Below are 72,089 nucleotides of genomic sequence, written 5' to 3'. Positions count from 1 at the left end.
GGCATGTTGGCACGCACGCACCTGTAATCCCAGCTACTTGGGAGGCTGATGCAGGAGAATTGCTTGAATCCGGGAGGCAGAGGTTGTGGTGAACTAAGGTTGTGCACTGCATTCGAGCCTGGGCAACAGAGCAAGGCTCCATCTCAAAAAAGAAAAAACATGGCTAATAAGCACATAAAAAGATGGTCAATATCACTAGTCATTAGGAAAATGCTAATTAAAGCCACAAGGAGATACTATTTCACAGCCACTAGAATGGCTATAATAACAATAATTTAAAAAAACCAAGACTGACAAATGTTGATAAGGATGCAGAGAAATTAAAACCCTCATATACTGCTGGTAAGAATCTCAAATGGTGAAGCTGTGGAAAACAGTCTGGTAGTTCCTCAATTAGTTAAACATGGAACAACCTTATGATTTAGCAGCTCCACTGCTCAGTATATACCTCGAAAATTTGAAAACCAGCGTTCAAACAAAAATTTGTATATAAATTGTTCACAGCAGCACTATTTGCAAAAACCAAAAGATGAAAACAAGCTAGATGCTTATCAACTGATGAAAAGTTAAATGAAATGTGGTCATCCATACAGTGGAATACTATTCAGCCGTAAAAAGGAATAAAGTCCTGATACATCTATAACTTGGGTAAACCTAGAAAACATTATGCCAAGTGAAGAAGCCAGAAAGAAAAAGCAACATAATGTCTGATTCCATTAAAATAAAATATCTGGAATAGGTGAATCATAGAGACAGAAAGCAGATTAGGGGTTGCCCCTGGCTGGGGAAAGTGGCAATGGGAGTGACTGCTTAAAGGGTACAGCGTTCCTTTTGGGATGATGACAATGTTCTGGAGCTAAATAGTGGCAAAGGTTGCATAAAGTTGTAAATGTACTAAATGCCATTGATTGTATACTTTAATATGGTTAAAATGGTGAATTTTATATGATTTTAACACAGTAAGAAGTTATTACTCAAATGATTATGTATAAATACTGTTTTTGTCTACATTTAACTATATGTTAAATTGTTCTGAAAGTGATTAGCTATCAGAAAAACACTGCCTTAAATGATGATTATTTCTGTTACCTTATCAAAGAAGCTCCAAATTACAGCCTCTTTGGAATTGGAGTCAGTGCATATTAACATCTTTGTAGTTCTCACAGTGCCTCTTTCGATATTACATACGTAATAGTTCCTAAAGCAAAGTGGTTCATGGTGAAGAAGAAGGAGTCAAAGCCACAAGATGCGCCACAACAAGTTGCAGAACATCAGCTCTCAGAACTTCCACTTCTTAGGCATCTACCCTGTGCCACTCACACTCACCGTTACTAATCTCTATACCAAGTCTGTGGATAGGTCCACCAGCATGCCACAGGGGTAATAGTCGGTCTGCTAAGACAAAGAGTGAGTTGAAGTGAGAATATCATAAACAAACAGCTTCAGTATACGTTGAGTATTTTATTTTAGTTAAAAAACATGTAAGCATACATTTATTCATCAATCTTTTCATAACTGACCAGGAACTTTCTTTGCCCATAGTTGCACCAATTTCCTGCATACTCTTACTTGCAATGCATGGCCTACAATTTCCAATTTGAATTTCTTCAATGAGAAGGAATAACTTAGAGACGTATGTGAAGTCATTAGAGTTCAGATTCCTTCTATATTTTTACATCCTTCCACCTCAATCAGTAACTAACAGTTGTCATATTTGTACTTTATTCAATGGTGATATTTTAAGTCACTTTTCATACTGTCTTTCCATCACATTCACCTTGGGTTTCACGGAGACAACAACTTTCTTCTTAAAAACATTAAACAATTATTTTATTTAACTTTTTGTTTTCATAAAAAAATTAACTTTAAAAATTATTGTACAATTATAATAAAAAGAAGAGCAAGTGTACATCAGCTTGTGAATTAAAACTTACTATGAAGGGGCGTACAACTTAGCTGGTGGCAGCAGAAGTATCTGGGTATACTGGAGTCAAGTCCTGCCTCTCCCTCTTTCTTTTGCACAGGAATCCCCTAGAGAGCTTACTGAAATGCAGATTCTGGTTCAGCAGGTCTGGAATGAACCTGAATTTGTGCAATTTTAACAAACTCCCAGTTGCTGCAATGCTCCTGGTCCAGGGTCTGCAGTGTGAGGAACAAGTCGCTATGCACAGCAGCCAGCATACTTTTCTGCAACGATGGGAGTACCCATTAACCCAGGAAGTTGGTCAATGCAGGTCCAGCTTTTGTTCTACTGGGTTAAGAATCCCATTATATAGGTGAGGAAGCTAAGCACAGAGAAGCTGAAGGACTTATGCACAGTAGGCAAGTGCACAGTGGAAAAGCAGGAATTCAAACATGGGTCTGTTTGGCTCGAAAGCCCGTACTCTTTCCACTTCACATCTAAGCAAGCCAAAAGCAGAGCACTGAAGAGCCCAGACATCCATAGAGGGACCTGGAGGAAGTAGACGGCAACCTTCCCCAATCCGTTCAGAGAAAACGGCAAAAGGAGAAAGCAGGTTCCAGGGCAATAGCTTTGACTTGCTGGCCATCTTTAATCATTATAGGAAAGAGACTTCATATTCTCTTCTTTTTATGTATTGTGACTGAAACTTTGGGCTTGCAAAATTCGTATTGCTTTTTAATTATTTTTATCACCACCGTTTCCTCTAACATCCTGGTGTTTTTCAAGTGAATCGAAACTGAAGTTAACTTATTGGCGCTCTGTTGTTTGGTAAAATGATCAGGAACAAAGTGCACGTGTAAAATTGGGCATAGTACAGTGATATTAATGCCTACATCATTCCCTAGGAGAAAGGTTGTTCCAGAAATAGAAAGTATTGCTATTTTTTTAAACCAGGCTGATCATATGAATTCATATTCAGTGCTTTATCATACTGAAAACTTGACTTCTTTGGATCTTTGGCTCAATAATCACTTTGATGTTTTATTTATTGATGCAAAAAGTACTTGCCTTTCAAGTTTGTTATCTCTCATTTCAATGGAATTTTTCAAAGTATTAAGAAACTAGCTCCACAGTACTGTCTATCCAGTTTTAAATTGGCACAAGATTCTAGTGTTACTAGTGCCCCTGGGTGTTTCCTGCCATTTAGTTTCAAGCTAATAAGGAAATGCAGAGGTTGGCTAGAATTTGCTATGAATACTGTAGATAGACATTTGTGCTGGAACACACTCAAAGAAGGTTGAGAGAATGCATTTTATCATACCAGGCATTTTGTTTTTTTGCCTATTGAAATGATTTGTATTTGGAAATCAGAGCTGTTTCTTGTCTTTGGCCAAATCTTTCATGAAGTCTGAACTTCCATGTTTATGAAATCCATCTGTGACATCATTGAGTGGTTTTCACAGTGAAAAAGTAATTGTCAAGGAAGACAATATAAGATGTAATATGTTTTGGGGAGGAATGTTTATTCCAGTCTCTCACACATTCTTTTAAATAAAGTTACTTGGATTTTGTTTGTTTGTTCTGTTTTTGCTATTGAGTGCAGGAATTCTTTATATATCTTATATATGAACCCGTTATCTGATGAATGGTTTGCAGATATTTTCCCACTCTGTAGGTTGCTTCTTCACTGTGCTCATTGTTTCCTTCGCTGTGCAGAAGCTTTTTAGTTTGATGTGGTCCCACTTTTTGCTTTTGATGCCTCTGCTTTCAGTGTCACGTCCATGAAATCATTGTCAAGACCAATGTCATGAAGCTTTCACCTATGTTTTCTTCCATGAGTTTTACAGTTTCAGGTTGTGTGTTCATCTTTAATCTACATTGGGCTTATTTTTATATACTGTGTGAGATAAAAGTCCCAATTTATTCTTTTGTATGTTGATATCCAGTTTTCCCAAAACTATTTATTGGTTCAACTATCTTTTCCCTATGTATACTCTTGGTAGCTCAGTAGAAAAGTGGTTGACTATATATACATATATATATATTTGTGGTCTATTTCTGGTCTCTCTATTTTGTTCCATTGGTCTGTATGTCTGTCTTTATGTCAGTACCATAGTGTTTTGATTACTGCAGCTTTGTAATATATTTTGAAATCAGAAAAAAATGATGCCTCTAGATTTGTTCTTTTTCATATGTTTTGGCTATTTGGGGTCCTTTCATATAAATTTTAGGTTTTTTTTTTTCTATTTCTGTAAAAATTGTCATTGGGATGTTGATAGGGATTGAACTGAATCTGCAGATCACTTTGGGTAGTATGGACATTGTAACAATATTATGCCTTTCATTCCATGAGTAAGTAATGTTGTTCTATTTAGTTTTGTCTTTTTGCTTTCATTAATGTTTTGTAGTTTTCATTGTATAAGTCTTTCATCCTTAGTTAAGTTTATTACTAGAATAAAAAGTCAACCTACAGAAGGAGAGAAAATATTTTCAAGCCATATATCTGATAGAGTTAATATTCAAAATATACAAGAAACTCCTAAAACTCAATAGCAAAAAACCTTAACAACCCAATTTAAAAGTGGGTAAAAGACTTGAATAAACATTTCTCCAAAGAAGACATGCAAATAGCCAATAGGAATATGAAAAAATGCTCAACATTACTAATCATCAGGGAAATGCAAATCAAAACTGCAATGAGATACTACCTGCCATCTGCTAAGATGGCCATTATTAAAAAGAAAAAAGACAGCAAATGCTGGAGAGGATGTGGAGAAACTGGAGCTCCTGTGCAAGACTGGAAGAAATGTAAAATGATGTGGTCACTATGAAAAACAGTATGGAGGTCCCTCAAAAAATTTAAAATAGATCTATCATATCATTCAGAAATCCCACTACTGGGTATATATCCAGAACAACTGAAATCAGACCTTGAAGAGGTATTTTCACTCCCCCTTTCATTGTAGTTTTCAATAGCTAATATATGGAGTCAATAGAAGTGTCCATCAGTGGATGAATGGATAAAGAAAATGTGATCTACACACACAATGGAATATTTTTCAGCCCTAAAACAGAAGGAAATCTTGCAATACATGACAACATGAATGAACCTGGAGGACATTATGTTAGGTGAAATAAGCCAGTCACAGAAGTACAAATACTGCATATGAGGCATCCAAAATGCCAAACTCACGGAAATAGAGAGTGAAATGGTGGCTTCCAGGGGTTGAGGTGGAGATACTGTTCAAAGGGTATAAAGCTTTGTTATACATGATTAATAGGTTGCAGAGATCTGCTGTACAGCATGGTGCCTATAATTAACAACATTGTCCTGTGCACTTAAGAATCTATTAAAAGGGCAGATCTTACTTGAAGTGCTCTTACTACAATAAAAAAGGTGTCTATTTTAAAAACATACCAAATGTCTTGTCATTGAACTTTTCACATTGAAAATAAGAGTACTGATTAGTTCAAAGTCATAGTGACTTTATACATCATTTTTGGGAAGATTAATAGAAAATGGAGACACACAGAACACATCTTGGGGTACAAATATGATATTTAATCTGAATTAAATTATCAGATATATAGTCTGCCGCTAGAATAGACAGCGAAGTTTGTATCATGTGGAAAATATTTTTCATCAAACATGTCCATGTGGAACCTGGGCAGTTCTGCTTCTTGTGTGGCATCACCTCTTCTCTATCGTCCATTCCTCTTGCCAAGTAGCTGCCCTGTCTACAGGTTAACAGGGTTTGTAGGTGCAGGAGAGGTGACTTGAGGTAGAGACATACACCCAAAGACTGTGTTTGCTAAAGAAGGATTTTATTGCTTATGAAATGAAACACATCATCAGAAAGGCTGGCACCGGCTGGGCATAGTGGCTCATGCCTGTAATCCAAGCACTTTGGAGGCCAAGGTGGGTGGATCACCTGAGGTCGAGAGTTCAAGACCAGCCTGACCAACATGGTGAAACCTTGTCTTTAAAAAAAAAAAAAAAAGAAAGAAAAGCAATGGGCTGGGTGCAGTGGCTCACACCTGTAATCCTAGCACTTTGGGAGGCTGAGATGGGTGGATCACCTGAGATCAGGAGTTCAAGACCAGCCCGGCCATCATGGTGAAACCCCATCTTAAAAAAAACAAAAGAAAGAAAGAAAGGCTGGCACCAAATTTGAAGCAGTAAGGCCTCATCTGAAAAAAATAAAGTGATTCTAGCTTATATTCACTTGTTCCCTCTAATAAAATCAGATATGCCACAAAGAGAGAAAATCAAATTCAAAAGCCCCTTATCAAAAGGTAAAATAAAGATTATTTACAAAAGTAGGTAGCAAAAATTTAGAAAAATCAACTAGAGCTAGTCAGTTCTTCAAGGCCAGCAACAATGGGAGCCACTGTAACCAGGACCTGAAGGGGCAAGGGAGGAAGTGGGTGTTGGTAACCTAGACAGGGAGGTTCTGTGGCGAGAGCCGTGAGATGGGATGGCACCCCCACCCTCTCCTCCTGCCAGAGATAACCCACCCACACCCTGTTAGCTAAATCCAGTTAGAAGGCAGAAGACAAGGGAGCCTGCTGCTATAGTCCATGTGGGAAAGGAAGATGGGGAAGGGTGGAAAGGAGGACTGGAGGGACCGGTAGAAGATATCTTCATAACTTACTATGGAGACCATCTCCTGGATTTTCCTCAGAGTCTATTCTGCTGAGCTTGGCCTCCTTTCCGGAGCACTTCATCCTCAAAATGTTGGCGAGCCTGCGTATCTGAAGTGACCAGACCATGGCCCAGCTCACAGCACTGCCTTGCAGATGGCAACAATGGCTGGACGTTTGACTTGGGTACAAACACTGGGAGAAGTTACGGAGGATTTGAGTAAGTGATGACTAGGCAATAGGTACTTTTATGAGCCATATGCAAATGTGGCTTTCCACAGAAGGTGGGATAGGCCAGGGGCAACATAAGAGTAGTGTGCTAGAGAAATTCACTAAAGCATACGTGTGGCTCAGAACAGTGCAGACACTTCCGCCCAGAGGATCCCTCAAAAATGTGTGTCCACAACACACATTTCTTTGAGGAGCTTCATTGAGGACATTAGATATCTCTCCAGCTTGACCTGAGATGTTCAAATATTTGTCACTTGAAATGGAAACATCAATGTGTGCACATGTGGGCAGGAGCTCACCTTGAAGGCACCTTCCCTCACTGGCCTGGAGCCCTTGGGCCAGGAGAGATGTGGAAGGAATTGTTCTTGGACTGGCTGAGGAGCTGAGGGTCCCTCACACCTGAGAATGTTTGAAAGTTGAAATCGTCCACATGCTGGATGTGGGCACCCATTGTTCTGCCTGGGCAGTTTCTGGGGAGGAAACAGTTTCCCCTGGCTTTCCTCAGCCCGGATCAAGGGACTGAGATTGGTGATTCCCACTCTCATACTGAAAAGCAGAGTTTGAGGTCCCACTGATCTCTACTTTCTCTCTCCCCAAGTCAGGAGCCAGGCCAGAGGCTTTGTAAGCCACATGTTCTGGAGGGGTCAGTGGTGGAAGCCTTAAAAATAAAAAGATGTGGGGGAGTTGGGGCAAGAACATGGAAAATCATAACCAGATTTTTTAGTAAGAATTTAAAACTGTAAAGTATCTTGCTGTAATAAGTTGTTATGAAAATTAATGTAGTATGCATGTATGGAACTGAGTACAAGATCCTATGATTATTCAAGAAATGGCTGTTATTGCTGTTTTTGAGAAAGCCAGGCTAAAATCCTCGGGCAAGAAAAGGAGAAGAGCTAAATTAATGCTCTTTGGCTCCTTAACCCTTAACCTCAGAAAGCTCCGCTTTTATCATCTATAACATGAAATTAATTATACCTTGTCGGTTGGTTAAAGTTTCCAAGGCATTCAAGGCTATATTCATTAGCCTCACTTTAGTCAACCTTTTAATAGCTGGCCAGATTTCTTGGGCTATGTAGGCCAGAGCATGTAGGGAAGAAGAATTGTTTGTACACTGGCGAAATACATATGCAACTGCAAGAGGAAATGATCTTCATGTCAACAGTAGATAAAGGTCTAAACTGGAGGTAGGACGCTGGCTGCTTCTCTTCCTACGTAAACAGCAGAGAATGTTGTGACGAGTAATATTGCTTTTTGATGGGCTCCAGTGCTTGCATAGCTGTGCTCTCCACTTGATACTAGGAAAAAAATACCTCCTAAAAGTTGTGCAAAAGCTGCACAAAGGGCTGTCAAGGCAAACCAACCCCACGTTTTACTAAGGTGCCTTTCACACTTGTCAGGCATAGTACAGCACCAGTGTGGGAAGAGAGCTATCTTACTATAGTTCTGTTTCTTAGACTGCCTGCCCTATCTTACCCTGTCAAGCTTCTTGCTTCTGATATAATGGAGTATTCCCTCTTCTGCATTAGAACCCACAGGAGACTATAGGCTCTTTCAAGGGACTTTAAAAATGCTATGAGTTAAGGATACTGTGAGGCTAATTTTCTTTCATATAGGTAATGCTGGAATCTAGATATAAAATAGCTTCATTTCCTAAATGAGTTGGAGAATAAACTTACATCTAACAGATATCTCAGTTTTTCAATCTACATAAACTGATCTCAGGGCAGATGTATTACCCTAGTCCTAGTGTGTGAGAACCTGGATTGTTTCAATGAGGAGACAGAAAGACATTATGCATGTGAGCTCTCTTAGTAGACAGTGGTCCTCACTAGTTTGCTATCACCTTGATTTTCTGAAGGTCGAAGTCTCTCAATTGTCTTGCATATGTTGCTTCATCAGCTGTAGAAAGAAGACTAGGCCTCAAATACCTAAAGCCCTTGGAAAACACTATTTCCAACCTTCTGGAAATTTCTCTTCTGCCTTTCATTTGAAAAGAAGCAATTTACTGAGAAAAAGGCTGGAGCAACTCCTTAGAGGCTGGCAAGAGTGCCGATCCTTCCTCCAGCTGAGGAAGACAAGACTTTGATCAACGGAATTTCGGAGGCTGAGGCTGCAAAGCACAGCAATCAGTGCCCACAAACTCTCGTGTTTCTGAATTCCAGTGTAACAGCTGCATGAGATTTATTAATTGAAGAGGGGTGGAAATGCTCATGTGGTGTTTCAGAGGCCATAGGCTATGGAGGTGGTTGTTCAATAGACATCAGAAACAAAGAGACCAAGCTGAACCAGTGGAAACTACGGCCTTATTCTTGGAATGGGAGGCTAGGAGTCAGACACTGTCACCTGCTTTCAAGAGAGACTGTGCACTGGAGTAAAGGAGGTGCATGTGTGTCCAGTTTCACAGCTTGGGTGCCACTAGGCCTCAGGTAGTTCTTCCTTGACTGGATATTACTATAGTAAGTGTGATGTGTCAATTTGCTCACATCTCAGCCAATGGAGAAGTTGGAGGCCATACTTGTCTAACTTTTTTCCAAGACAGCGTTCTGCCTATTCAAACACCAGGAAAATGGGATTGTGACCAAACAGGAGCCCAGTTTTATATTTAGAGATTGTTGACCCAAGCCAGGAACACTCAGGAATAGTCTTAAAGATTTGAAGACTTTAATTCTTTTGTTCAGGACATGTGATTCTATTACAAAGAAAAGATTGCTTGGCATTTTCTCACAAATTTAGAAATTGGTGGGAAACATTGATCCAAACTGCATTTGTTCTTGATACAGATATTTCCATATGAAAGATGTTTGGATTCATGAAAGCTCAGATGTCTCGAGAAAGCTAGAGAAGGCTGTGTTGGGTAGGGAAGGTCTCTGCGTGTGAGTGGGCCCATTCTCACCCTATCCCCAGGATCTTCGGCATTTTCCTTTGCAGACAGTATCCTGCAGTGCCTAATTAGAGGCTGTCTGTTGGCTTTGGTATCCCATTGCTGTGTTCCTAGTTTGTCTCACAAGGATTGGGTGTACCATGTTAACACATAACATTGCAATGTTAAAACACAACACTGTTGTGAAGATATCTTTGTTCTCAGAATATATTTTAAGAGCTAGTGGAGTAGAGAATGGCTTATTGGTTATCAGTAAAGCTCTTCCTTCACCCAGAAACCACAAGAGCCTGATAGTAAGGTCGTTCCCACAGGTGCATGTGGTCCCTATCAGGGATACGCTGGTCTTCCAGCCTCCCTGACAGACCCTTCGTGGTGGCGCTGCTGACTTACCCTAGTGGACCACCACGGGATCAAACCGCTGCTGCGGACTGTTAGGACGCCATCACGCAGTGCTGAGCGTGATGTGTGATCCTGCTCTCTGACACAGGAACTTGGCATGTCTGAGCAAACTGACCTTTAGTTCTGTACCAGCTAGAGTCAGGAGTTCAGGAATGTCCTTTTGAGCCCCAGGTCAACTTGGATTGTATGAAGTGGAAGTCTAGATGACACCCAGATTTTACCATTGCCCAAAGAACAGCTTTCCGACCCGGCCCTCATCAGCCTGCCCCCCAGAGGAGGAAGCCCGGTCCCAGCAGGTCTTCTTCCCTCTTCACCAGCTTCCCTGAATCTGGTATTCCCACGTAGAACGACCTGCTCCTAACTGGGTGGGAGGCTGGCCAGCGCTGATTGCATGCTGTGCACTTTAAGCTTGTGATGGAATATTTAAGGGTCAGACATGCCTTCCTCAGGTAGAGCACCTTGGTCTCGAGTTAAAATTTCTGACTCAAACCTGAATGGCTCTTAGAGATCAGTCGCTGTTTCTTGGAGGTAATGGGATATCCCGTAATGTGGCAATCATAGTGGGACACCGGGGAATTTAGAGTCTTATTTGTGCTAACACAACGCAACCAAGGTAAGATGGTGTGTATGTGGGTGAGATGGCGACAGGCAGAAAGCTAAGGTGCCAATGATCTGTGAGTAAATGTTACTGTTCCTTGTCTGTAAGGATTTATATTGTATAAGTGGTAAGACCACATGAATTTCATATCATCCTTAAGAAATATATACATATACATACATTGCATACATGTTAATATCTATATATTGGGGTGTATGTGTACATGTGTATATGTAGCCTATTTTTTAAGAAGCACAAATAGCTGAGTCTAAGGGAGTGACTGTGAACTGAATTGTGGTAAATCACTGAGGTATTCTTCAGCAGTGAATACACTTTTTCACATACTTTTATTACATCTTTTAAAGATAGTAGCTATTAAATAGATGGACAGATAAAATGTATTTATGAGAGTATTTTGACATCTTTGTTTATTGAACTTGGTAGACACTAAGTTAGCATTTTCGTTTTGAATAAGCCCCCTCAGTCTGCACCACAACTTAATATATAATCTAAACGTAGAGCACTTTGGTACTCTATGCGGTTGTTATAACTTAATGCCACATTGAATGCTGCGGCATTTCATAAAGTTTATTCTTAGATATAAGGATGCCTCTTTGCTGTGAATATGGTTTGCTGTTTGCTTTTGTTCCATCTGGCTTTCGGTTACTCCCGTTTCCCTTCCTCAGTCTCTGTGAGCAGCAACACTTGGTGTTGGCTAGCACCATCCGCGATGCTCCAAAGGAATGGGCAGAAATGAACTCCTGCGCCCTTCTAGTGTCTCTGCGAAAGAAGGACACTGACCCTGAAACTACCAGCACAGAGCCACCTCAGCGGCAGGAAAGACACTGAGTGAGCAAGGATGTGCAATGATCGGATGGCTTTACACAAAGACTCGGTTGCACGCCAAGTCAGGGTCTAATGGAGCAAGCTCCCAGGGCAGACCATGCCCCCTGCACTCTCTGAGCAGCTAAAGTTCTATCTCTGCATGTTCATCTTAGAAGGGGACAAGGATGCCAGAGTGAGGCTTCCCCCACCCACCCCTAACAAGACAGTGTGAGTCAGGGCTCAGGTCCCCCAGGAAGAGGAAACTGCAATGATTGGGCACTTTCTCTATCATTGGTGTGGTATGTACCATGCTGCAGCCACCCCTGTGTCACTGCTCCTGTGTAACAGGATTGCTGTTAATATTTTCCCAATCACCCTGTCTAGTGAGAAGGCTAGGAAGCCGCATGCCTCCTGCAACCACCAGAAGCCAACAAGTGAGTCTCCTCTCTCAACAACATAAGACAACGGATGTAAAAACAGGTTAAATTACTTTGAAACTTTAATTACAGATACTTTTCCACACAACATTTCTGAAATGAAAGCTTTGATTCTCCCTTTTTTTGCATACAGGCTGTGAAGGTGGTTTAGCCAGACCGTACATCTTTTCGTATATGCATATCTACACCTGTGTCTCTTCTTTATTAATAAAAGGTGTCTTGATCACAGTCCCAAACCAATTCTGCTTTGGATTCCAGCATATATAACTCAGAAAGTAAAACAATTTCAAAGGAAGTCAGGCTGCAACCACAGGAAAATGGCAGGAACAGTTGTAGCTTGATAGTTGTTTCTTCTAAGTTCAACTCAGAAATATAATAATAATTAAGAGAAAAAAATAAGAAGCCCCAGCTTTCATCCCTGCTACCAAACATGCCCGTCCAAAACCCTCGGCTGTCTTAAAGTGCAATTACTGTTGTGAAGTTGCTCAGGCCAGGGATCAGGCTGGACGGAGTTCAAAGCAGAAACTTCAAACACTCCTTGCTGTTCATGACTCAGGGGCTGGGAGGGAGAGGGGAAAAAGGACAGTTCTCCGGCATTCAAGTGCATCAAAAGAATAAATGTCTTTTATTTCAGTAAAGAAAATCTGTCCATAGTAAGGAATCCTGGTTTGGAAAAATATAACTTTCTAAAACTTCTATCTGCGGATGTTCCAGTGCAGCAGAGTGACAAGGCAGGTGAGTGCAGTGAGCAGCAGGGGCTGCATGTGCCTCCCACGGGCCCGGCCATACAGGCGGCTTCCACTGTCTTCTGCGAGGTCCTCTGCCCTCAGTGAAGAAGAGGCGCACTGGACCAAGGGCATCTGGTAGGACGTGGCTCTCTTCTCTGGCCTGTCTGGGCTGGATCCGTCGCTGGGCCTCTGGCCGTTGAACAGCAGATAGCGCCCCCGGGCATCCTGCTCCATTTTGAAGATCTCGTACTCCGTGTGAGGTAGTTTGATTCCCAGGGCCACGCAGCCATTGGTGTGGGTCACATCCTGCTGGATGCCCACCTGCCAGGAGCCCTCAGCCCCACACTCATTCCCGTTGAAGACGTTGAGCAGTGAGGCTGTGGCCGCATCCATGGGGGTGACCTTCATGTGATTCACTGCAGACGAGAGAGGAGAATTCCATGATCCAGGGAGTAGGTGCAGGATGCAGAAACCCACCCAGCAGACACTGGCCACACTCTAACTAGACAAGGCTTTTTTTCCCAAAAACAATCCCACCTTCAGACCCACCCATCTGGCTGCAGCAGTCATTAAAGCACTGCCGGGTGGGAAGAGTTCAACCTGTTGATGTGAGTGGCAGTCACACCAATAGTTAGGCTGCAGGTGTGGCCACACAACACAGACCATCTGGTATAGAAACTCTGAGCCCAGGCTCCAGCTGGGAGTGCCTGCAGGCAAGAAATAAAACTACAGCTGGGAGTGCTCCTAAGGAGTTTTATTTGGTGATGCTAACTCCTTGAGATTGAAACAAATATTCAACAAAGGCTGGAATTTTGCTTTTATCAAAGGTTTTTGGGATTCTAAAAGTCTGGGCGTCAAACACCTATCCCAGTTGGCATTCTCACACATTCCTACGGGCCCATACATCAGGCATCTAAAATAAGTTAGGCTGCAAGGAAGAGAAATATGAGTGAATAAATTAAATACAAATCCCAGTTCTTGTGGAGAATCGCTTTTGAAGGTCCCCCAGGGGGCCACTTCCGGGTATAACACGATGAGCTTTGGGGTAGAGTCAAGTAAAGATCGCTTGCTCTCAGTTAAGTTTCTCAAAGGGCCTGGATTCCTTGAGCAAACTCTGCTACCTAAAAGGGGGGCTAGTGTCTTCCAGGACTTTCTGGGTTAACAGAAACATTTTATAGTAATGGAACTGAACTTGGAATTTTATCCCGGAGGAGTCACCTGGGATCGAGGCTATCCCCCTTCATTTGGCGTAATAGAACTGATACCATTTTACAAAGATGCTCAAACTTAAAGAAAAAAGCAACCTTCTAAAATAGCAACCACAAGCTCTGCTTTGTTGCTGGCAGCCTGGTGCAGCTCCTCCCTCCCCTCCTTGTTTAGTGATCAGGACACAGCCTGAACCTTCCCACAGATGCTCCCACCTCCAAGCAGGTGTCAGCCTCTCAATTACACGACAAGCTCAGGGTAAGAAAGGACAGCTCCAAGCACCTGAGGTGTCACTAACACCTCTTTATTGCCCACTCAAGAAATCACTATGGCAGGCAAGCAAACGCAGTGTTATTAGAGGGGCGGCATGGAATCCGCCAGAGTTGTGTATAACAAACGTCAAGTGCAGACTTGAGATTTCTTTTTTTGTTTTTTAGAGACAGGGTCTTCCTCTGTTGCCCAGGCTGGAGTACAGTGGCAAGATCACATCTCACTGCAGCCTCAACTTCCTGTGCTCAAGCAATCCTCCTAGCTCAGCCTCCAGAGTAGCTGGGACTACAGGCACGTGTCACCACATCTGGCTAATTTATTTTTTATAGAATCGGGGCCTCACTGTGTTGCCCAGGCTGGATTCAAACTTCTGGCCACACGAGACCCTCCTGCCTTAGTTTTCCAAAGTGTTGGGATTACAGGCATGAGCCTCGGACCTGGCCAGAGATTTCATTCCCAGTAACATCCTCCCTGGGCTGGCAACTTCCCACATGCAGCGCAGTGGCGTGGACTCCTCCTGCATTCAGGCCTGTCAGTGGAGGAAGTCTACCTGATCCATTTTGAGCAGGGAGAAACTAAGAGGATGTTGAGAAGGACTGAGGCAGAAATGACTCCCTAGTAACTCAGGAAGAAAAGAGGTCCCTTCCCTCATCTCTGTCTCCACAAAAAATGTCACAGGGCTGTCTATCAGCTGATCCGAGGTGGGAATCCTACCTTTGAAAACAAACTCCGTGCCTCCCATGACCCTGGAGGAGAGGACACCGCGGCTGTAGCGGCCCCGGGCGTAGATGGAGAAGGTGGGGTGCTTGCACACCGGATCTGAGTAGTGGTAGTAGTGGCCCTCCCAGGTGTTGTTGTTGTCGTGGAAGATGAAGTGGCGGGTGAGGAAGAGGACTTCGGGGCGCACCTCGCAGCGCTGGCTCACCCACTCCCCGTGCAGACCAATGGTCAGGTCTGCCTTCGGGGGCAGGATGGGAGGGTGGTGCTCGTCTGACCGATAGATGATCCGACAGGCGATGCAGGCATGGTCGTGGTTCTGAAGCCAAGAAACAAACACACTCAGAGGGCTCTGTCTTCCCAAGGAAGCAGTGCACACGTGCTTCCAGCAGTGAGTCTCACCAGGTACCAGGTCACCATCACTGACAACCTCAACACCAAGAACCAACTGGAGTCATGCTCCAGGGCACAGAGGCTAGAGTGACATGTGCCTGTGTACACACGTGTACCCACAAGTGCACACGTGTTTGCCTGACAGTACAGACCTACACAAACGTTTCAGATGTGATGTGGACTCTTTAGAATCCTATTAAGTTTTCAGACTACATACACTGAACACTTGATTTCAAAAAGAAATGATGGTAGCACCTCATACCCATTAAGATGGCTACTATCAAAAAATGCTATCAAAAAATCACAAGTTGGCGAGGATGTGAAGAAATTGGCATGCTTAAATGCAGCTAGTGAGAATGCAAAATCGTGCAGCCACTGTGGAAAACAGTAAGGCAGTTCCTCAAAAAAAGAAAAAAAGAAAAGAAAGAAACAGAGAATTACCATATGACTCAGCAATCTTACTTCTGGGTATTCACCCAAAAGAGTTGAAAGCAGGGACTTGAATAGGTATTTGCACACCTATGTTCACATCAGGGTTATTGACAATAACCAAAAGGTAGAAGCAACCCAAGTGTTCACTGATGGATAAACGGATCAACAAAACGTGGTCCATCCATATGATGAAATACTCTTCAGCCCCAGAAAGGCAGGAAGTTCTGACACCCGCTATAACAGGAACGAAACTCGGGGACATCATGCTAAGTAAAATAAACCAGACACAAAAGGACACTGCAGGATGTCACGTATGTGAGGTTCCTAGAGTGATCAAATTCATAGAAACAGAAAGTGGAATGGTGGTTGCAGGGGCTGGAGGAAGGGGGAATGAGGAGTGGTTTAATGGGTCCAGAGGTTCGGTCTGGGCAGATGAAAAAGTGCTGGAGGTGGATGGTGGTGATGGTTGCACGATAATGTGAGTGCCCTCAGTGCCACAGAATTGCTCACTTTAAACTGGTTAAACTACACATTTTACATTATGTGTATTTTACCACAATTAAAATGTATTTTAATTTTAAAAAGTTAGGAGACACAAAGGAAAAAAACGGGGCCAGCGCTCCACTGGCTGTGGATGAAAGTGAGTTGTGTAGGAAGGGAGGGGCCCTTAGAAGAGGGAATGGAGCAGGAGGCCACAGAGCAGTAAGCGCACCTGCACACTGCCCTCTCTCTGGGTCTGCCCACCTCCAGATTCGGAAGCACACGTGAAAGATGCTGGAAGTCAGGGCACAGTGTGCTTGAACACAGTGCCAGTGCCTCGCTGTCTGACCAAGTTCTCCAGACACCTCTGAGCCTGGGCTGCCTCCTCCTGCACCTGGGTCATCCCTCTGCTATTCTCCTCCTACGTGGGGGGTGGGGAGTGCAAAGCTGGAGGGCTAACAGAATGCCGACCACTAGCAGCATGCGCTGATCAGATCAGGCTGTGGTGGGGAGGTAGAAGTGGGTAGCTCAGTGTTCCAGGGATGGCTGGGCCACCCCAGCCCTGTGCTCCCATGCCATCAGTTCATGGCCTCACATCTGCCCTGCGGCCAACACTGAGGGGTGCCCACTGACCAGGCAGACACACACTCCTTCTCTAGCATTTGTTTCCTAAAGTTGCAGATCTCAATCACCAGGGTCTTTGGGTTTACAGCCCTCACTCAACATGTGATTTTGTTGTGGTGGTTGTTTGATTTCTCAGAGAGGGCGGGAGGAGCCGTGGGCTTCCTAGCTGCCGTGCAGCCATTCTCTTCCGAGACGGCTGTGCTCGCTAACTTGCGCTGCTGCAGTGTGCATTAGATGGGCATAGAATTGCACTCGTGTGAATGTTTCCTTTGCTAACATGGTTTGTGGCTTGTAGACGATGGGATCAAATGGCCACAACATTGAGACGAAAGCCAAGTCCTGGGCATCCCCAGGCTCCACTGGCAGTCGTTGGCCTGCGGTTTCCTACAGAGGGCTCTGGGGCACACAGAGAAATTGCCTGCAACCTGTGCTCTGCAGTGAGCTGCCCGCTGCAAGCTACCAGAGAATTAGAGAAAGAAGAGCTTCTGGATGAGGCCCATTAGGCTGGTGCTTAATTACGGCAGGGAAAGATGGCTCTAGCCAGGTCCTGGGTCTGAGGTCAGCCCTGGCCGCTAGTGATTTGGGGCAAGGTATTTATTTCTCTCGATTTCAACTTCCTCATTTATATAACGGTGATCGTTACACTTATTTGCATAACTACTGCAAGAAATGAACAGTAGATTAAGGTGGTTCCCACTCAATGCACCCACTTGGTGTATTAAATTAAGATTAAATAAAGGCCTATCTGCCACCCTATGTGCCACTATCTTTCAAATGCACCTTAAGGTGAAGAAAATACAAACCGAGTCAAAGGAAAGCATCAGTGAGTACAGTAGCTTTGCCCTTATGTTTCCTTAGTCAAGTACTATGGGGTAAAGGTTTCAGATTTTTCACCCTCAATAAGCGTTCTGATAGTCAAAACACAGGGTGGAAAGTTAATATGACGTACTGTGCCCAGCCCAGGGATCCTGCCTAAGTGCTGGAATTATCACCATTGAAACTGGGCCTGCGGTCCTGGTGTGGGGACCAGCGACACTCACTCTGACACTGGCCCGGAACCTGGATGTAAATCACGAAAGCATCACAGTCTGGAAGGTGGTGTTCTCCTGTGGTGCCTGTTAACAAAGACACAGGCTGTGCAGGAACCAGCCCCTGACCCAACACCACCTACTGGTGAGCCAGCACATGTTGAAATAAGAGAGGTCACCTGGAGCACTCCTTCCATCAGGGTAAGAAGCTCGGGGGCCAGATCTTCCTTAATCAGCCAGGAGGAGCTGTGCACTCCTCTCATTTGCAGCTCATCGCCGGTGGCTAGCTGCCCCCTCTGCCTGAGCAGGCCCCGAAAGCCTAGCTGGTGGCCCCGCTTCCCTACACCAACCTCAACCTCAACCTCCCCTCCTCACCATTCCCCATAATTTGGTTTGCCAACTGTAATCTGGGAATTTAATAACATCAATTGTGACGCCTTCATTTCTGGTCATTCTCAGGAACTGAGTTTCAATCCCTGAAAAGATTTTATTCCTCAAATACCAGGATCAATTCAGGAAGAGCTCAGAGAGCTTCTAATTTGGGGGTGGGAGAGAGAAAGAAAATAAGGGATGTTAGTTCTTGCAAGAGATGCTTCTGGGACGTTGTTGAGGGCCAACTGCTCTTTGACTCAGACAAGGAAAAGGTTCGGGAGAGGGGAGGGGACACTGCTGTCACCTGAGCTGTTCCAGAATGGGTGTTTGCACAGTGCTTTCCTTTAGGAATAATGAGGCCGGGGTCCTGAGATGAGGACCCAGTGGGAATTGGTCACTTCAGGAGAATGATGGTCCTGGGCTGAATTGTCACTGTTCCATAGCAGAGAAAAGCAGGCCAGGCAGGTTTTCTTTGCGGGGGTGGGGTGGAGTGGGGAGGCTTGTTTTCCATCAGGTGGCCTGAGAATTTAGGGTGGGTGCAGGGAGTAGGAGGAACTGGCTCTTAGGTATTGGTCTTGCCAAATCCCTAAACTAAATGCTTTCTTTTATTATGGTAAAAAAAAAAAAAAATAACATGGAATTTGCCATCTTAGCCATTTTTAAGTATATTCACACTGCAGTGCAGCCACCCCTGGAAGCTATTCGTCTTCCCCAGCTGAAAATCTGCACCCACTAAACACTAACACCTCATTCTCCCTTCTGCCCCTGGAAACCTCCATTCTCCTTTGTCTCTGTGGATTTGACTAATCTAGGTGCCTCCTATGAGGGGAATCATTGCTATTTGTCCTTTTGTATCTGGCTTATCTCACTTAGCATAAGATCTTCAAGTTTTATTGATGTTGTAAAAATGTGTCAGAATTTACATCCCTTTAAAGATGAATGATATTCTATCGTATGTTTATTTTGCAGTTTTAGCTACAGTTGAATAAGGAGACATCTCTGTATTGTTAACAAATTTTAAAATATCATTTATGCTCCTAATTGTCATAATCTTTGGCTTGAGTAAAACTTAAGAGACCTACAGGCACAACTACAGAGAAGCAGAAATTAAAGCCTGTATATTGTATTGGTTCTAAAGTTTCTCTTTTCTAAGATGCTTTTTGGAAACAGTATCCTTCCAAGATAGATACATGGAAAGAGAATCACATGTGCAGTTTTTAAACATGATGAGTGATTGGTACTGTGGAGTATCATTTGCTATGTAAAATTATTCCCTCTTTTTTTAGGATCCATGTTCCCAGACCCGACTCTCATTTGAGAAGTGTCCTCTCCCAGGCTCACCAACTTGGTTTCCACGGCATCCCCTTTCCCTGAATCTTAGAAAGGGCTATTTAAAGCCAGAGTTTCTGTACACAGAATATTTGAAGGTTAAAGCAGAGGAACCAGAAAGTGTTTCCTTGTTGCTATTCTTTACACACACTATAAAAAGCTTTCATCAGAAAAGGGAAGGGAGAAAAAATATCCCTATGCAAGTAATCTCTGGAAAAAAAAATCAAGCTTATTCTAAAAAGAAAGAAACTTATACTTTATAAGTGAGCAATGTTCTAGGCGAAGAGTGGGGTTCTGCCTGCTCTGCTCTCTGATTCCTGTCCAGCTCTGGGTAACAAGTTAAATACAGCTTGCATTCATAGGACATTTGAGCCTGGGGGGCTCAAGTACAGCATCTCCTTGGCTTTACAACCTCCCAGGAGACCAAGGGTACATTGTACAGATGAGGCAACTAAGGCACCTGGAGAAAAAAAGTCAGATGACTTTACAAACCCAAAGTGGAACCAGGATGGAAATTTAGACCATCTTAGGACTTGCTGAGTGTCGCCTCCTGGCCAGAGCTGCCTCTCGGGCTGCAGAGAACAGACGTTTCCCCAGCAAGGACTCCAGCCCAGGAAAAGGTCTTCTCCGGCTGATGACTGATGGGGATTCTCCAGGCTTTCTCTATTCCCTGCCAATATTTATTTCTGGAGAGGTGGTTCATCAGCAACATTTGCTGACAGTATCCGCTTGTTTTCCCCATCTTCCCAGAATGGAAGAAATTACTTAATGTAATCTTGTTGTGAACAGATTAAGGAAGCAGGCTGCATGAAACACAAGTCTTCAAAAGCAGTGTTCCTTGAGGTAAAAGTTTTGTTCAAGGAAGGAGGAAAAATGGGAGTAGATGATGGAAACCTCCTTTCCTAGGGTTTTGTTCCCTGAATATTTATCACAAAGAAATCTGCTGTGGCCAATGGCCCACATTGAAAGCTTTCTTTGTAACTGCAATGTGCTGAATGTTTGATTAAATTTCTGCTGTAGATAACCCTGCAGATACATCCTTCTTGGGTCTTCTCCATTACGAGTTCTTTGAGGCCAAGACCAAGTGTTCTCTCTTTGTCATATTTCCCACGACATCCAGGAGAGAGCTGCACAGGGCTCTCAGCTAACAGATGAATGGAGAGAAAGCTGGCATTGGATATGTAAAGAGTTAAATGGAGTAGCTAGCATTCATCACAAATGATAGGCGCCCACCTGCCAGGTAGGAGGGAACTCGGGGTGCTTTTCAGATCTGGGATTATAGGAGCTTGTGAACTCGGCTCATTTTGATCACCTTTTAAAGGGAGCATGATGATGCCATTTTTAGAAGGAAGTGGGTGAAGAGCTGTGACACTAGGTACAGACTGCCCAGGCGGGCTTGCTTTCTATCCCACTGCAATAGACTGAATGTTTGTATCCTCTCAAAATCCATGTTCAAATCCTTACTGCCAATGTAAGGAAATTTGGAGGTGGATTCTGTGGCGGGTGACTAGGTCATGAGGGTGCAGCCCTTAAGAAGGGGATTAGAGCCCATATAAAAGAGGCCTGAGAATTTTCCACCTGTCTTGCTGTCACATGAGGATACAGGGAGAGGTCAGCAGTCTGCAACCTGAGAGAGAGCCCTGAACAGGATTCCAGCCTCCCACCATGCTGGTGCCTTGATCTTGGCCCCCCATCTTCCAGAACTGTGAGAAGTGAATGGCTGTCCCCAGTCCATGCTGCTGCTTTGCTATGGCAGCCTGGATGGACCAAGGCACCTGCCACCCAGCACCTGCCGCTCAGCACCCACTCCCCACAGGCTACGGCAGCTCCTCAGTGTACTGCGTCATCCTGGCCAGGATACAGACACCTCTGTGGGGCCAGGGGGACTCAGAGAGCCTCAGGGAGACTGCCCAGCACCCCACCCCCCAAGCCTGATACTGCCATCCAGGAAGGGGCCTGGGCCAGGAGAGCGAGGGAGAAGGGTAGAAAGCAGGCTGCTAATTCCTGTGTCTGTAGTTGACTACGGAAGCAGCGCAGAGTAAAACTCAACCAAACACTTCCACGTCCTGGAGTTCAGCAGGGGCAACTGATGGGTCCTCAGGAGCAACATTAGCCTTCTGGAAATGGGCTTCCAAAGCAGCTTAGAATCTGAGAAGCGAGCTCACAAAGGCCTTTTCTGTTTTAGTTAACATTAGTATCACAAAAAAGACCATTCGCCTCTACCTCTCCTATACACACACGACTACTGACCCAACGGATGGAGAAAAAGGACCCTAAGAAGATGGTTCTTTAAGAGAAATGACTTTAAGAATGGTTTCTGAGAAGAATTTTTATTTATTTTTACATGCTTCTTTCTCCTACTCCTACGCATTTTGATTCATTATAATTAAAGTAGATTTATGAAATCTGCTGTAAATCCAGTGGGCACCCCTGGCTGGCACAACCTCTTCCTTTCTCCCCTCAGGCCTCAGTGAACACTCCCTGCAGTAGGGACCTCAGGTATACTTTTTAAATGGCCACTTTCCTGCTTTTGCAGGCTTCCCTGTGTCCTCTCAGCTTTCTTGCCTTTTAAGGGATAAAATGTTTACAACTTGCATTGTCCCTGACAACAAACATTTCCTGGTTGCCTAACTCCTTAAATAAAGCAACCTCGCATGCCTGTTTATCTGCTGAAATACTCTGAAGTCAAGAAATACAATGAGCTGTTTCTGCAATAAAAGTATGTATCAGCAGCCTTGTAGCCCAGCAATTGTCTGACACTGCACACCTCAGCCCAGATAAAATGTCGACAAAAGCAACCTCTTCAGGGTCAAGACCCCCTCAACTGACCACAGTTGCCAGCTCCGTTTTTTCATAGAACTGAGCAACATTTGCTGCCTTATAGGAAACACCTGGCTCCAGCAAGCAGTCAGTTTTCTTCTAGGGTCCTCCTTCTCGTAAGACTAGTTCTTGAAACTGTTTTAGGTCATGCCTTCTTGAACTTCTGGTCATTCACCACCTCCTCCATCTCCCATCACCTCTGCAAATCACACCAGCAGAAAGAGAAGTGGCATGGAATTCTTCCAAAAGCACTTGGCTCCTTCTATACCCCAGCGACCCGGGTGCCCACCTATCCAGGAGTCACGCCAAGCACACATTCAGGGAGACATCCCTCCATGCCGGCTCCTGAAGCTAGACTGAAAAGTCCAGGGCTCAAGGCCACCTGACTCAACATCCCCATGTTGTCACTGATATCAGGAAGCTGCACAGGTCACACACCCTATAAAAGCCTCTGAGAGGCAAGCTATCTCAAACACATATGCTGGCTCACAGCCTAGCGGCTCCCAAAGAATTTAAGAGCGAAAGCACAGCACGCTCTTCTCCTCCAGTGCTCAGGTACTCCCAAAGCCTGATGCTTTTCTTCCTCCCGTGTGTAGCTCCCCTGCTGTACATGTGCTGGGATCGAATATTTCAGATACACGGCCTGGGGAAGGCTGTCTGGTTTTCAGACAGCCCCTTTGATTTACAATCCTGTGGTTAAATCAGTGCAGGATTTTGGAGAAAGACCAATTCCATTTGCTTATGAGTCTGATCCCGAGGTTCTGGCATCTCTCACGACCCTGGCAATCATTTGCTTTTAATTACCGTTTGATTCCATCCCTGAAAGCATGAGCCTGGCTGCTACCCCTGCAAGTGCACGGTTCTGAAGAATCTCGGCAGAGGGTTATGGCTGCTCTGACGCTAAACTCGGTTCAGGCAAAGCATCTTCTTTCAGGGTTATTTTAGGCTGTCTTGACTTTTGTATAATGAAAAGTAGCCAATTCTGTCCTGAAAGAACCCTCCCAGCACACCTGAATCTCTCCAAACATCACTTATTTGCCAAAGGATTCTGGACCTCACAGCAAAGCTGCATAAAGCTTAGAAAAACAAGTTGATTTAAAGTTTGTGTTTTTACATGGTGTCCTGTTTCTAGAGGGGCTGAGACTCGTGGTTTGAAACTCAATTTAGCATTTAAACTAATTTTCAGCCCGGTCTCTATGGACCAGCAATTAGGGAAGGAGAAGAGTTCAAAGGAGGAGGTTCCAGCCTTTCCTGCGCAGGCGTGTTTGGTCTTTGAAGATGCTCCCCAGCCTTTTTTCCTGTCACTGCTGGGCGGCCACAGACGGGCCAGACGACCTGCTGCTGCTGGGCCCGCGTGGGTACACAGCGCCTGGGCTTTGTGGTGCCGGGTCTGGAAAGGTACCAATGACTGAGTCAATTTTATGCCTTCTCGGAGCTGTCCTGGGGAAGGATCTGAAAACTTCCTGAAGACTCCGCTGCACACTGCAGGCCAAGAGGTACAAGGCGAGGGACAACAACAGAAGAATGGGCCCTTTCAGCTCCCAGAGCCACTCGGCCTTCCACTGACCCCCAGCCATCTTGCAGGGCCGCCAGGCCGGCTTGGGAAGCCTGGGTCCTCCTCCCCGCTGGGCTGCCACCTGCATCTGTGGCCACAGCATTCCTCTGGGCCTGAGAGTGTTTGCCAGCTTTTGTTTGTTGTTGTTTTAATCTAAATTTTCCGTGATGACTGGGCTTAGAAGATCACAGGACAAAATGCAAGAGGTACCAAAAGTGAAAAGTCTCTGTCCGACCGAGACTCAGTCATTGGTACCTTTCCAGACCCGGCTCTGTCTCTTCCTCTGAGGCAGTCATTAATTTCCTCCAGAAATATCTGATTCCTCTGCAAAGAGTCCATCTTCTTCTCCTTTCATTATTAGTATTATGCACAAGGTATCATATTGTTCATGCTATTTTGTAACTTCCTTTTTTCCCTACTTAACAATATGTCTCAGGTAATATCTAAGGTCCTAGAGCTCTTTCCACCCTTAATTTTCTGTCATCAAGGAATCAGGCCTACATTAAAGAATCTACTTCTTAAGAATCTGGATAAAATTTCCCACAACTGCCTTAGCAGAGCAGGGAGGAGAAAATAGGAGGAAGTGTTTTATGATTAGGCATCATGAAACACTTTGATGTTCCCTGGTCATTGTCATTCTCATCCCTCTCGGAGCCACTGGCCCAAAAGGGGCCATGTTACTCTAGGTTAGGAGAGATGGAGCTTTGCAGAGAGGCACTATCCCGACACCCACAGGATTCTGCACATTAACCCTATCGATTCTTATATTTTAGCCATTTTATAGAAAAGGAAAACAAAGTCTCCAGTAGGTCAGATAACTACCAATGCCACACAGCTGATAACAGCAGAACTGGCTTTCAGGACTGGCTACTGTTTCTGAAGTCCACACACTTGCCAATTTGTCCAGAAGGTGTTAAATTCTAAAAAGGTTAGCTTTACAATTGACATCTGTAATTCCCATGCCAATATTTAATAATTTTCACTTTTGAGGCATTTTCCCTCCAGGAGCCACAGACAGGTCTGGTGAGGGACAGTGACAGGAATGAAGTTTCCCCTCCTGGAGTAGGGGAGAGAGAATACCTGGGCACCAGCCTTAGCAATGCTGACTGGGCTTTCAGACTCCATCCGTGGAGCTACATCCACGAAGTGCACCGGAGAGTTGAGGGTAGAGAGAGAGGTAAGAAAATAAACGTGGTTATGGTTAATTTTTCTCCCAGTACTAAAAAGAGCAAAAGAGATCAAAGCCCACCCAGGCACATGAAGGTGAGGAAAAGGAACTGGAACGTGAGTGGGTGCAAAGGACCAGCCCAAGGTCAGGTTCAGAGTCTACAGCCTGGCCGATGCCGGCCCAGCAAGTTCTCTGGCTGCATCTGCTTTCTCACTCAGATCTCGCACTCAGGGCTCCCTGCTTTTTGGTGTTTTGCGGCTCCTTGGTGTCTCTGTTGGAGGGTGGGCAGGCTCTGCCTACTCAGCAGACCTTCACAAAGGTCCTGGGGGAATAAGGGGTTGCAGGGATGCTCCTGGCTAACACCAGGTTTCTGGATTATCTGCGGGTCATTTTTATTCATGACATTCACACCTTCCTCCTGTTACCTGAAATCATTTGAAAGATGGTGGCCAGGCACGGTGGCTCATGCCTGTAATCCCAGCACTTTGGGAGGCTAAGGCAGGCGGATCACGTGAGGTCAGGAGTTCAAGACCAGCCTGGCCAACGTGGTGAAACCCCGTCTCTACTGAAAATACAAAAATTAGCTGGGCATGGGGGTGGGCACTGTAGTCCCAGCTACTTGGGACACTGAGGCAGGAGAATCACGTGAACCCGAGAGGCAGAGGTTGCAGTGAGCCAAGATTGCACCACTGCACTACAGCCTGGGCAACAAGAGTGAAACTCGGTCTCAAAACAAAAACAAAAACAAAAAGCAAAACAAAAAGCTCAGAAAGATGACTAGACTATACTCAGAGCGAGCCAAAGGTAGGTATGAAGCCCCTTCTCCTGCTACTATCTCAAAACAAGTGGACTTGGCTTCGATAAAACAAGAGAAATGCTATGCAGCTACGGTGTCCGGTGCCACCTCTGGGCAGTGCTGCCAACCAGAAAGGTCCTAAAATGTAATTTGAAGCCCATTATTCCTACCCATTTTTCCAAGACACCCACTCAAGTCTGACTGAGAAAGCATACCCCAGTCCAGCTATCAGCCTATGAGACGATTCTCCTCCTGATACCTATGCTGGGGAATCAACATGTTGAAGGGGCAGAGCTTTGGGCTCCTTTCCCTGTGGCCCTTTCTAGGAAAACCTCTGGGGCCCCCAACAGCAGCAGCAATGGAGCCGGCATCAGAGGCTGCCCTCCCTCTCTACCCTAATTCATGTTGCCCTCTTCAGTGCATTGGAAACTTACAAGGCAGAATGAAATGAGCCTGGCTTCTGTGTCGGAACAAACTCCCAGGGGCATCCTGATCCGGTGGGAGCACTGGGCCTAGGCACATGGGGTGAGCACAGGGCTTCATCTCGCACACGGGGACACAGCCATGACAAGATGCATCCAGAGAAGCAGGCTCCACCAAGCGGGCTTCCTCAGCAGCTGTTTCATAATTATATTAAGAGCCACTTGCATTGCACAAGCTCACGATAACATAGATAAAAAAAGATAACATGGAGCAGTCTTTGGCAGAGGAAGATTGTGATACCTCTATTGGTTATAAGTAGTCTTGGAGGACTAATAAGAAAAAAGATTTTTTGAAAAATGAAGAAACCACCAAATAAAATTTAAGCAGGGCTCCGCAGTTACAGAGCCACTGTGCTCAAGAGTGTTCCACGAAGCCGGGGGGATGGCCGGGGAGATGCTCCGCAGAGACCTGCCCACTGCCTGCCTGCAGCAGGCCCGCGTCTGTACGTTCACACTGCGCCCTGGGCAGAAGCCCACGCCCCTCCAGCATGGGACTCCACAGGCTCTGTGGGGAGATGGTGGAGGCGATCGAGTTACACATGGACATGTGCTCTAAGCTTGTGGGAAGGAAATGCCTTGTGAATTCCAAATATAATTACTAGAATATCATTCAAGGAAAAGACATTATAAGGTTTGTTTCCTGCCCTGCTTAGTCCCCTCTTCTGATCATGGTGACTTTACATTTTCCTTAGTGAAATGGAAAGAATGTGGGGTATGGAGAAAGGAGCTTTTGGGCTTACGGTTCAGCAGGAAAACTCAGTAGCCGTGTAGCCTGGTCAAGAGCCGTAAACCCTGGGACCTCAGTAGCCTGTTCTGCCTAAGAGGGTCGGGACTCACCAGGGTGTCCCTCAGGATTGGAAGCAGTGACTGGTGGAAGGTCTCTGTGGAGTCTAACATCCCCACGCAAATCCCAGTCACCTCCCCTTTCTGTCCCTCGCTGCCTCCTCTGGGGCCCAGGCTGCTATTGTTTAGTATCTTTTCCAGGTGTGGTTATAACATCACCACGGTTCCTTCACACTTGCCCCTTGGAATCACTGAAGACGTTCCTGGGATGGGAGAGCTGAAAGGAGCCTTAGAAATTTTTCTAGAACCATCATCCCACACCACCACCCACTTCAGTAGGAGAACTGAGACTCTGAGTCACAGAGCAAGTTGGTGGCAGACCCAGGTCTCCTGACTGGCTACAGCCCCCTAGTCCCAGCCTTCTATGTCTCCTCCCACCTTGTAGCAGCCCCACCTTGGCCTGCCCCACCATGATGCAGAATTCCCTCTTTCATAGGTGCCCGGGAGCCTCCATGGTAAGCCTTTAAGAAGGATCACCCACTTTACTCAATAAAGTGGAGAACATAGAACTCTGAGGGTACCTTGGCATTCTGCAGTGGGGGCTGGTAACTGGACGGCCGGTAGAACATCCTCTGGGTGGCGTCGGTGTGAATGTCGCCAAGGAAGAGCTCCTCGACCAGATGGTCGAGGTTGTGGTGAAGGTACTGCTTCTCCACCCGTATGAGCTGAAGCTCATGCATGGCAAAGTTCACGGCCTTGGTGCACTCACAGCCATTCTCCTCCCGCCAGAGGTCGTAGGCCACATCCTGCACCCAGGGGCCCCCATCTTCGAGGAAACCTGGGCACGTGCGGTTCACCTGCTGGCCCAGCTTCTCGGCTACCGCCTCTGTGTGGCAGATCACCTGGACGTTGTGCAGTTGGTAGTCAGCTTCCGTGCCTCCTCGGATGATCCAGGAGGCCTGGCGGAGGCGGATCTTGCCCCGAATAATGAGAGTATAGGTGGGATTTGTGCACCGGTTGCTGCCATAATAAAACTGGTAGGCCTTGAAGGTGTTATTGTGGTAGAATCTGTAGGACCTTGTGATGAACTCTGGGCCTGACCTTACTTCACAGCTGGGAAAGAAAGGGGGAAGGAGAGACCTTTGTAAGCCCAAAGGTATGGGAAAGAGATTCATTATAGTATTAAGAAATACAGAAATAATATTAAAATGCTGATGATGGGCCAGACACTGTTGACAGCCCTTTATAGATACCAACTCATTGACTCCTTACTACAGCCTAGCAGTTAGTATTTTCATCACCCACATTTTACAGGTGGGGAAACTGAGGCACAAGGTTAGAGAACATATGCAAGAGCACATGACCAGCAAGTATCACAGCCAGTCCATGAATCCAGGCAGCCTGGCTCTGACACTGTGCTCCTAGTCACTCTGCCTCAGCCAGCCTTCACTCGCTTCACGAGCAGGCCAGGAAGGCAAACACCTGCTGCCCTCACCTCCACCTGTGAGCCTCCCTTATGCAGGCATTTCTTTCTGGATAAAGAGGACAAGTGTTGTGCTGGCCTATAAAAGAAGTTACACTAGTTCAAAACGGTTGACTTCCTGAACACTTTTATTTTATGGACCTTGTCTACAATAGGCAAGTGCAAAATGTCTGTCATCCTGAGACAGAATCTAGTCACCCAGCGGCAAATGAAAACTCGTCCTCTTGTCCATTCGGAATTAATTTTCTCTCTAGTAGAAAAGTAAAGGAGCAATTAACTAAAAGCAAAGATGACACAACAGAAATAAGGGCTCCTTTTGTTTGTGATGGTTGCCAGTGTGGCCTTAGATGAATGCTAGGTTCCTGAGCCAGAAGCACTAAGACAGAATCTATGGAGCATAACAGCAGTGGGATGGAATTGAGGAATTTCACACACAGCTCTGATTGTCATCTATTCATATACATCAGCTGAGGCTGCAACAGGGGGCACGGGGAGGTACTTAAAGTCCTGGGCAAGTAACCTGGCCTTTGCCTTTTATTAGATCCTAGTCTCAGTTACTCCATGACTTTCAGCTCATCAGTTCTGGCCTTCCCACTCTGCTGTCATCTATGATGCTAACACAGATTCTGGTTTGAACTGATGAAGCAATGCTAAATCAAGCAGTCAGGCTAAAATGCCAAACACAAGTAGTTTTCAAAATTGCTAACATTTTAATTTATTTGTTGATGGATTGGTGAAAGATAAGCATTATTTAGAAGGGGGTACCGTTGTTATGTAAAGTTTAACAACTGATGTTGATTTAACATCCTATGGACATAAGGCACACAGCAGTACTTGGGGTATCTGTAATCTTAGGAAAAGGAGAGAGAAAATACCCCCAATTTCTCCCACAAGGAAAGAGAAGTTTAGTGTAAGCAGTGATTCATGTTAGATGAGGTTTAGAAAAGAAGATCCCTTACGTTTAATTTTTTAATCCAAGCATCAATAGTCTGTTGATTCTGCCTGCCACATACAGTGGATCTCAGGCCCACTCACTTTTCAAGTGCCCCTTCAGCTCTTCTTACCCAAACCTCTGTCCTCTCTAACAAGAACAGTTGCAAAGATCTTTTAGCTGCTCACCCCCAAATCACTTTTTCTCCCATCCACTTGCCAAACATCAGCCAGAATGTCCTTTCATAAAACTGAATCATGTTTTAAGCATGGTCCCTACTGAAGGGTCTGCAATGACTTTTCAGTTCTCTTAGGTTTCAGTTCCCTCTGGTCTGCAAGATGTCTTAGAGCTGGCCCACCCTCCCCAGCAGTCTCATCTGAGGCTGTCTGCTCTGGTTTACTGCATCCCAGCCTCAGGGCTCTCAGCCAGCCAGTCCTCCAATCTAGCCAGCCTCTTGCTCACTCTGCGTCTAGCTGGGCCTCTGGTTCTTTAAATACAAAGCTCTTCCCACAGTCTTTGCACAGCCAACAATGTCTCAGCTCAAGGGTCCCCCTTTCTGGTGGACTTTCTGAACTCTACCCTGATTTTAAAATGGGGCCCCCTGGTATTCTCTTTTAGCACCTGTTGTCTCCCCCACCCCTCCACTTCCATAGTATTTCTTGTGTACTTATAAAACCCCTGAAGATAGGGACCAGGTCTGTTTTGTTCACTGCTATATACACACAACTTAAAATAGTGCTTGGCACATGATAGGCACTCAATAAATATTTGTTGAATAAAATGATATTTTTAAAGTATGTAACATTAAGGTTGTTTATGAAAATTGTTTGTCATGGTTATTTTCAGAGACCTCATTTTTATGAAATAAAATTCTGGGTCTTCATCATCTTATACAATTTCTTTTTTTCTCTTCTCCATATTCATCTGATCCCTCCCGAAGGAACTTAGACACTGTTATCCATATCCCAGGAACAGTGCATAGGGAGAAGTGATCAGATCCCAGAGTTAGTCTTGTTAATTCTCAGCAGTTTAATGGGTAGAAAAAAAAATAGCAGATCTGCCTCTAGGCTATTTTTAAAAGCTCTAATGGAAGATAAGCCAGAGCTCAAACTGGGATAAATCTCAGCTTCCCAGCATGGAAAAGAATCCAAGAACTGCACCCTGGCTAGTAGAGGTAGCTTTTAACTTACTCTTAGAACCCTGAAGCCATATATTAAATTACCAGAATATGGCTAGAATATTTAGACTATACGGAGCTTGCAAGTCATGTTTCAGGGTTGGTGAAATGCAGACTCTTAATTTCACTTGCTAATGGTTTCTTTTTATACACAAGTGGTCCCATAGAGTTCAGTAAACAAGGATCTATTCACTCACACTGTGTGGTTAACAAGGATACAATATAATCTCTGCTTTAGCATAAGATTTCTACAGTACTTAGCTCTTTTTCTTAACCAACCATGATTTCAAATAGTGGTTTGGTTCTTCATTAGGGCTTAGACAACACCTAAATCATTGTAAATGATATAAAGTCTCTATGCATCTGAAAACCCATAAGGAGGGTCTTCCATAGTGGTGTGCTTTCTGGCCTCTTCCAGACCCCACCTGTCTTCTTACCCTGTGGAGACCCAGTGGCCCTCGATTGTAGGTGGCATCTGCACCGTGATCCTTGCACCATTGTGGAGATGTTTGAGCATGTGATGGCACTGTGACTCCTTGAAAGCCCTCCATGCACTTTTCTCTAAGGACCTAGGGTGGGACCTGCTGTCTGGATGAAGGAGGGCAGAACCCTCTCCCAGCCCTGGAAAAAAAAAAAAAAGTGGAAAGTTAGCCAAAAGAACTAGCAGCAGACATGCATCAGGCCAAACAACTGCCTCTGCAGCAGGGAGTGGCTAAAGGTGGGAAATGATTGTTTATTCTACAAGCTGTCATCACAGTGCACGCTCTCATATAGGAGGTACATTCCAAAGTGGCAAGTGTCTTTGTAGATCAATTCCCTGGTGAGAAAACTGAGGTCCTTGGAGATTATCAACATAACTTGCTTGAGGTCACTTAGCTAGTTCCTGTCGAAGCCAGAGATCAAATCCATGCATCTATGAAGCAGCAATGAAGGCTGTGCATCTAAGGAGTGTTTGTGCAGGGTAGCCAAGGGAATGTGACCAGCACTGTAGGAGAGAGAAATGAACATGTTCTGGAGTCACCAAAGAAGAGGAGGTGGGGAGAGGTGACAGCAGTGTCATCAGTAAGGGTGAATTTACACAATGATGGATTTAGGTGAGGAAAGGAAAAAGCAAAGAAATCAGCCTTAATGAAAATGCAGCCTGGGCAGTGATGGAAGGATAAGGCCCAGGGGACTCAGATGATTCCCAGCATGGATCTGCTTGCTGGCTTGGCTCCATCTGCTCACACCAAGCCATGCATTTTCTGGTTCTCTGTCTTCAAGGGGATGCCCTCTAAAGGGCTGCTCACCAGGGCGTGTGAGCCTTGCACCCTCCTACAATAGGGACATGGTGTGACATTTCCCCCCAATTATCTTCCAAGTTCAGCCCCTCACCCCCAGAAGGCCAGAAACAAGCTAAACATACAATATAGGGTTTTAAATTAGGAATAATGGCAAGAAGATTGCATATGTTTATTTCCCAGGGGTAAAGAAATACAACAGCAAGCTTATCTTCAGAACAAGTCTTGCAGGTTGGCCACAAGCGACCCATGCAAAACTCCACCAGCCTAATGTTCATAATAAAGCAATTAAAACTAATGGAGTTATCATCTGAAAGCCACAGTCTCCTCTGAGATTCACTCCCGAAGCGATTAACAAACCAACAGGCATTTATGGCAGACCTACTGTGTATTTAGCCCTGTGTTAGGAAAAAAGACACTAGTTAGACAATTTTACAAACTTTTTTAAATATGCAAAATAAATAAAATGTACCTGTTAGAATGCTACTGGTGAGGAGGCAATTCTATTTTTTAATCAACACATGAATAGCTTCTTAAAGAACGCATGATTTCTGAGAGGTCATTTGAAAATGAAAAGTTAGATTCAGAATACAGTGATTTAGAGCAACGTGATGAAAATCTGCCTGGATAAACTGCAGGATGATAACATTCTGGTATCTGTAAAATATTCAGATATTTACCATCATGTGGCCAAAACATTCAAAAGACTGAACTAATTTTTGCTAGAAAGTCTTGGTGTTGAGAAGACCGAAGTTTCCGTGTCTGAACTCCCAGATTATCCCTCTAAGTAGAATTCTGGCTTTGGGATGGAAGCACAGCTTCTGATTGTTCCTACACATTTTACATGCAATGAATGTCAGTGAGACAAAGATACCTGTGGGTATTACTCAACTAAATGAAAATTGTAAAAAGAGATTCTAGACACAAGAGGACAGTGCCATATTCAAATTAAAGGCAACCTCACTCAGCCCTGTTTAGCCAAGTCCCTTGATTCTGGCCTGAGCTAAAATGAGGCAAACTCTGAACATGAGAACTCTGCCTAGTGTTGTTATTATTGATGGTCATGGTTATTAAGCAAGGGCCTCCTTTCCTGAGACCTCGAGTTCCATCAAGGGAAGGTGTCTCCACTAGAGTGGTACTCCTGGGTACTCCCCCGCTGTCCCTCATTCTGTCGTCCCCAGGTGAAATCACATGAATTATGGAGGTGTAAGCAAGTGTGCTTGACTCAGTCATTTTTCTCTTTGCAAAACCAGCCTATTTACATAGTACATGCATTTTGATCAGCCGCTTCCCCCAGGGAGTGAGAACCATGCCCCTTTAGTTGTTCATGTGTGGCGCTAGGCCAGGTGGGAAGTCTGAAACATTCGGAGGGAAGTATGAGCACTCTGTCATGGGCACCCATCTACACTGTGTCTTCTGATCGAGTATTTATCACCATGCTAATGTTTTAATCTCCGTGTGTCTCACCCTCATGTTGAACACTCCCTTAGTTCCAAACCAGAACAGGGGAGAGGGGACTGCTCACTGGACCTCCTCCAGCCTCACCAGTTGTAATTATCTTCCTAACTATCAACAACATTTACTCAGTGTCCCTGTTAGGCAGTCAAAGAATGAAACTGAATATAATTTGCTGTCTGGTGGCTCAATGGTGTGATCAATTTTGATGTGGCTAACTTAAAATAGATTTTAGCTAAAGTTATAAGGTATTAGGGGAGATTCTGCTTTAAATATGCTACTAAGCATTCAGCAAAGAAGCCATCGTCTCACTATCAACCAAGCTATGTTCTAAAACTTGATGTGTAAACCTCTACACCCTGCAAGTGTTTTCCCATGAAGATAAGAAAAGCCAGGAGTGTAGTGGATGTGGATAAAATCTCCAGAGCTCAGCTGCTTGGGTTTGAAATTAGATCTGCCACTTGAAGGATTGCATTGAATCCAAGACATCAAGGAGTATTAAGATGCATCATTATTTTATTATCAGTGACAAAACACACACATTTAAACAATGACATGATGCCTTAACAACAGTACTGAGATACCCATGTATCATTCACAGCAGCCTCTGCTGGCTCTGACGTTTCTTTTATCTAGTCAAAGACATTTGGCAATTTCCCTTGCATTGGTGACACTGCTGCACGTGTGACAGGTGATCTGTTTGTTCTGCATATATTTCAGTAACAAAACACAAGTGGCTGAATGATACTGTGTGAGAAAATATGGAGTTGCAGTTATTTTTCCAGCAATAAATGTTTGCTTCACTAATGTCAAATTAACACTCCACTGGTCTATTACAAGATCTGTCCGATTTTCACCGTGGTTTTTCTATTCAGTGCTGAGAGTGTAATTTGTAAGTGAGTGAGGGAGGAAAACCCAAGCATACTGACTCAAATGTATACTCTCTTGATGTTCAAAACCAGCCTATTTGCAAATAATCTCTAGATGAGCCCCAAGGATGAATAAAAAGGAGGTGATATGGGGCCAGTATGAGTATCTGCGTTCAGGTTCACACAGGCAAAGGGAATGTCACCCTTCATGGCTACTGTCTGGAGGCCAAGGGGGACTGAGACCCTCAAGGACTATGAGATGTGCACCCCCTGCAGAGATCTTAAAGTACGAAAAAGATGGGTATCTTGCAATCGATGAAACACAATATTAGTGCAGTGATCTTAAATCACTTAACTCTCCAAGCCTCAGTCTACTCATCAGTGATGAAGGGATGACATCACCCACTTCTTGAGGTTCGTCTCAGTTTAGCACCCTGCCTTTCATTCCATGTTGATTGGTATTATTTCAAATAATAATAAGGTTCTTAGACCACTCTCAAAAACTCCCCTCTAACTAACAGAACAGTTAACATCGTGGTAAAGTCACATGGAGGAGCCAGGATCACTCTGAGCTCTGAGGAGGGCAAAGTATAAGGACACAAAGGCTCCAGGCAAAGTTAAATGATGACCCTCGATGTAAAAGAGAGACAGGCCCAAAGCGCCAGAGTCTGTGGTTGCTGATAAATTATCCTCAGTTTAACAAATACCTATCAATGAGGCTGGGCACAGTGGCTCATGCCTGTAATCCCAACATTCTGGGAGGCTGAGGTGGGAGGATGGCTTGAAACTAGGAGTTTGAGACCAGTCTGGGCAACATAACAAGACCCCATCTCTACAGGAAAATAAAAATAGCCAGGCATGGTGGTGCGGGCTTGTAGTCCCAGCTACTCAAGAGGTTGAGGCGGGATGATCACATGAGTTCAGGAGTTCAAGGTTGCAGTGAGCTATGATTGCACCACTGCACTCCAGCCTGGGTGACAGAGTGAGACCCTGTCTCTAAATAAACAAATAAAACATACCTATTAACCTTTATTTGCTATACTTTAGGAACCAGAAGCATAAAGACTAATAAAGATAAGTTGTTTTGTGTGTGTGTGTGTGTATGTGTTTTTTGTTTTTGTTTTTTTTCTTTGAAGCTCTTAAGGTCTCACTGGCCTGGACGTCAAAGAACAAGGGTCAAAATGATGAAGCAGGTTCTGGGAAGGAAGTTAGGGAGTTCAAAGGCAGAGGGAAAGGGAGTGGTAGTTAGCATTTGTATGGGTCATTCATAAGACTAGTCACATGGGAAAGGAGGCCTAGTTATGTTTTTAACCAGTGGTGGAAGAAATAAAATCTAAGAACCTCCAATACGCAAATCATTGGAAAGCAGGAAAAAAAAGATATTAAATAGCCCAGGGTTTCTAGACATCAATATCCATTTTGCCATTGCTCACATCTGACAATAAGCACAGCTCAGGAACCCAGCGAGGCTGGCAGTGCAGCAAGGGCACCCATGGGAGCAGCCAGATAGAGAACTCCGAGGCTGGCACCGCTCCCCAAGGTCACAGTGATTTCAGGCTCACATTCTAGGGTGATATTCTATTTCTAAGATGGAAAAATGCGTTGGTATTTATTCCATTTTTATCTTTTCCCTTCAAAGTACCCAACATCTTCATTACTCTTAAGGAGCTAAATTAATTTTACTCCTAAGGAGCAAAATTAAATGGGTCAAGTGAAAGAAGTTGCTGTAAGGCAGGAGAAACCGTCTCTTAGGCCTTCCGTTCACCACTGCAAGCGGTCTGCAGTATTTACTCGGCTCATCTGATGTGGCAAATGTGGATGACTTTCCTGTGAGTACTACTTCTGTTAAATGGCTGGGAATTAAAAAGTCATTTGAAGCACCAATTTCAGCTGCAGCAGAGGCCAAGCATATAAGTTAGACCCGAAAACCCCAAAGTTTCCTTCTCAAGGATCAGCCATGGTGTGCCTCTGAGGACGCTAGCCTTAGATTTATGGTCAACTGAGAAGCCCTTCTGTTTGTTGCATTGCCTGAAGTAAGTAAATTCCAAATTTGGGACTGGAAGCGAATCATTCATTCAATCAGTAAGACTCTGAAGGGCCAGGCACTGTTCCGGACGTAGAAGCTACAAACATTTCTCCCCTGGGAGTCTCAGTTGGGCAAGAAACTACAGGGTTGTAGAGGACACTACACAGAGTGGGCAGGCTCTGAATTCTTCCTTGAGGGTTCATGGAGAGGCATCTCTGCCTTGAAGATGCAACAGAAGCGGTCTAGGTAGAGAGTGCTTGAACACACTCAAGCATAGTGGGGCAGAAGTGAGAGATTTGTCTAGGAGGCTCTGGGAAAAGGGGACATAGGGTGACCCAGAACAAGGGGGACAGGGAGGCAGGGCCACAGTTGAGAGCACGCAGAGTGGGGATTTCACTGGAAAGGTGAAGAGGGGCCACCAAAAGATTTTCTGCAATGTTGTGCTGTGGTAAGAATTTCATTTTGTAAAAATCGCTTTTTTGGTTTTTTTTTGGAGGGACATGGAGGACACACTGGAAGCAGGAAGATCAATGATGAGGCTATTGCAATGGTTCAGTCTTGTATGATTTCTTGACTAAATAAATGAGAAAGATAAAAGAAGGGAATAGCTCCTAACAAACTACGTACAGTAAATCTTTTCTGTAGTGTTGGAGAGGCACTGACTATCTTTTGCATCTTGTGGAGGGAAGAATTACCAAACAGTTATATTAAAAAAGGAAGGAAGGAGGAAGAGAAGGAGGGAGGGAGCAAGGGAGACAGGAAGGAAGAAGGAAGGAAGGAAGGAAGGAAGGGAGGGAGGGAGGGAGGGAGAGAAGGCGGAAGGAAGGCAGGGAGGGAGGGAGGGAGAAAGGGGAGGAGAGAGAGAGAGGGAGGGAAATTTAGCACTACATCTGAAAAGGAACTTTTGTAAAATACATATACATCCTCCTTTAATACATTTTAAATTGCATAAATCAATCATCCCAGTGCTTAGCAATGCAAAGTTCACGGACTTCACTGATAATAACAGTTCCTGTGTGAGTACACCTATTATTTATAATAATAAATGTGCTTATTATATATAATGATAAGTTTTTAAATCCATCCACTTAATTGGATTACTTGTGTAACTGGAAGTGTTGGTTAATCACAATATTTGGTTGTTGAAACTTCTGCCATTGTATGTCAAATGCAGTTTGACATTATGATCTTTCTTTGATGATTTAGGTTCTTAAAAGTGCCTTAAGGTCATTATTAGGAACAGTCATGCCTGTAGGATGGGGCTGTGGATAGAAAGGTATTGGAATGAACATGTATCAACTCTGTGTAGACTATGAAAAGTTTTTTTCTCTTATTTTACATATAAAACAAGTTAGAAACCATATACTATAAGTGAGAGTACACACACAAATAATGTCAATGTTTTGATTAGCTGAAGATTCTAGATGTTAATTAAGGGGACTAGGAATGGAGCTCCCATTCACTAAGACTTTGTTGCAAGAGAATCTGAAAGAATTAAACAAATAGTAAGAAAATGGCTGTGAGTTTTTGGTCTTCAAAGTGGTTTTAGGTAAGTCATCTAATCTATGCCTTCCTTTTTCCTCTATAAACTAAACATAATGATCATGATGATAATGACTAATGTTGGCATTACACTTGATAATTCACTTTATGTATATATCATCTCATTTGATCAAATGCTAGCTACTATACAGGAACAGAGGCACTCTTGATTGAGAACGTATAAAGTTAGTCCACGGTACTATCTAAACTGGAAGCTGTCCAGAGACAGTTCCCAGTCCAGAGGAATTCTGAATAAGGTTATCCAAATGATTCCACCATAAAATGGTCTCAAACACTGGGAGTCCAATGGTCTGGGCCCAGATAAAATTATTATGACAAAGGGAATAGTTTCTTTCTAATGAATGTCAGACAATAAAGTAGATTTTGGAAGGAATGGTTCACCTGTTAGAAACAAATTAAGTCCTGTGTGCTTTAGGACATGATTTTATAGATGACCATTTCCAGAGCACTAAATGAGAGCCTGGAGCTCTGGAGGGCTTGGTGGTGTGTAAGTGTGTGCACCTGCATGTGTGCACTAGTGATTTACACCCAAGGAATCCATTACCCTACAATAGTAATCCTACATGACTACACAATGATTATAACTACAATCATAATCACAATAGTCTACCAGAGAGTGAAAATTCCCAATGATATCACATTTTAAAAATAGAGTTACCTAAATGAAAGGAAGCACAGGGTTGACCATTTACATGGAGGTTTATGCCCTAAATAAAAGGCCTATGTGTCAGGTTAACAGTTCACATCCCCTGAATTCACCAGACGATGCACAGAAAGCAGTCCTAGGCATAGTTTCCAAATGGAGCACACACAGCACTTCAGCTAGAGCCGTCCATTAGCAGATCTCATTCCTAAAGCCATGGTGCTCTGAGCAAGCACGTCAGTCTATGTAGAAACCAAACATAGCCTTTGTAGAGAGTGGGAGAGGAAAGAGGGTGGGGTGCCTGCTGGACTTTTGCAAGTCAACATTCATTCATTCAACACATGATTGAGTGCCTACTATGCACTCAGATATCTCTTAGGCACGAATCATGGCCACATATACAGGAAAAAGTTAAATAGGATAGTATACTCCATGACCAAGACCCTGATTTTTCAATAAAGTTTTGTGTGTTTTCTTTTTTTTTTTTTTTTTGAGATGGAGTCTTGCTGTGTCAACCAGGCTGGAGTGCAGTGGTGTGATCACAGCTTACTGCAACCTCTGCCTCCTGGGTTCAAGCGATTTTCTTGCCTCAGACTCCTGAGTAGCTGGGATTACAGGCATGCATTAATTTGTTTTAGTAGAGACGGGGTTTCGCCATGTTGGCCAGGCTGGTCTCGAACTCCTGACCTCAGGTGATCCACCCGCCTCCACCTCCCAAAGTGCTGGGATTACAGGCGTGAGTCACCGTGCCTGGCCTTAATAAAGTTTTAACAATCTGAATCATCCAGATGGATGTATTCCATAGTTTTTCACCTGCCTATCTATATTGACAGAGAAATCAAAAGTTTCAATCTATTTTACACATAATAAAATGTAAAATTATTTGTGAAGAAAACAATAATTTTCAAGCACACTTGGGGCTAAACTAATCTTTGATCAGGTTAATCTCTATACATGTATTCTAATGCTTAAGGGAAAAAACTCGAACTTTAAAAAGACTAAGTATAATGTCAAAATATCAATAATGATAGAGAGCTTAAAATGATTCTTTTCTTGTTCATTTTGCAAGTTTCTGTACTTCATATAATGTGCCCTGTATACTTTAATAATCAGACTGAAAAAAGTGTTCTCAAGTTAGAATTGTTGTGATACATAAAATGTGACTGATTAGATTAAATGCAGGTAATTACTTAGCCATGAAATTGCCTGCCCAATTAAATAAGCAGTCATTACTGTTAAATGTGTGCTTTGAAGTGGGTGCTGGTAGATAAACTCCAGCACAGCTTTCCATTTTTTGAAATAAAAGCATGCATGTATTGCAGATAGAACTGAATTATACCACCACTGTGGTACTTGTGCTTATCAAGTTCTTGTTTTTATTTCCATTCTTCTGCAGTAGGCTTGCTGCTTTTGCCCATCATATCTAAAAGTATTCTCTCTTTATGAGTAATATAATAAAGTCAAGTTCTCAAATTCCTGGTTCCATTTGACTTTAGTTGAAAACAAGTTATTTTTCTGTGACTTCTTCTAGTGCCATAGTCCCCAGGGTGGACACTGGGGCTGAACCAGAGGTTGCAAAGTTTGCATGTTGGATCTGCAGCTGACTAGCCACAGCCACCCTCTTCAACACAGTTGTAGGGGGTGTGTGTGTGTGTATGCACACTTGTGGGATTCCCAGGAGGGAAAATAGTGCAATCAACTGCAGTGTGTCATCCGCCCAGCTCTGAAGCTCGACAGTATTTCTTCCCTTTCCTCCCCTAGATATTCTTCAAGAATCCTCAAGGAAGGGGAAATGTTCTCCTTTGGTCCCTGGGCCTAGCAAGTGGTGGCACTTGGCACATCGTAGGCCCTCATAGATGAACTTACTGACTAAATGGTTAGCTGAATGAATGAAACTGGGAAACGCTTGCAGAACAAAATACCCTTAATAATTGTAGGACGATACTATATCCTTTCTCCAACCTTGATATGTATGTACATACCTATCACATGACTTTCCAGAATAATTTTATTCCCAAATTGGAGAGGACTAAGCAGTGGCCTTTATTCACAAAACCAACCCATTAAGAAGGCATATTTGGAGGATGGTAGTGGATTTTTTCCTGAAGTTTTCCCTGCAATCACTTCAACTCCAGGGGAAGAGTCTGCTGAAGACAGGCCCTGCTGTGTATCTTTCAACTGATGTAGACAATCACTAACACATCATCTTCTATTTCTGGTCTGAAATGTTTTATGCCTCCCTTTGATTGATTATATTGTCATCAGTCTGTCCCTAAATAGTAGTATGTCATCACGCAGACATATCAACCACCTATATTTAGTGCTTTTCTCATTTAAGGGAAAAAAGAATGAACTTGGCTAGTATAAAAGAATAAAATTGGCTTGTCAATTTATTTAACAAGAGGAAATTTAACAACTCTCTGAGACCCTTGCCCCTGTTGGGTACAGATGAGTCATGCTTCTTTTCAAGATTTCATTTTCTTTTTATGACTAAGAGGGGGAAAAAAAGTGCAGGAAGGACAGTGTTTTCTCGGTCACAAAAACTGTCCTTAGTCAGTTTTTCAAAGATTTCTATTTTACCCTACATAAATGTTTCCTCACATTTTATCAGTTAAACTCTAATTTAGTAATCTGCAAATTTTTAAAGTTTTGACAGAATAAGCTTTAATGAAAGGCAAGAGCTGAAAGAGCCTTCACCTCTCAGAAAAGTCAACGAATTCTACAAAAGTAAACAGCATGTGGGAAGAGAACATCTCTCCCAATGTCAGCTCCAAAACTTCAAATCAAATGTTTCCATTAGCAAAGAGAATCAGGCACTCCGCTGTGGCATTACAGGCACACTTATTATGGACACCTCATGCTAATCTGTGTTGGAGCTGAATGATTTCTAGAATTTGACATCTGAAACTTTTGTGGCTTTTATCTAAGCAAAGAAAACAGTGATCATGGACACCTTCCAGCTGCATACCTTCATGACATTCAATAGGCTTTATTTGGATTAAGTATTGCAATTGTTTTCAGTATTTGAAGAGGAGGGAAGTAAAACTGACATGTATACTTTTATGCCATCAAATTTTGAACTTGGGTCTCGCACCACATTTGCAGCCTTAAATAAACAACAGGCTTAAGTCTTGCCAGAACCTCATTTACTCTGCGATAGGATTTAGGGGTGATTTATAAGTGGCAATGAATTGAAATAGAAGTAGCTACAAAACTGAACAAAGACTGGATGCCAAACATGATGGTATCCACTGCAACCTCACACGGCATGCGCTTCTTACACTTCTTAACCTGACTTGCTGGTGTAACAAATAATCTCCAAATGCTGTGTGAAACTATATTTATTAAAGTTTGTCACAAGAACATTCAACACCATAGAACAAATGCTTTTACCTACTAAGTTGACTCATAAATAGACAAATGGTATCACATGGTGAGCAAAATAAAATGCCTAGTTATCAGGAAAAAAAATCACTAATCCATTCTGAGAAGATTTCAAGAATTGCTTTCAGATTTATAACTACTATTTAAATATATGATAACATTTCATCTGTTACTACAGAATTCTTAAATGCTTGCAAAACGCTGATCTGTTGAGTAGGACATACTCGGCAAACCATTCTCTTGGTTAGGTTGAGTAATACCCATTTGCTGTTAAAAATACTTCAAAGGGCTAATATCCAGAATCTACAAAGAACTTAAACAAATTTACAAGAAAAGAACAAACAACTCCATCAAAAAGTGGGCAAAGGATATGAACAGACACTTCTCAAAAGAAGACATTTATGTGGCCAACAAACATATGAAAAAAAGCTCATCATTAGAGAATTGGTCATTAGAGAAATGCAAATCAAAACCACAGTGAGATACCATCTCACACCAGTTAGAATGGTGATCATTAAAAAGTCAGGAAACAACATATGCTGGGGAGGATGTGGAGAAATAGGAATGCTTTTACACTGTTGGTGGGAGTGTAAATTAGTTCAACCATTGTTGAAGACAGTGTGGTGATACCTCAAGGATCTAGAACCAGAAATACCATTTGACCAGCAATGCCATTACTGGGTATATACCCAAAGGATTAGAAATAATTCTACTGTAAAGACACATGCACATGTATGTTTATTGCAGCACTGTTCACAATAGCAAAGACTTGGAACCAACCCAAATGCCCATCAATGATAGACTGGATAAAGAAAATGTGGTACATATACACCATAGAATACTATGCAGGCCTAAAAAGGATGAGTTCATGTCTTTGCAGGGATACGGATGAAGCTGGAAATCATCATTCTCAGCAAGCTAACACAGAAACAGAAAACCAAACACCACACATTCTCACTCATATGTGGGAGTTGAACAATGAGAACACATGGACACAGGGAGGGGAACATTACACACAGGGCCTGTCTGGGGGTGGGGGGCTAGGGGAGGGATAGCATTAGGAGAAATACCTAATGTAGATGACAGGTTGATGAGTGCAGCAAACCAGCATGGCACGTGTATACCTATGTAACAAACCTGCATACTCTGCACATCTATCTCAGAACTTAAAGTATTAAAAAAAAAAAAAAAAGAAAAACTTCAATCAAGTAGAAGTCATGGGGGAAAGGGGCAAGAAAGAATATCCCATTCTTTTCGGGTGCTTTACATTATTCTTGCTAATTATGGCAAACCTTTCTTAAATCCTGAGGATTTATAACTTGAACAATGATTTCCTCTGTTTATTTTCTGCACCAGAGTCTGATACTCTCTGCTGGATCTAAGTAGATCTTTGAGCAACTTAATTTTAATAATCGTGCCATTGCAGATTCATTCTGAAATTGGATAACTTTTTACAGGTTTATCCATATCATCCAACTCAACTTTGCAAACCTCCTTTTTTATCTTTTATTATCTTCATATATACATACGCACATGTGAGCACACATGCATGTCAGCAAGCAAACGGTCTGGCTCCACTGTGCTCCCATTTTAGCTCAGACTGTCCTCAGTTATTTCCTTGCTCCCCATCCCCCTCCCAACACCATGGAGTCTGGGGAGCCCTCCTCCCCCAGATTCCCAGAGTTATGGAAGACTCCAGACTCAAATTCTCAAAGTCAGGAGATTTGGGGCTACTGTCCTCATCCAGGATATACTTGGGCTCTTGTTGCCTATCAGCCACTACTACCCCATCTTGGACTGGTAGATAGGAAGTATAATTACAATCCCTACCTCTCAAAAGAGGGAGAACATGTTCAGAGTTACACTAGGTTACATCTCTGAGGATCACTTCTGTAGTTTAAAAGGCAATGATTTTTACCCCCAAAAATGCTGTTCATGCCAAGCTTTCAAGTAATGATTTTTTATTTTAAAATCATTTGACCATACTCTCTTTTTTCTTCACAGATATCATAATAATTTTTTTAAGGGGGACAATTTTCCCTGTTTCATCTCTTTCTCTTTTTTCTTGTGTGTGTGGCAGCTGCTGTTTCATCTGTTCATTGGCTCTGATTTGTTTCATGTTTCAGCCAAAGATTAAAACTGCTCTGTAATTCTAAGCAGATGGGCCTAGGAGTCCAACCCTATAATTATACCTTCTCTCTTTTTGCCCTCGAACTGCAAGCTTTCCATCCTGACTGTTAAAATTCTGGGATCACCGGGGCTCTGAGTACACCTTGGCAACTGGGAAGGTCTGGCCCAGCCAGACAAGTTCACAAAGCCTGTGGAGCTATGCAAGCCACCCACCTGGGGCAAGACAGAAAGAAAACAGCATCCCGGTGGCTTGTGGGTTAACAACTCCCTTTCCTAGATCCTCCGGAGGGAAAGTCCTCAGCCTGACTTTCAGTTCTGGCTACCATGCATTCTGAAGCCAGAGCCCGCTGCAGGTTTGGGGCGGCTGTGGTGGGTGTTGAAGAAGGAGAGTTGTGAAGTCACGCTGTTGAAATGTCAGGTGTCTGACCATTAGGGACAGTTTGCTCAGGACACCCACATCAACACAGCATGATCTGCCATGGCCTGTCAATATTATGAAAGCGGCACGCCATAAAACCTGCCTTGTCCACCCCAAAGCAATTCTGGTGTTTTCAGTGCAATTTCTGGGAGCCCCTTGAGAGCAACGATGTTCTCTAGCTAAAGGTTTACTAGAACCCCTGGGGGAAAGTGTCACAAGAAGCCCAGGAAATGGGGCGTCAGGTTTGGGTGTAACTTCGGAGACTGGTTGTAACAATTAAATCTCGGCTAATAGGAGTCCCCTGTTTCTTAAAACTACACCCAGAGAACGCAACAGTCCACTTGGGAGAAAACCCCACAGTCCCGCCTCAATTCGGAGGCAATGTGCAGGCAGACAACAAACACTAGTCATCAGAAGGCAGACAGATGTGTCTTCCCCAAATGATCAGTTTCTCTTTCCACTCTCCTAAAAGCTTGGACCACATCAAGAGCCTGCTGCCTTCTGACATTTTGAAAAAAGGCTCGCAGAGTCGGCAATTTCCAGGCAGTGTACAGTTGGAAATTCCAGCAGAGTGGACGAAAGTTTCCCTCGGACTGTATTCAACGGATTCTGGACATAAAAGGTGTCTGCGTGGGAGAGCTTCGACCCTTCCAAAAAGAACAGTCCCACAGCAAAGAGCTCCAGGCGCCCAGGGGGAGAGGGGTCCCGAGCCCGGGAGAGCGGGCAGAGCCCCCCTCTTCCAGGGCTGAGCCGGCGGACACGGGTTCCCCTCCGACCCGCCCCGCCGAGGGGACAGTGTAGACCATGCTGCGATCCAGACCCGACCCCTCCGCTGGCTCCGCGGCGTCGGGCCTGCCCCCTCCGGCTAGGAGCGCGAGTGGCCCTCGGGAACTCACCGTGAAGCAGGAGGGCCGGGAACAGGTATCTGAGCAGGAGGCGGCGCGGCCAGGACATCTCCAGTCCTGCTCGGGGCCCTCTAGCTCGCGGCGCTCAGATCCGGGGGCAGCTGAGCGCGTGCTGTGCCCTCCGCCTCCGGCCGGGTGCGGCCGGGCCAGGCCGGGGCTTCAGGCGGCTGCGGCGCGCCCCATGCCCGGCGGGCGAAGCGCGGGGCTGCGGGGCGCGCGCTCCTTGGGCGCCGTCGGGCGGCTGTGGGCGCTCCGGCCCGGTCCGCGTCCCTGCCTGCGTCCCTGCCTCTCCGCCGCCAGCCCCGGCTTCTCCGCTCCCGGTCCCGCGTCCTGCCCCAGCAGCCGCGTGAGCCGCTCCGAGCTGCAGTGGCCGCCACCACCGCCGCAGCTGCAGCGTCTCTTCATATTTCCAGAGCGCCGCCGGCGGGGCAGCCGGGCTGCGGCACGGAGGAGGGGCCGGGGAGGGGGCGGTCGGGGGAGGTGACGCCGAGCCACCGCCCCCGGGCCGCCGCCGGGGGGAGCGCGGAGACTTGAAAGGGCGCGTTGGGCAACGCCTCCCCTCCTCCCACTCCAGCCGCCCCTCCTCTCGCTTCCCTCCTCCCGCTTCCCTCCTCCCGCTCTCTCGCCTCCCCCTCCTCTCCCAGCTTCCTACCCCTTCCATCCTCCCCTCCTCCTCTCCTCCCTCCAGGGCCCCCTCTGCCTCTCTCTGGCTCGACGCACCCCTTTCTCTCCTCCCCGCCCCCTATTCCCGGAGCGCTTCCTCCTCGGAGGGACTGGAAGCCCTCGGCCCAGCACCCCGCCCACAAGGAAAGAGAATGAGCTGGTCACCCTCCCGCCTCCGCCCACGCCACTGGGGAAAGGTGTTCAAAGAGCCCGGGCGGCGAGGCTTAGGCCTCGCGTGGGATCCGAGGGAAGCGGCCTGCTGAGCCGGGGTGTGTGCCCCCAAGCAGACATAGGAGAGGGGGAGACCAAAGAGATTCCTGGAGGGCTGCTGGGGGTGAGGATGCTGGAGCGCTGGGCCCCCTCGTGGGTGCGGTGCAGGTCTTCACTGCAAATCCCTACCCCGGCCCAGTGCCCGGCTCCTCTGAGGAGCACAGGGAGCCTGTCACAGGCCTCAACCTGCGAAGGGCATGGTGTAGGCGGCAGGAGCCCGTTCACTTTTTCCTCCCCCTTCCACGAGGCAAATGACTTGTTGAAACACGGGAGAAATCTCCGAGAAACGCTCCCTGTCAGCCTAAGAACGTGCGCTTAGGCCCCTTCGCCGAGTCCTCTTCTATCCCAGAGCAAATTTAATCACCACAATCACGCTGATTTTATTTGTGTTCCGCGGCGACTACATTGGCGTTTAAGACCCAAAGACAGCAAGAGTTTCCCCTGGGGTCCTTCGTTCTTCAAGGCGAGTACAAGGCTGTAGCCATCTGATTTACCTGGGAAGTCCCTCCTCTGCCAAGAGCCTGCATGAGCCCTTCCCCTCGCCCAGGAGTCTTCCCTCTCCTAAGCCAAATGTCACCTCTTCCCCACACTAGAATAAAGAGCAGACAGGAGACCCAGTGGAGTCTAGAGAACATTTCTTGACTCAACTCTGCCAGTGTTTTTCATTTAAAAAAAAACTAAAATAAATGTCTGATTTCCCAAGAGAATTCTCTGCCCCTTTGAACAATGCAATAATTCAACTCCTTATGTGTTAGGCTTTCAAAACTAGTTGGAGCTTAGCAACAGTGTAATAGTAAAATAGATGAGAATACATTTGACAGTTTCCACTTTTTTTTTAACCTGAGAAATCCACGGGTGTTTTGATGTGAGTGCTGATGCTGTTTGATGTGTCTTAATTTTTATCACTGTCATTATCATCTTTCCATCGTTAATACAGAGGATCATAACATGTACCAGCTGCCCAGCTCACAAGGATGTTGTGAAGATTAACGTGCTACTGTTTGCAAAGCTTGAAGATGAAAGAATACCTGTATGGGCAAAAAGAAGATCATGAAAACGGTGCCTATGAGCGCAAGCATGATTTTGCATTAGTCTTGCTCTGCCACATCTTTCTGAGCCTGACTTTGTTCCTGATCACTCGCTCATCCCGGTTGCTAGGCTTGGGTAGCAGACTATGATTTGCAAGATTTGAATGTTTGCCAAGGGCCAAGCAGGTTTTCATTTTAAACCAAGAACTTGACTTCTTCACGAGTGTCGGGCAGTTGGAAATGATGTAAACAGCATACTTGGTTGGTTATGCAGAACAAAAGCCTTGTCACCAAGAACATGCATGAGGTGGTGTTTAGTTTTTCAATGTCTTTTAGTCATTTGATGCCTTTTAGTCTATCAAAGAATATTTGAATCAAGCAAATGGCATAAGAGGGTTTTAGGGAAGGTGCATTTTTGTATAAGCAAATTGATTGACAGTAGTGGAAAAATGTTTAGGTTGTTCATCACGTATCAGAAGAATAGTTATGTCATGTATATGCTTAATTTTTTTGATTTTGTTATTAAAAAAGAATAAAACCAATAGATCACCTGTAATTTTGTGTCATTTTGACAGTCAAGTTGCTTTAATTTTTGTTTTTCCAACCAGTTTTACTGGTGTGGTATAAACATAGCCAAAATGAAGTCAGCAATTTGAAATTTGTTTTGCCAGTTTATTTTCCCCATATAGTGTCATAGATTTAAATACTGATCCCTCAATGTAACATCCTGCCAGAGTTACTACTCCCTGAAAATGTCCCACAAAGTCCAATGGTCGAGAAGATTTAAATTTGTTGGAGGATAGGGTTCACGTTCTGCATTACTTTTTACTTCTGCTGTTAATATGTCTCATTCTGGAGAATAACGAAGGAAGAAGAAAGACGTGAATCTATCTTAGAGGGGTTATTTGTGGCTATATGTTTAGAGTTATAGAACTGGGAAGAAGGCATTGCTGGAGAGGTAATGAAGTGGCTGTTAAATCAGCGCAGAATTGGAACCCCTGAAACAAGCACAGGGAATTCCCCAGAACACTTATGAGAACCCAAGCCTCAAGCAGGAGCGTGTGGAACCCAGGTCCTGGTGACAATGGGAGTGTCCTTGGCAGGGACAGCTGGACAGGATCCCCCTAAGAGCATCAACAAGTGATTTAGAATATTCAGAGCTGTTCATAAATAACCTTGGCCGTGTTGAGGGGGAAGAGGAAACTCAAAGGAACTAAGTGCCCAGTCACACAACGCATCACCAGTGCACTTGGAACGCCTGTGATTTGTTCAGTCACCAACTCACAAGGCCTCTCACATGTCTACCAGGCACTCTTCCTACAAACACGGTTGCCCTATGCGCCTCTATAATCGCCTCTCTTTGAGTCAGAATCAGGCCTTTGCTCTTTCCTAGGAACGCTGAATCATGAGTAAATTTCCTGGGCTGTTCTGTGCTGGGCACAGAGCTTGGGTGATTGCCTCGACTTCATTTCCTTAGGAGGTGTCTTGATTTTTAGTGAGTACAGGGTAGTAGAAAGCTCTATTTCATTGTTGTCCTGGGAGGCATAAGGACCAATACCCCTTAAAACTGGGGCCACAGTTTGGTTTTCTAGTGCAGTCGTTGTGAAAATTGATATGAATGTTGGGCCATCGTGCAAGTCATTTAGAATTTCTGAGATTCTAGGTCTTTTGATTCTAAGAAGGGCCAGGGTATTGAAAACATGGGTTCTAGAACACGCTCAGCTATGAGTACGGTTGAATGCATTTGACTACCCTCTGCATCCTCAGAGCCTGCAAAATGTCACCAGGAATAGACTTTTCTTGAAACTTGTCAGGTATCAGTTCCAAGTCTATGGGGTTACAGTAAATTCCCATAGACTGGAAGCATCCGAAGGCCAGGAGTGGTTGCATCATCACCATTCTCTTTTTAGCACCTAAGCCAGTATTTCCAGTCTTTTGCCCACGGCAAGACTTTGAGAAACGGTAGACATAGAATTTCAAAAATCCTGCATGATTTCCTCAGAAACAAAGACAATAAAATCATCCTGAGGGGTCCTTAGAAGGGGGCATATTTTGGAGTTAGATTTTTTAAACATGCTAACTAGAACAATCTCTATTTTGAAAATAAAATGCAGTTTAGATATTATCTCTGAGCAACACAATCTCTGAGGTTAAGAAATTAAATGTCACATTCCATTTTATATTCTGGCATTTATGAGAGGAAACAAATAAAATGTTTGTGAGCTTAGCAAACATTCATTCATTCATTCATACATGTTTTGACCAACTGCTGAGTATCAGATACATACATACAACCACCTGAAAATAGGAACAGATATGTATGAAGGGTATTTGGCTTAACTGTCCATTTGCCCTCTATCACAAGTCTATTTAGGGGACTGGTGAGAAAACTGGGAACATTTCTCACTGGAAGAAAATATGAGTCCCCCTCAGGAGCAGCAGACACTCAAGGACCTCGGTAGCATTTTCGTCTGTACCTTCATGTGACAGAGACGACTCTTCCTTTTAGTGCTAATTGCCTTCTATGTCCAACTGCTTTATCTGTGCAACTAAATTATTTGGCTCTTTGAAGACAGGAAGAAAATAGGGTATTATGTGTGTGTCTCCTCCCCCAGCCCCTTCACAAGTCCTTCCATAATGGGCATTTGTTGGACTCGTAAATGAGGCAGGATAAGATCAGACCATCAAGAAAGAGTCTTTATGAGCCAACACCACCCTAAGCCACTTCGGCACCCAACTACAGAAACAGGAAGATACAAAAACTCTGGTATTCACTCCGAGCATGCCCGAGGTTGTTATGGCACACATAGCAACGCTTGAACAAATGTGACAAATGAGAGGCAGCCTGGCACAACGGCTAAGGAGCCAGATTCCCTGGGCACAATCGCTCAGCTGTGTGACCCCGAGCAAGGCACATGTCTGTGCTCCAGTTTCCCCATCTATAACATGGGGAAAATAGCAGCATATACCTGCACATAGTTAAGTGCTACATAAGTGAACCCTAAATAATCATTCACTGACAATAATGAGTTTAGACTAGACATACATTCTCACCAATAGCAAAATTGCTCCCAAGGGAGCAAAAATTGGTTCTTAGTGGGGGAGGTGAAAAAACTTAGATATTACAATGATTTATAGCCCTCCAAAAAGACAGTACTTAAACAGATGTAAAGTGTATCCATGGTATTTACAATCTAATGAGATGAGTAGAAAAATATATTTAAAAAGCTTCCTTCAGGGGCAATAATGAAAAGGAAGTTCAAGAAACATTGTACAAGATGAAAAATTATTAAGATTAGTTATATCACAATTAATCATGTATCAAACATTTTAATAACTTTGTTCCTTTAATTTACTATGTTTTGATTATGTGAAACCAAATATGTTTTACTTCAACTGACCATCTGGGGTGGCAATCTACCATCAGATTACATCATCGTAACATTACATTCAGTGTTGTTTATCTTTCATTGAGATAATTCAGCTATTACTAGTCTCTCTTTGCAGATGGGAAAACTGAGGCCAAAGAGATTGAGTGGTTTGCCTAATAATCACAACTTTAAAGGGGTCAAGTCACTGGGTTTTCTGCCTCTCAGTAAGGTGCAATTTTCAGCTCTAAGACTAGACCAAAAAAAAAAAAAAAAAAGGCTTTTACATCTTTTCTAGAATTAAAAAAATTGATTTAGATGTGTTTTGAGACATTCAAGCTAAAGGGGAAAGGTGGGAATGTAACATAGGCTATTTGGACATTTATTGCAGTTAGTATCTGGATGCTTGGTGCTGTGGTTCAGTATTTTATGCATGAAATATTCAAACATTTTAGTGTTTAAAACAGATTATTGCACTTTATAAGATAGGCAGGTAAACCAGCACTAAAATGCTGATAACTGCCATGAATCTCTGAAATTGTCAGTATTAGGACTTGACTAGTCCTTTTATAATGTACACGGTTGTGTGTGTGTATTTGGGTTGTGCATATTCAGGGAGAGGGGCCGTATGAAATCACATTTCATCTAGCTGAAGCTTAGGTCTCTAAAGTAGAGCTAAGTGAAAACAAAACAGTCCTTTGGGCCACCAAATTCAACATCACAAAGTTCACATGATGCCTTATCTCCATAGGTGTGTAACACTTTGAAATGCTCAAAAGACTTTTCAAATGCATGGTCTCTTTTGATCACCAGGCAAATTTTTGAGGGTCAGAGGACAGCCAAAGCTGTTTTAATATGGAGATGCAAACTTGAAGTTCAGAGAGTTTTGAAATGCCTCTGCAGGCGCTGCGAGTATGTACTTTCTGTTCTGTGAGAGCATACCAGACACTAACTTAGACTGTGTTTTATTTTCACATACAGAACTTGATGACTTTGATGCTTTGGTCCTTACACAGAGAGCAAAAGGGAAAACTTCTATAAACAGATACAAACCCAAGGCAGGAGGATTGCTTGAGACCAGGAGTTTGAGACCATCACGGGAAACACAGCAAGACCCTGTTTCTACAAGTTTTTTTTTTAAATCACCCAGGCATGGTGGCACATGCCTCTAGTCCCAGCAACCTGAGAGGCTGAGGTGGGAGAATTGCTTGAGCCCAGGAGGTCAAGGCTTGAGTGAGCCACAACTGCACCACTGCACTCCAGCCTAGGTGACAGAGAGAGATCTTGTCTCCAAAAAAACAATGCCCCAGAGTCGAAAATAAATTAACCATATAAACCTAGGAAAGCCTTACTTGTGGTATAGTTTATTGTATTACAATGTGTCTCTAAAGTTTTCGTAGGCTTTAGCCCAGTGCCATAATTAGTAACTCTTCACAGACTCTTGACTGATTAAATGAAACTAAAACTGTTTTACTACAGCAGACCCAAATGAGTTAAATGAACAACAGCAAATATGGTGGCAAATCATACTGGAGAAGAGACTAGCATGATAATGTGCACCATGTTGAGTTCAGCTTGGGCTGGGAATGGCTTAGCCTCACTAGAATGGCTTAGCCTTACTTAGCATGAACCATTGCTGCCTCTGTTCCCAATCCCTGTAGTCTTAGAGAGCCACTAGGTCTTTGCTCACTCAGCATACCTCGTTCTGCAGTGGCAAGGGAAATTTGTTGAAGCAGGGTCAAGGACACCAACCAAGCTCTGGAGAATTTATAGAACAAAAGATCAACATGGCTATGAGCTCATCCAGAATGAGCTACAGGACAGCAGGTTTAGGCAGGAGTCTCTGGGCATAAGAGGTCAATCAGTTGGCTCATCTTATGTCAGTGGGGATGGCCGTATGGCGGTGAGCACAAAACATCTCCCCCAGCGAGATAGCCGGATGAGCACAGTCTCCATCAGATATGGTGTCTGCAGGTGCCCCAGAGATGCAGCAGGTGCTAAACTGTAAAGCTGTACTGCCGGCATTTAGACCAGACCTTTGTGCTTTCCTCTTGGAACTCAAGAAGGGTTGAACAACTCCAAAATCATCAGCAGGAATAGATGTAAGCAGCGGTGACACAGAACTCTTCATCTTGGGGAGGTCGTGTCCACCTGTGATGGTTGGCAGAGAGCCTTGCGTCTCAGTAGAGGGTTTAGGGCTATGAGGAAACCGAGACCCCTTGAAGTCAGACTTTCTCCAGAGTATGAAAGGTGGTTTAGATTCCAGGTCTCCCCAGTTCATTTCAGGGCCTTTTCCAGCCCCACTTCCACTCCCTGTGCTTCAGGGCCATATTTTATCTCTCATAATGATTAAAAACTTGGAAAGCAAGGACCTTATGAGACATTATGTGTATTCAATTAATTGTATGCCAGATTCCTGTTAAATGTGTATTCTGCATCACAAATTCTTCACTTCATTGCATCAGTTCCACCTTTGCTGCTTCTAAAGATATGTTGGGCTTTCCTGTTCTGGTATCCAGGTATTTTCTACTTCACCACAAGCCCCTGATTTCTAACCATTATACAGTTTTTTAACACTGTAAACTAAGCAATTCAGTTTTACCTGCAGTACTCGTGGGTGTTGTTTTGTGTTGTGTTGGCCTTGCTCGTCATAGCTGTTTCCTTTATCCCCCTCTGTGGGATGGCCTTTCTGCTTCAGGGTGAGCCATGGGGAAAACATTCCAGAAGAATCTATTGTTGTTGCAGAACAGGCCTGGATTATCTGGGAGAGAGAGACAAGCAGAGACATAAGAAGCCACATTCCCAAGTGTAATCTGCCAAACATTTCCAGGTCCTCACACTATCTTTCCTGTATTTTAATGCAGAATAAAGTACAGAGAGTGTTCTTTGCCGCTGCATAGCTGGATGTGCTGCGCATGCTAAGACTACTGGCCCTCCAAGAATACAGGGAGGGACGATAAGGGCAGCAGTCAGTTCACGGTTTATGGAAGAGAGACGAAGCCATTCCTAGCCCAAGCTGAACTTAACATGGCGCACCTTGTCACCAATTCCATGAAAGCCACTGTGGCAGACAGACCTCATGAAAGCAAACTCTCTTCAAGGTGGGACATCTTGCTATAAAGCCATCTAAAGATGGCTGACCCAGCCTATTGCATTGAATTCAATAGCCTGGGTTTTAAATCTTGAGCAACCACCTGCACAAAACTTTGCATTAAAGACCCTCGCCTATCCCCTCCCACACACTCACCTCCCACCCTGCCATAGAGAAATCCCTGCCATGGAACCCAATCATTCATTCATGCAGGTCTGATCCCTGGGGTGTAGAAGGTGCTGGAATGAAAGAGCTATAAAGTGTTCCAGTCAGATGTTACTACAACTACAACCAGGGACACAGCCACACATGTGTTTCCAGCTCCAAGACCTAAATCCTCACCTTGGATCATAAGTCATGCTGACATTGATGCTCTGTTCTTTATGCCGCTGGCCAAGTTAGCTCCAAGAGACAGGGGACTGGTTAAACATGGCTGTGGCCAGAGACTTCTGCACAAGCAAAAACTGAAATCATGTATTACCAAAATAATTTGAAAACAAAATTATCTCTTTCCAACCAGCCAGTAAATAGGAAGATCTGAGAATAAAAAAGAATAAGGAAAAGAAATACTGCAGAGCAATCCTCGAAGAAAGCTGCTATGTACAGAGAGCCAAGCAGCAAAGAGAGAAAAGCATGTCAGACCTTTTTTGTTACACAAAGCTTTGTTGAGAACTAAATCTTATTTCTTCTCTTACCCATATATGTTTTTGAAAATTAAGATCTCTACAGTGACAAGTCTCGTCACATGTGTGTGGGAACGACTGTCGGCAGATACACTCATTTGAAAACCAGTGGTTTTCCAGAATTTCCCGTGAGAATATCTAAGGTCTTGCCAAACACTTGTGATAAGAGTTGAAAAAACCATAATGATATTTTCACTTTTTCAACAAGAAGGGAGGCAGCATCACCTGTGGTTAAGAGTACTGGCTTTGGAGTCTGTTGGAATGGGATGAAAATTCTGATTCTACCACTTGCTATGTGTGACCCCTTGCGCAACCCAGTGATCCTAAGAGTGATAAGAGTTGCTGCTTAGAGTCCACGGTGGATTAGGGAAGTGGAAGATGGAAAGTACTTAATGCACTGCCTGATTCCTGAATGTGCTTCATCCATGGTAAAGTGGGGTGGCCCGAGGGGCTGCAGCTCTGATTCCCTCCTTTTACGTCCTCCCACATTCTGTGCCACCTGTTATGACTATTGCTTGGAACATGGACAAGTGCTTTCCATGTCCACTTATACATTCAATGAATAATTACTTAGCATCCACTGTATTTCAGACACCATGTACATAAGTGCACCACTGTGCTTTCCAACTTTCATTCGGAAAGCACAGAAGAGCAGCAGGACTAGATGAAAGACTCAGCGAGAAATACTTCCCGGCTTCTCTCACTCCCAGGTGCCCTGTGTTGTGCTCTGTTTTGCAGGGCTCAGCATTCATCTCTTTGGCCTTCTTTTTCCTGCCCTCATCCTCCCAAAAGATACCAGAGTGTTCTTATGTCCTCTGTCTCTCTTTCTTAACAAAGTAAGAATTGATCTCATAAACTTATTCATGCTAAAATATAAATAATTTATAAGTCCAAAAGCATTAGCCTTTATCTGGGTTTTTGCATTTAAACTGCAAATGAAGCCCTGAGACAGAAGAGACCTGGAAAGGTGGAATTCCATGGCATTCAAGATGCGTCACTGCCGCCTTTACCACCGGTGAACCACTGTCCCGTGTTTCAGAGACCGCCTTCCCCCTCTAGGGGTGTGAGTTGGGAAGGAGTGGTGGAGACTTGGCTTTGCTGTGTTTATCTTGAGCCGTGGACCAGCCAGATTTCTCTTTCATTTACAGCTGTGGTCGTTTTATTTATTGATTTTAGCTGGGGATGGGGAATTTGGTAACGTCGCTGAGTATTGTCTTTTGATTCTGTTCGAACTTGTAAATGTTATCTAGTTCTATTCTGTTTTCCACCTTATGTAATATAGATCCAGTATCTCAATTATCTGAGCCATTAATCAGGTTGCAAAACCTTTCTCTTTCCCACGTGAAAGCAAAAAGGAAGAGTGGGACTTGTCTACCCATCACCACCATACTGTTAGTTGGATTTTTAGGATTGTCTGCTTCTCACATACGGTTCCCTCTGTCCTTTCCATTTCCCTTCTCTTCCTTTCCCTCCCTTCCCCTCTCCTCACCCTCCCCTGGAAGAGAGGGGATATACGGTATTACTGAGAAAGACCTCACATGCAGGGCAGTAACCAAAGACTACCAACTTTTAATTCCACGCTTTGTCCTGATCGCTCTCTTGCATTTCCTAGTGGTGATTTCTCCATCACCAGCAAGCTGGGGATCTATGATTCCTAGTGCTTGTCCCTGCTGGCCAGTGGCCCCACTCCTGAGGTCCTCTCCAATAGATGAGCAATTGATGCATTCCAGAGCTGGCAAGAGCTGGCGTGGAATATGGTAATGATCCTCTGCCTTGTCTAAGAACACTGTGAGATGGAAAAGGCAGAGGATACCTTCAAGTAGCAGGCTGTGTCGGGATGGATTTTGCAGGCTCTAGATGGATCTCAAGATGTGTCAAGGGCCCCAAAAGTTGTGACAGTGGCCTGGCGGCTGGGTGGAATGCAGGATGGCTGGCCCAAGATCCAAGCAAATTACTCTGATATTTCACTATTACCTACGGAAAAGATAAATAGTCTGCCTTTACATTTGGGACCTTGATCTCATAAATGTCTGCCATGCAATCTTATTTATTGCTCATTATAAAAATTAACGTACCTGGCTTAAATAAATGTATGGCACAGACCTTGACAGACACCTTATGACTGCTGCTTCTTTCACTGGAGAAAGAGGTTTGCCATTCTTGCAGATGAAAGCAAAGACATGTTCTTACCAGACTTCCCATGCAATTTTTTGCACTTTCTATTCCATTTGGATACAAAACTCTTTGAAGTTAAAATAAATAGAAGCAAAAAGACAAAAACAAACAAAAAATTTAAAAACATTTCTCTGGACTGCAGTAAGCCTCATGATTTTTTAAAAGACATAGGAAATGCAAAACCAAGCTTCTTTTAGTCCTCCTGAGAGGTGTACTATTCATGTTTATTTAAAATTGCCCCTTTGTTTATCTTCATCTTTCAAAGTAGAGCAACTTTTTCTAGCACTATGAAGATGTGGTGTCTTCAACCTATTAAGTTAATTTCATTTCAAGTGGAGATAGAAGTTCTTGCAAAGTTTTTACAAAACTTCTGTTACAAAAGCAGAAATGGGATGGTTTACCTTTCATTTTCTTTTTGGGGTGCAATTTAATTTATGGTTCATAAAATATGCAGAATGACTAAAATACGGCCTGAATGTACACAAAGAAAAAAATGGCATTAAACGACATTGTGTATTATTACCCGAATGAAGCCATCTTCAGGCAGGTGTTAAACAATCAAGCTTTGTGTATGTCTGCACGCGTGTGTGGTGCCCACTTCATACATTTACAAAATATACATGGTAATATGAATAAACTGAATAAGCTAGAGAAAAGCAAAGCAGAATTGGACAAAGTTAATACTGCTAGCCAGTTTACAATCTTCTTTGAGCATTTTAACATGAACATTCATACAAAAAAGGACAATATTAAAACCACGGAACCCACTCCTTTCATATATAAAGTGGAGACGGTGTCACTAGATTAGACAACATGGTTTTGTAACACTAAAACAAACCATCTGTTCAAAAAGACCCACTCACAGGGAGGCATTATAGGGGCTTGTATGTGCATTGAAAGAGCATTCAAAGCACTAATTTTCTATTGTCCGAACTCCATGATGGCCTTGCCCAGCCTCAACACAGATGACAAAAGAGACGTTTGACCATGTAGCACCACGGTGGTTAGGACCCACAGGGCCAAGGCAGAGAGGCAGCTGATCAGAGGCGCAGGGGAGATTCTGATAGTGTTTCATGGTCAGGCAACGTAAAACCACTAGACTGCATTATCAGTGATGGGGTCTTTGGCCTCTAAGGCAGGATGCTGCAGCAGGCTCCCAGGAGAGAGTGCCACAGACTGCCGAATGGTGGAAGAGCAGTTTTTATTCTGTTCTGTAAGGCTAAGGACTCAACAGTGTTTTAGGCAAACTCTTTTTCAGTTACACTGAAGGTCATAGCTGCATCTGACATGACTTGAATTGGCTGTTTCAGGGCCGTCTCAAACTTGCGCTGTTGGCAGCAGAAGTCTGAATGTCTAGGTTGAAACCTGTTCCCCGTTTTAAAATCGGGTATCAAGGTGAGACCCCTGCCAGGATCAGAAACGAGTTGCTGATCTGCATAGTAATAAACAGGCCTGAGTCTGGGAGGAATGGCTGGTGAGATTGGAGTGTTGAAGCGGGTAGGAGCGTCGACATTAGTGTCATGCGCCATGATGAAGTTTTCACCATACCAGTGTGACTCTGATGCATTACTCAATCTCTCTTGCTCTTGCTCTTTTTATTTTTTCGAGATAGAGTTTCCCTCTATCACCCAGACTTGGAGTGCAGTGGTGTGATCCCGGGTCACTACAACCTCCACCTCCTGGGTTTGATTCTTCTGCTTTAGCCTCCTGAGTAGCTGGGATTACAGGTGTACCACCACGCCTGGCTAATTTTCATATTTTTAGTGGAGATGAGGTTTCACCGTGTTGGCCAGGCTGGTCTCGAACTCCTGACCTCAAGGGATCTGCCCACCTCGGCCTCCCAAAGTGCTGGAATTACAGGCATGAACCACCACACCCAGCCCTATCACTGGATCTCTTGAACACCTACTTTCTCCTTTGTAAAGTAGTAGCAGCAGCAGAACTGATCTCTGAGGGCTGCTGTGAAGATTTGACAAGATGACCATGGAAAGTTCAATCGTTGAGTGTTTGGTGGTGATGGGTGAGCAGCCCAGAGAGAAGCTGAGCAGGGGAGCTCCTCCCTGTGCTGGCCTGGGCATGGGCCTATGCCCACAGTTAATTCTGAGAGCAGACTGCACTGCTCCACATGGCCTTGGATCCACTTCTCAGATTGCACAAGCTAGTAGAGCCCTTGTGTAAAGCAGCAGAGGCTAAATTTGGTTAATTTAATCACAAAGCATAGAGCTGGCCTTGTAAAGACACAGTCACTGCACCATCAGACCAGACAGTGGAGATTGCCTTACAGACACCACTGACACTAGGCTCTGGGAACAGCCCCTATAACTAGGGCCCCGTCCCTTCTGAAATGGTGGCTGGCTGCCCCTGCTGCCCCCACCCATAGCAGAAGGGATTCCTAGAGGAGCCCCCACCCATAGCAGAACGGATTCCTAGAGGACCCTTCTTATCACCACAAGCTTATGATCCAAATTTAGGGTGAAGGGGCTGTTTGACAATACCTAGGTCCCATGCCTGAACCCCCTACCTGCGAGGGGGTGAGCATTTTTAGCTTTTCTCTGGGAGGTGGGCTCCTCTGCTAATCACGTCCATGGAGTTCACGTGTTGGGAGGCCAGAAAATGTCTACTACAAGGACCCTGGCAGATGTCCCTAGAGTTGTCTACTGTCTGCACACTGAGCTTGTAATAATGAACTGATTCCTTAGAGGCCATTGATAGACTGAAGACATGTTTTGAGTATTTGAAAAGGCAGAAAATTTTCTCTCATATCCTGGATTATGTTCATTGCTTTTGTGCCCAATGTGAAGGGAGTATCATTTCCTCACAGTCTCAGAAGTGGGAAGGGAGCTCCCATGTTTAAAGACCTTCTACATATCTGACAGTTGAGACAGAGTTGTGGATGGCGGAAAGAGGACTGGATAGAGTCAGGAGGCCTGGTACAACCCAGGCTATCACTTACTAGCTTTGCGAGGTAGGGGTCATTACAGCATATCTCTGGATGCCAGTTGCTGAATCTGAAAAATGAGCATCATCATCATAACTAACTAATGGAACTGTTAGGATAAATTACATGACGTTTATGACAGTCCCTGCGATGCAGTAGGCATTCGGTGCCCTCAGATGGTTTGGTCCTTGCACTTTGGTTACCTCCTGAGATGATGGTTAGAACCCTGCCTGTGTGGTCTGAGGGCCCTTAAGATTCCTCTCCCATGGCCTCTTCTTGTACTTCTTAGCACGCTTGAAGAATAAATCCTTTATGGGAGCCTCATGATCTGAATTTGAGCTTCCTGTCTCCAGCAGAATCCAGGTGCTCTTTGATCATGAGAAAAGCTGTGTCCTGAGCAAGGAAAGAGGTCAAGGATAGGAGGAAAAGACAGAGAAGGCATAGGGTCCAGGCATGGGGACATGTGCCGGGATGCCCTGGGGCTCAGGCAGAGGCTGGGGCTGTGCAACCACTTCACAAGACACAGAAGTGAGAGTGCCTTTCTTACCACATTAGGCATAGGAAGACTCCCTTTGTGTTCCTAGAGGCTTTGTGCCTTGGGGCCCCTTGAAGTTACTCAGACTTTCTGCATGACTGCCCTGTGGGGCTGCCTGATTCTGCACTGGAGCTCCCGAGTGGATTCCAGCCCCTGCAAGCTGGATCAAGAGGAAGCCAGGCTTGAGGACTGGCTGATACCTGGGCTTTGCAGACCCAATTGTTTCCCTTTGGCCCAACCCACCTGAAACTGCCTCCATCTGCTCTAAAGCTCAGAAGGAGGAAACTAGCAGGCCTCCTTGTAGAAGGCATCTAGGAGATGAAGCCAGGGAAAACAAATTGGGAATAGAAAGCAACGTGTTAGGATGTGAAGATGATAGACAACACTGGACGTTGAGATGAGAGGTTGGACAGGAGAGCTGACTCAAATCTCCAGCACCCTGGGACTGTGATCCTGAGAAGTCGGGGATGCCTGGGTTGCTGGGTGGAGAGCTCAGTCTGTCATATTCATTGTCATAGGCTCAGGCCTGGGCTCTCTGGGTCCCAACCCTCTGTACTGAGAAAGGTTGAAGAAACTCCTCATACCCCTCCCTGTGCTCAGCCAGCTTTTACTCCTAGGTAAGCCCTGCCAGCAAAGTTTGTGGAACGTCATCAAAGCTTTCTCTAACCCCAGGTAGGTAGAGGGTTTTCTAGGGAGAAGACAGAGTTAGCTGCAGCTTTTAGGGGTATCACTGGCATGAGTTGATGTTACATCATTCAATGCAGTTATAGCTTTGCCTCTTCCCAGGTGGAACGTAGGTTGGAGACCGAAGGATAGAAGCACAGGGCATGATTGGGAAAGCCAGGGAGGAGGTTTCCAAAGTGGTTTGTGTGCACCTGCTGCCTACCTTAGTCAGGACAGAAGGAAATAGTAGTACTTCGCCTTATTGTTATTCTTATGTTAAATATAAGAAAAACTGAAGATTCTCTAATTTTTTAAATTCATAGGCTGGCCTATCACCCTCAGTTGGTCTGTATGTCAGGAAGTCTCAAATCACACATCAAAAGTATGCCCATGGGGACCCCCGCACAGCAGGAGTCACCCTTTCTCCCTACTCCCTTCCAGTCCATGACAGGTGGCATGCCATCTACCTAGGGTGTCAGCCACTAGCCCTTTCACTAAGAATTTTTTTTTTTTTTTGAGATGGAGTTTCCGTCTGTTTGCCCAAGCTGAAGTGTAGGGGCATGTTCTCAGCTCACTGGAACTTCTGCCTCTCGGTTCAAGCAATTATCCTGCCTCAGCCTCCCAAGTAGCTGGGACTACAGGTGTACACCACCATGCCCAGCTAATTTTTGTATTTTTAGTAGAGACAGGGTTTCACCACGTTGGCCAGGAAATGAAAGCTTTTTATATAAATTTCTAAAATGCTGATAAAATTGGTGGATGGCATTAAAAAATAAGTGTTGTGATTTAAGATGCCCAGCCAATAGAGTTTCTTCCATTTGGAGCTATGTAACATGAGTCTTGCCATCTTCAGCTACCAGAGCCACTATAGCAAAGAATCAGATGAATGAGCTGAGTGCCAGATATTTAAATCACTTTATTACAAAGTGCTAAGGCAAGATTTTCATAGAAGCATAGTCAATCATAAAGCAACAAGATTTCTGTATCATTGATAATGTTTACAGTATTGCTTGGTTTACCTTATCTCATCCTTTAAAAAACCATAGTCTTTATATACGTCTCATTAAGGACATAGCAGTGTGACACTTTTTTTCCCTTTGATCAATAGGACTATGTGGTAAAAAAAAATAATACTTAGGGACTTCAGCTCTAAATGTTTTATAAAATGTGGAGAAATTTGATTTCTTTCCTTCAGATGAGGCAAATGGAAGATGATCTCTTCTCCATTGAACTTTCTTCTGAAGTTAGAAGGTGCTTTAATTGCACCTATATGCAAAATTTAAAACTGCAAGGAGATTACTGAAATTTGCTAATTTCATGTTTCAAATAAGAAGAGGACAAAGAATATTAACTGAAAAAGTATATAAATTTTACATGTTTATTTATAAATATATTGACTATGAGATTTTTAATATTATGTTAATAAGCAAGGGTTAAAAATAGCTGATGGCAGTAGATGAAAAATCATACAGAAATTGTTCACCAATTGAATATAGTAACCTGTTTAACTTAATTGCATTTGTCTTAAAAGACTTATTTTCAGCCTCTAATTTTGATACATTTTAAATAATTGGTTTACTAAATAATACCAGGTTTTTTTTCAAATGGCTCATATAAATGATATGCTCAAAAGTGAAATTTTGGTGAATGTTTATGCCACATTAACTTAAAAAAAAAAAACCTTTGATTTTAGGTTTAGGAATACATGTGCAGGTATATTATATAGGTAAATTGCATGTCTTGGGGGTTTGGTATACAGATTGTTTCAACACTCAGATAATACGAATAGTACCCGATAGGTAGTTTTCTGATCCTCCCACCCTCCACTCTCAAGTAGGCCTCAGTCTGCTGTTCCCCTCTTTGTACTCAATGTTTAGTTCCCACTTATAAGTGAGAACATGCAGTGTTTGGTTTTCTTTTCTTTCTTTCTTTTTTTTTTTTTTTTTTTTGAGACAGAGCAATCTCAGCTCACTGCAACCTCCGCCTCCCAGGTTCAAGCAATTTTCCTGCCTCAGACTCCCAAGTAGCTGGGATTATAGGCGCACGTCACCACACCCAGCTAATTTTTGTGTTTTCAGTAGAGACGGGGTTTCACCATATTGGTCAGGCTAATCTGGAACTCCTGCCCTCAGGCGATCCACCCACCAGGGTCTCCCAAAATGCTGGGATTACAGGCGTGGCACAGTGTTTGTTTTTCTGTTCCTGTGTTAGCCTGCTCAGGATAATGTATGCCATGTTAACTTTATTGCAAAGATTTGCATATTCTATATGTTCACTGAAATCTGTTTATTTTAACTGAGCTCTTTACAATTAATGTTTAGTTGATTTTAATTGTATACTCATGTGGAGATAATAATACAGCAGCATTTGAATTTTCAGTCTATTTACCTGCTTACTTTTGATTCACCAATATATTGTCATTTCCAACTAGTTTCTCATTAATCACCACCCCAACATCTATCTACACCTTTCACGTTATGGCTCTGTGACTATATGATCCTAAAATATTTGCTCCGTTCAACTCTTGGGCACGAACTTAAGTTAAAATGGCAACATAATAAAACATACTATCTGTTAGGAATTCACAATAGTTACTGAACAATTCCTAAAAGATTTAATCTGTAGAGCATCTATGATGGACCCAATCACTGTTTCAGTAAAGGACAAATAAATTCACGAATAAATTAAAATGCTTAATTGTTTCATCATAAAGATAGAACATTTCCTGGATTAATTATATTATAGTTAATTGCATGATTGCACATGGGTTTGCGTCTATTCAGAAAAATAGGACAGCTAAGCTACTCAACGGAACACATTTCAATCAAAAATCCAAACTTTGTTATGAATGGCTTTAAGATAATTTTAAAAGTGCATCTTCCAAGTTATGACTTAAAAACCATTTACCTAGTTTTGACCCTGTTTTCTGAGTCCTTTGGAAAGCCAAGGCCCCGGCATGGGATTTGCTTCCTACAGAGTATTGGGAAGTCTCTCCCTAACTGCTTCCAGGTGTCCTTTCCGGACCCGTCCAGCCCTTCCAGAACATTAGCACTTGTTTGGGGAGAAAAAATCCTTTTGAATCAGGATCTGTTTTTCAAATGTTCAGCGCATGAAGCCTGGCCATTTGATGTGGTCAAAAACACATTTCTTCGTATGTATTTGATGAATGTTAATTAGTTGTTTTAGGTTTTCTCCTAATGATTTATTTTAAAAAATCATGCCAATTGTATGCTCTTTCAAGACAATACCATATAAAACATACATCTGAAATGTCACATGTGGTTTGCTGAAAACAATTATGTTTCCTCATTGCAAGGTTTTTTTCTTCTTTTTCATTAGTTTCACTGGCTTTTAACATGTCAAATAAAAATTCTAGAAACAAAACCAGTTAAATTATGTTCACGTGGACAATAATAAGCTGCCCCAGAAGGCAGAACTATTTGTTTGACCACAACATGTAAATACCAACATCAATATAAAATCAGTATAAACATACACACATATGCATACATATGTGTATGTCTAGATCTATATCTTCAGACACCAAATGGCCATCATAAACTTTGAAAGTTAAGCCTATTTTAAAAAACAAAAAGGAAAGAAAAACCTACAAAGGAGAAGATAGCTTTGAAATATGACTGTAAACCATGTGAAATGCATTTAGGCTTTTCAAAGTAAATCGAAGGCTTTCAATTTCAACAGAAGTAAATTGCTGTCATTATTAATAGCAGACATGTGGTAGTGTTTTTAATTGAGATCAAAAGTGAGGGTTCTTCCTGGTACAAAGACAGTGCAAACTCAGACTGTGAAATGCTCAGGGGCGATTGGGAGAAGTCAGAGGCTTCGTTTTGTTTTATACTTTTTAAAGTGCCTAAAAATTCAGTGTACAGACTTAGAGTTCAAGGGATAAGATAGTTTGAAAAGTGGTGGCAATCCTTAGGGCAGGAAAAAAACCTGTCTATTGTTCCAGCATTAAATGACAGTATCCAAGATCTGTGACTTTTATTGAGAATTAGGGCAACATTTACCCATACAGATGTCTCAAGGAGCATATAAGCCCCTACTCCTCTTCATTTTCTGACAATCCTTTCCCTAGAATTACATACTTCTCTCTGGCATGGTTTGACTTAGGAGACTAAATATGACTTAAGAAGTATGTTCCCTTAATAAAAGAGGTAATAAAACTGCCAAGGATTTACAAACATAGACTGATATTACCTGGAAAGCAATAGAAAGTGACAACACTGCAAAGAAATTGTAGTTGGATTGGAGAGATAGACATGTTAGCAGATAATTGCAACATTAGTGGGATGGGTACAGCAATAAAAATAGGCACCAGGCCCATGGTAATGTGTGGAGAGGACTAGCAAGTCTGCTTCGGGAAGTGGGTCACTGCTCGGGGTTCTCATACTTCGGCATGCCCGTAATCCCCTGGAGGGCTGTTTAAACACAGATTACTGGGCCCCACTCTTAGAGTTTCTGATTCAATAGATCTGGGGTGAGGCCCAAGGATTTGTATTTCTACAAAGTCCCCCAGGGGCTGCTGCTGTTCGTGGTTGGAAGCCTACCCTTTGAGAACCACTGTCCTAGACGAGGAGATGCTGGGTGGGTTTTGCAGGAGGAATAAAAGGAGAGGACCACCCTAGGCATACAAAATGCCAAGGCGGAAGCCCCAGGGAGGAAGTTTTTGGGGAAGTCTGAGGGTTGTAGGGAAGGGCCCAGATGGGGAGACCAATTTCCCTGGCTTGCCAGGGACCGAGAAGTTCCCCAGGACACAGACAGTCCTGGGCAAACTGGGACAGTTGGCCACCTGGAAATAGCAAAAGGATGAGACCAGACAGGTAGGCATAATTCACACCCCTATTGTCCCGGGCCAGGTCAAGGGTCTTTAACTGGAAAGCCACTGGGAGCCATAAAAAGGTCAGTAAACAAGAGAATCACAAGTTGTTTTTTGTTTTTTTTAGGAGACGGAGTCTTGCTCAGTCACCCGGGCTGGAGTGCAGTGGCATGAACTCGGCTCACTGCAGCCTCTGCCTCCCGGGTTCAAGCGATTCTCCTCCTTTTTTTGTTTGTGTACTTCACTTTTTGTACTTTTTTATGTTCAAAGATTGAACAATAAATTCTACCACTTTCACAAAGAGAATAAAGCCATCAAGGAAATGGGCACACACAGAAAACAGACACTTAGGCTGCAGGGAGAAGGAACAAGGACAGAGGTCAGGGTATCTCCCTCCAATGTGCTGGTATCCAAGACCCCTTTTCTTCCACCACAAAAGATAACTGCTTTGTGGATTAATTCATGCAGTTAGAAGCCCCACCCCCACCCTAGTTTTCCCACACTGGATGCTGAATATAGGTAAGGGTTCACTGAAACCTGCAGGCTGGTCCCTTACAGCAGCTCAGAGAAGTCATTGTATTCGCCAGGGGCCCCTCTTGACCTCTCCATCTCAGTATGGATGAGCCTCCTGCAGGGTGATGATCAAATTCTCAAAAACCTGGGCCTTGTCACTCTTGTCGCAGGTTTCTATTGAGTGGCCTTCCTCACCACAATGCAAACAAAGAATTGTGTGTTTTCACTTCCTGGCTCTACGCATGGCTCCAGGACCATTATTCTTCTAGTCAGAACCATCACTGGTAGAAGAAAACTGAGCCCTGGAATTGGAGGGGAAATCAATGGCCTCCCGAGTAGCTGGGATTATGGGCATGCATCACCATGCTTGGCTAATTTTTTGTGTTTTAGTAGAGGAGTTTCACCGTGTTGCCCAGGCTGGTCTCGAACTCCTGAGATCAGGCAATCCGCCCACCTCAGCCTCCCAAAGTGCTAGGGTTACAGGCATGAACAACTGCACCTGGCACAAGCTCTTTGTTTTTAAAAAATCACTTTGAAATTCGTATAGATGACTGATTAGAAGAGGGTGAGACTCAGGCAGGGAGGAAGATCCTGAGGTGACCTGGGTGGGAGACGCCAAGACCTCAGGCAGGTGTTTGGGGGCAGCACATGGGTGAGGAGGGAAAGAGGCAAATTATGCTGGAAGCCTGAGTGCCCTGGACCTAGTGACACATGGAAGAATGTACGACTCCAAGGTCTGTGGCCTGGGGCTAAGTGGATGGTGCTGACCAACTGCACCATTTTACAGACAAACACTGAGACCCTGAGAGTTTGTGCGATTGGCCAAGACCACAGCACGCGTGAGTGGAGGAGCTGTGTGTGCCTGCACGTCATGCTCAGAATATCCCTGCCATACTACTCGCCCTCTTTCATGCACTAATCATGTCTCCATGGTGCTTTCTACATACACCTGTTAGGTAGGTTGGCACAGTGTTTCTCCAGTGGTCTTCATAAGTGGTGATGAGAAGCTGTTCTCAGCAGCTGTGCTCAGAGCGTCTTTTTAATCCTCGCTTCCTTTAATCGAAGTATCATGCCTCTTTTTCAGAAGATCACCAGTTATTACATTTCACTGGTGGCTTTTTATTCCTCGTCTGACCTTGTACATGCCTGGTTTTTCTAGTCTTCGTTCCAAGTTTCACATTAGTGAAGCAGTATGCATACTTGGCTTTTGTCAGTCCTTGGATGTACACTTGAGTGACTAATATTGGTTTTTAAATGAATTTCTATTGCTTGATATTAATCCCTTCTCCATTTTTTGGCCCACTGTGTCATGGTGCTGCCAAACACAATCTTTGAGAACTCTGTTGACACAGTGGGAGTGTTTCAAGGCTGCTTGAGGAGCACCTTCTGCTACACATCGCACTAATTGGAAATAAATCTCAAGTTTCAGCGTGAGTCAGCCAGCTTCACAAGAGCTCAGTGCAATTTCCATACTACTGCTGTGTAAACAGGGGCCAGGCAAACTGTTTGCGTTTTGGCTAGGGCAGACAAGTTTACGATTGAGAAGCAGATGAGGGTCTTTGCTGGGTGTGCAGAGTGACCGGCACGGATAGATCCCCTCAACCTGATCCATAGGAGGCTGGCCACTTACCACGTGAACATACCTTTTACATCGACTCTTTCACAGCTTTGCCTTAACCTATTACAAGGGGTATGTCCTACAGTTTCAACAGGGGCAAGACCAGCTGGATATGGGGGAAAATGTGAAGATGTCAGGTTGATTTTGGGGGCTCACCCATCACCCTCCTCTTCACATACACTTTTCAAGGCTATGCTTTGCCCCTTCCCAGTGAAGACTCAGACCTGTCGCCTACTACTCCCAGGCTACAACTAGGACCCCATCGGAGTTAGCCCACTTGGCTCATGCCTGATATTTAACTTTGTCATTGCACCCTTCAGGCACCAAAATTGGAGAGTTGAGCCTATAATGTGAGCCAGGGGGCTCCCAAAGAAGAAGCTGGCAAACAACTCTTGCCCAAGGAACTCTCTTAAAGGAGCTCATCTGAACCTTTATTCTTCCACCCTATCTTCCGCTGACTCTTAATTGACTTTGGTTCTCAGACTGACCTCCTCTGTGCTGTATGCCATCTTTGGCTCTCTGGGTTGCTATTTCTTGGCCAGTTTTGCTTCTGCCTACTATCTTGGCTTGCTTCCATGCTCATCCTCCCTGTGCCACAGGCCTCCGGCCACCTGCTGACCCTGGAATTGCTTTTCTTAACTCAGTCAGGGTACCGATCACAGCTGTCATTCTTTGCAATCTTTCAGCCACTAACAGGTTGGAAGGGGATTTGATCAATGAGTTCACCTTGATGTACTCATTTGATCATTTTAAGGAATGATCATTTTGGATGGACTGATATCTTCTTGTGCCTTCAAATCACACAAAGTCAGAAAGTGGCTTCTCTGTTTGTCTTTCAGATTAGTTCTGTGTCTGTAGGAGAGCTGTTTAAACTGACTATTGGGATATACAGCTCTCTCTCTCCCCATCCAACTTTTCACTACCTGGGAACAAGTTTATTTTCCTTTAGTAATAACTATTTCATTCTTTTTGAAGAAATGATTCATAATTATTAAGAAAATTTAAGCAATGCAGAAAATACAAAGAAGAAAAGAAAAAACCATCCTAACCTAATCCCAAAGAATTGTCATTAGCATTGTGTGAACAATTTTCCAGGCATCTTTCTATGAACGTACACAAATAAAAGCATCAACCCCACAACATCATCATATACACCTGGAATCATGCTGTGCATTTCATTTCTAAGAAAAGATAATAAAACATAATTTTTCTTAAATGAAGTAGAATCATGTAAAAATGAAAAGATTTTAGGACTTCAGAGGGATTTTTTTGTTGCAAGAGATATCCTTCTATGATGAGTAAAATGATTGGGAAAACAATAAGCAGTAGAAATCACTAGCTGTTTTAAAATAAGTTTCAGATTAGATTGTTTCAGTATTCAGGCTAGATTCACAAATAGTTTCAGTATTCAGGCCAGTCTCACTCCTGTTGTGAAAAGTGGGACATTTGAGTACTTCTGCTCTTCCTGACACTTATCTCAAGCTTCATTATTTTTCCTTATAAGTTTCATAACACACTTATTTCATTTATAACCACGTTTATTTTCATAACACACTTATTTCATTTATAAGGTTGTTTAGCCTTAGTTCTGTTTGTAAATGATGCCTTACCATTTATTCTTTTACTGTGGCTGTTCTACTCCTTACTTCTTTATTTTGATTTATCATTTGGTTGGCTGGATTTCATTCTTAAATGTTTGAAAAGAAAACTTGGCTGGATCTCAAATTCCTGGGTCAATTTCCCTTAGAACCTTGTAAACATTGCTGGCCTATCTTCAGGCATAAAATGTTAGTCCTCAGTTTCTCTCTGTAGCCCCTGGTGAGCTTCATGTCATCAATACATAGTTTTGCAGAATGGACTCAAGGGTGCTGTATTTCTTGAGTTCTTTCATGTCCAGGACATTTGACCTTTTGTCTTTGTTCTTGAATGACATCTTGGTTGGGTGTGACATGCTTAGATCAGAGTTTCTTTCCCTTATAATGTTGCTCCAATGTATTTTGGCTGTGAATATTGTTGTGGACAAGTCTAAGGCCAGCCAGCTAGGCCCCAGGAGTTTCTCTGTTTGGATGACCGAAGAATTCTTGATTTTTCCCCTGAAAGTTATTAACAACCACGATAAGTCTTTATAGCCATCACTTCAAAACCTATTTTCTGGAAAATGCACCTCTATGATCTGGAAGACCCCTTCTTCCTTCATTTCAAGAAAATGTCTTTCCTGATATGTCTTACGTCTTTGTATACTTTTAGGTTTTCATTTGCTGGCTTTTCTTTTTTTTTTTTTTGGAGTTTCACTCTTACTGCCTAGGGGGAGCTGGCTTTTTTTTTTTTTGGGTGGAGTTTCACTCTTGTTACCCAAGCTGGAGTTCAATGGCGCATTCACGGCTCACCACAACCTCTGCCTCCTGGGTTCAAGTGATTCTCCTGCCTTAGCCTCCCGAATAGCTGGAATTACAGGTGCCCACCACCATGCCCAGCGAATTCTGTATTTTCAGTAGAGACGGGGTTTCTCCATGTTGGTCGGGTTGATCTCGAACTCCTGACCTCAGGTGATCTGCCCACCTCGGCCTCCCAAAGTGCTGGGATTACAGGTGTGAGACATGAGCCATTGTGCCCAGTCCTGCTGGATTTTTTTTTTTTTTTTTTGAGGACACTAACTTTATTATATTCTCTTTGTTATAAGGAATTTATCTTTTTCCTTTGTATTTACTCTGATTATTTTAAGCTATTCTTTTATGTTAGTACTGGATTTCTTTCTTTCTTTTTTTTTTTTTTTGTTGAGACATAGTCTCAGTCTGTCACCCAGGCTGGAGTGCAGTGGCACAACTTCGGTTCACTGTAACCTCTGCCTCCCATGTTCAAGTGATTCTTCTGTCTCAGCCTCCCAAGTAGCTAAGATTACAGGCACACTCCACTGCACCCAGCTGATTTTTGTATTTTTAGTAGAGATGGGTTTCACCATGTTGGCCAGGCTGGTCTTGAACTCCTAACCTAAAGTGGTATACTCGCCTTGGCTTCCCAAAGTGCTGGGATTACAGGCATGAGCCACCGTGCTGGGCCAATAATTGACTTCTGACCTTAACTATTTATTTTTTTCTTGCTGTTTCTGAGCTATTTACTGATTCTGTAATGGTATTACTTCAATGCTCAATTTACTTCCTCAGCTCTACAATTCACTTCAATCTGTGTTTTTCCCAAATGCTATTTTGCCTCTTGTTTTATGGAGTTCTTGTTAACATTAGATTGGTGATTCTGTGTGCAGAAAGGATTATTTATGGGTTATTTGGCTTAATTTAAGTTTGACTGATTACACTTGCAAACCTTAAAATCTAATTTTAAGGTTTAGCCCACAACTCTTATTGTTTTACAAATATAAATTTGATACAAATAATCTTATGTTTGAATACTTTGCCACTTTGCCTCTATATTTATTTTTTCAAGTTCTACCTACTTATACATTTCCACATCCAAGAAAGAGGAATAATTTCACCTTCTCAACTTGCTTAAGCTTTCTTGGGCCAAAAATTCCAGGCTTCAGTGCAGTTGCTTATCAACCAGGGATCTGAACCAAGGATTCAGGAACCAGAGGCTACACACTTGCAGAATGATTCCACCCAAGTAAAGATGGCAGGAGCAGTTGTGCAGATTGTGCTTTACACAAGGGTATCTGCAAGAGGGCACTGCGGGAACTAAAATCCAACCTGCACTCCTGCCAAGACACAACTGGAAAAAGGACACTCCTACGAGTTGTTCTGCCCATAGGGGTTGCCTTTATCTGACTGGTACAGCCAGAAAACCATCCTTTTATTTATCAATGTACTCTCCCAGAGCTGGTGACTGTTTCTAATTTGTACAAAAACACCTTATAGTGGTCAAGTGCTAGTGGTGGCTCCAAGCCATGGATGAATGTGCTGAACCTCTCTGATAATCAGAGCTGGCTTTTAGGGCAGCAGAAAAGCCCCAACCCTCACTTTTAGGGAGATTTCATTACACAGGCTAGCGCATCATATGCTCAGTGTTCGTGATTCCAGTCCTGCTCTGCAGCAGGAGTTAATCCCGACTGGGAGAGATGGAATCCTGTGCCCTGCTCCTGCTGCTGCCAATTTATTTTGTGACATGATAGAGTCAGTTAAACTCCTGACTCCCTTGTTGGACTTGGCATTATTTCACATTTCTCTTGACTAAATATCAGCCTCACTATAGTCATTTATTAACATGTGTTTTCAAAATTCTATAGTCTAAAACACTTTGAGATCGTCTTCTTTTACTCGTTATATTCAAATTTCTTCCCTGTCCTAAGTTATGTCTTCTTCTTCATTGGGTTTTTTGTCATCATGTAATGCTT

At 43.8% G+C, this 72,089-nt stretch overlaps 1 protein-coding gene across 1 annotated transcript; it reads right to left on the bottom strand.

The window, feature by feature from the left end:
• Positions 1 to 11,962: 11,962 nt before the first annotated feature.
• On the bottom strand, positions 11,963 to 45,456 carry APCDD1 (APC down-regulated 1). The gene is made up of 5 exons (XM_012446891.3): positions 45,357 to 45,456; positions 31,130 to 31,313; positions 27,683 to 28,214; positions 14,837 to 15,158; positions 11,963 to 13,062 (listed from the first exon to the last, which is right to left on the bottom strand). The coding sequence occupies exons 1-5, from the start codon at positions 45,412 to 45,414 to the stop codon at positions 12,614 to 12,616; spliced, it is 1,545 nt and encodes a 514-aa protein (XP_012302314.2). The 5' UTR covers positions 45,415 to 45,456; the 3' UTR covers positions 11,963 to 12,613.
• Between the last annotated feature and the right edge of the window lie 26,633 nt (positions 45,457 to 72,089).

The sequence above is a fragment of the Aotus nancymaae genome, unplaced genomic scaffold (assembly GCF_030222135.1).
Source record: "Aotus nancymaae isolate 86718 unplaced genomic scaffold, 86718_ANA_hifiasm-v0.15.2.pri h1tg000020l, whole genome shotgun sequence".
In the NCBI taxonomy this organism is placed as follows: domain Eukaryota; kingdom Metazoa; phylum Chordata; class Mammalia; order Primates; family Aotidae; genus Aotus; species Aotus nancymaae.
This window is presented reverse-complemented; position numbering and strand designations above follow the sequence as displayed.

What these genes read in the sequence shown, in the direction of transcription:
- APCDD1 (XM_012446891.3), bottom strand. Translation starts at nt 45,414, where the DNA reads ATGTCCTGGCCGCGCCGCCTCCTGCTCAGATACCTGTTCCCGGCCCTC. An exon ending in CCCGGCCCTCCTGCTTCACG is followed by an intron (nt 31,314 to 45,356) that starts GTGAGTTCCCGA and finishes TTTTTTTTCCAG; the next exon opens with GGCTGGGAGAGGGTTCTGCC. An exon ending in GGCCACTGGGTCTCCACAGG is followed by an intron (nt 28,215 to 31,129) that starts GTAAGAAGACAG and finishes TTTCTTTCCCAG; the next exon opens with CTGTGAAGTAAGGTCAGGCC.